The sequence below is a fragment of the Lathyrus oleraceus genome, chromosome 3, assembly GCF_024323335.1.
Source record: "Lathyrus oleraceus cultivar Zhongwan6 chromosome 3, CAAS_Psat_ZW6_1.0, whole genome shotgun sequence".
NCBI lineage: Eukaryota > Viridiplantae > Streptophyta > Magnoliopsida > Fabales > Fabaceae > Lathyrus > Lathyrus oleraceus.
Window position 1 is genome coordinate 193,616,861 of NC_066581.1, and position 72,089 is coordinate 193,688,949.

Below are 72,089 nucleotides of genomic sequence, written 5' to 3' on the forward strand. Positions count from 1 at the left end.
ATCGTGGAAAACCGTATGCAGCTGACAAAGGTTTCCAGAGACAGAGTGGGATGAAGAGACCTAGTGGGGGAGACTCCAGTACCCCTGCTAAGTGTTACAGATGTGGTCAGGCTGGACATCGTATCCACGAGTGTACCAGTACTGAGAAGAAGTGTTTTAAGTGTGGAAAAGGTGGTCACTTGGCTGCAGAGTGCAGGTTGAAGACTATGACTTGTTTCAACTGTGGAGAGGTGGGTCATATCAGTCCACAGTGTCCTAAGCCGAAGAAAGAGAACCAGTCGGGAGGCAGGGTCTTTGCTTTATCGGGTTCTGAGACTTCTGCAGATGATCGTTTGATCCGAGGTACGTGTTATATTAATGGCTTTCCTCTTGTAGCTATTATTGACACAGGTGCGACTCATTCCTTTATATCTTTGGATTGTGTTGTGAAACTTAAATTAGAGATATCTGAGATGCATGGGAGTATGGTGATTGATACTCCTGCGAAGGGTTCAGTGACTACTACTTCAGTTTGTTTAAATTGTCCTTTGAGTATTTTTGGTAGAGACTTTGGGATGGACCTCGTGTGTCTTCCACTAGTGCAGATTGATGTTATCCTGGGTATGAACTGGTTGGTGTTTAACCGAGTTTATATCAACTATTTTGAGAAGACTGTGATCTTTCCTGAGATTGAGGAAGGAAAGAGTTTGTTTCTATCAGCAAGGCAGGTGAATGAGGCAGTAGTAGATGGGGCAGAGTTGTTTATGTTGTTAGCGACTTTGGAGGCTAAAGATAAACTGGTAATTTGCGATCTAGCCGTGGTGTGTAATTTTCCTGATGTGTTTCCTGAAGAAGTGAATGAATTACCGCCAGAGCGTGAAGTTGAGTTCTCGATTGATTTGGTACCTGGTACTAGGCCGATATCGATGGCTCCGTACCGTATGTCTGTTGTTGAGTTAACTGAATTGAAGAGTCAACTGGAAGATCTGTTGGATAAGAAATTTATCCGTCCGAGTGTGTCACCGTGGGGTGCACCAGTGTTATTGGTTAAGAAGAAAGAAGGTACTATGAGGTTGTGTGTGGACTACAGGCAACTGAATAAAGTGACGATCAAGAATCGGTATCCTTTGCCGAGGATTGATGATTTGATGGATCAGTTGGTTGGTGCGAGTGTGTTCAGCAAAATAGATTTGAGATCGGGGTATCATCAGATACGTGTGAAAACTGAGGATATTCAGAAGACTGCTTTCAGAACAAGGTATGGACATTATGAGTATTCTGTAATGCCTTTTGGTGTGACTAATGCGCCTGGGGTATTTATGGAGTATATGAATAGGATTTTCCATCCGTACCTAGACAAGTTTGTTGTGGTGTTTATTGACGATATTTTGGTGTACTCGAAATCTGAAGAAGAGCATGCTGAACATTTGAGAGTGGTTTTAGGAGTTCTACGAGAAAAGAAGTTATTTGCTAAACTGTCCAAGTGTGAATTTTGGTTAGAAGAGGTTAGTTTTCTTGGTCATGTGGTTTCAAGAGGTGGTGTTGCTGTTGATCCTTCTAAGATAGAAGCGGTATCTAAGTGGGAAGCTCCGAAGTCAGTTTTTGAGATAAGGAGTTTTCTTGGACTTGCAGGTTATTATAGGAAATTCATTGAGGGATTTTCTAAGTTGGCGTTACCGTTGATGATGTTGACTAGAAAGGGGCAAGCGTTTGTTTGGGACTCAAGATGTGAAGAAGGTTTCCAAGAGTTAAAGAGAAGGTTAACTATTGCTCCTATTCTGATATTACCGAGTCCGTCGAAACCATTTGAGGTTTACTGTGATGCTTCATTGTTGGGTTTAGGTGGTGTTTTGATGCAGAATAAGCAGGTTGTAGCTTATGCTTCGAGACAACTGAAGGTTCATGAGAGGAACTATCCGACACACGATTTAGAGTTGGCAGCTGTGGTATTTGTTCTGAAGTTATGGAGGCATTACTTGTACGGGTCAAGATTTGAGGTTTTCAGTGACCATAAAAGTTTAAAGTATTTGTTTGATCAGAAAGAGCTGAATATGAGACAGAGGAGATGGTTAGAGTTTCTGAAGGATTATGACTTTGGTTTGAATTACCATCCGGGTAAAGTAAACGTAGTGGCTGATGTATTGAGTCGGAAATCATTGCATATGTCTATGTTAATGGTTAAGGAATTGGATTTAATTGAGAAGTTTAGAGACTTGAGTTTGGTGTGTGAGAGTACTCACAATAGTGTTAAATTGGGAATGTTGAAGTTAACGAGTGGTATTCTGGATGAGATTAGAGAGGGTCAGAAATCCGATGTGTTTTTGGTTGATAAGTTGACTCTAGTGAATCAAGGTCAAGGTGGTGAATTCATAGTGGATGAGAATGGTGTTTTGAAATTTGGTAATCGGGTGTGTATTCCGGATGTTACCGAACTTAAGAAGAGTATTCTGGAGGAAGGACATCGTAGTGGCTTGAGTATTCATCCTGGGGCTACGAAGATGTATCATGATTTGAAAAAGTTATTTTGGTGGCCGGGAATGAAAAGAGAAATTGCGAGTTTTGTTTATTCTTATTTGACTTGTCAGAAGTCAAAGATTGAGCATCAGAAGCCGTCTGGGCTAATGCAACCGTTGGCTATTCCAGAGTGGAAGTGGGATAGTATCAGTATGGATTTTGTTTCTGGTTTACCGAGGACAATTAAGAATTTTGAAGCTATTTGGGTGATTGTTGACAGATTGACAAAATCGGCTCATTTCATTCCGATCAGAATGGATTATCCATTAGAGAGATTAGCTGAGTTGTATATTGAGAAAATTGTGAGTTTGCATGGCATTCCGTCGAGTATTGTTTCGGACAGAGATCCTAGATTTACATCGAAGTTCTGGGAAGGTTTGCAGAGGGCTTTGGGAACTAGGCTGAGATTGAGTTCTGCATATCATCCGCAGACTGATGGTCAGACTGAGAGGACGATTCAGTCGCTGGAGGATCTTTTGAGGGCTTGTGTTTTGGAAAAGGGAGGTGCTTGGGATTGTTATTTACCTTTGATTGAGTTTACCTACAACAATAGTTTTCATTCGAGCATTGGTATGGCACCGTTTGAAGCTTTGTATGGTAGGAGATGTCGAACACCTTTATGTTGGTATGAGTCCGGTGAGAGGGCTGTGGTTGGACCGGAGATTGTTCAACAAACTACGGAAAAGATTAAGATGATTCAGGAGAAGATGAGGATTGCTCAGAGTCGTCAGAAGAGTTATCACGACAAGAGGAGGAAGTCACTTGAGTTTCAAGAGGGAGATCATGTGTTTCTTCGTGTTACTCCGATAACTGGGGTTGGTCGAGCTTTGAAGTCGAAGAAGTTGACACCTCGATTTATTGGTCCTTATCAGATTTTGGAGAGGATAGGGGAGGTAGCCTATCTTATCGCTTTACCGCCGTCACTTGCAAATTTGCATGAGGTTTTTCATGTGTCTCAGTTGAGGAGGTACATTCCTGATCTGTCGCATGTGGTCCAAGTAGATGATGTACAGGTGAGAGATAACCTGACTGTTGAAACATCACCTATGAGGATCGAGGATCGAGAGTTGAAGCAGTTGCGGGGTAAAGAGATAGCTTTGGTAAAGGTATCTTGGGGAGGACCAGCAGGTGGCAATGTGACTTGGGAACTTGAGAGTCAGATGAAGGAGTCTTATCCGGAGTTATTCGCTTGAGGTATGTTTTCGAGGAAGAAAACTCTTTTAGTGGGGGAGAGTTGTAACACCCCGATAAAATATGATAATTATTTAATTTAAGTTAATAGTATATTTATTAATTTAATTAAATAATTGGAATATTATTGGATTTTTATTATTGGGATATAAAGTTGGAATATATATAAAGAGTTCCATTTGGTAAAGAGGGGTTTTTCACGTGAAACAGAAAAGCGACTGAAAGTGGAGAAAGGGCAAAGAGGAAGAGCAAGAGAGCAAGGGCTGGAGAAGGGAAAAGCTCGAAGCTAAAGGATTGCCGGATTAACTCAGGTAAGGGGGGTTTATCGTCGTTTAATGGGTATTATGGGTTAACATGTAATGGGTAGTAATAAGCCATTGAATTGACCCTAATTAGAATGATGAATGCTGAAAAATTGAGATGAATAAGTTATGTTAAAGCTGTAATTGAATCTGTATTTGGGTGAGTCATGATTTTCCGAACGTGTAGCTTTTTACGGAATTGGAATCGGAGGTCCGGAAGTTCTCCAACGGTGCAAAATGCGGAGAATTCTGCATTCTGCTTCGTGTTAGCGCAGGAACAGCTTTCTGTCTTGCGTTAACCGGTTAACCCAGGGTGTTAACCGGTTAACACTGTTATGAATTATGAAAAATTGCTGTATGTCTTGCGTTAACCGGTTAACCCATGGCGTTTACCGGTTAACACTGTCAAAATGTGCCAGGAAGCGTGTTCTGTTTGCGTTAACCGGTTAACCCAGGGCGTTAACCGGTTAACACTGTGTGAAAAGTGAAAAATTGATATTTAAATATGATGGGCATATTTGATGATTGGCCTATATCGGTGTATGATATAGTAGGAATCATTTCCCGTTGTTTTGAGCAGTATAGGTATTAGTAGAGTGTGCTAATACTGTGATTGATTATGTGGCATGACATGATATGATTATGTGATAAATATGTTGATGATGTATGATTGTATGCATAACGTTGTGGATATATCTATTATGTATGCAATTGTGAATGGACTGTTTATGGCTTAGAGTGTGAGCATATGTCTATTGTGGATGATTGTTGATGTTTGCATGCTAGGTGATTTAGCGTGTATAATATGGCCTTTATGGTGGTAGCTAATTCCCATGGTGAGGAATTAGTGAGTGAGTTATTGTGGATTGTTGTTGATGTTTGCATGCTAGGTGATTTAGCGTGCATAGCATGGCCTTTATGGTGGTAGCTAATTCCCATGGTGAGGAATTAGTGAGTGAGTCACTAGGTCTCAAATGAGTGGGACTAGTGAGCTTGGTAGCCGTATCTGGATTTGATCGGTAAGGTTGAACTATGTGTTCACGAATAGTCGGTACCGCATGCATGGAGTCTCATTGCATAATGTATGTATGGCGTATAATATGAATGGATGTATTCCAATATTATACGTGTGTGTGGTGTTTGTGTTGAGTATGATTGTGATTATGAGTTGATGTTGTCGTTGCTGAATATTTGATATGGTTAGGGTGATGAAATGTGTTAATTTACTTAGCATTACATGATATTTTATAATGCTTATTATATCGATTGAGGAACTCACCCTTACAACTATGTTTCAGGTAACGAGCAGTGATTGAGTAGAAGCTAGTGCTTGGAGTCTAGTGTAGTTCCTTAGTGGGTCATGCTCTGGTAGATGTAACATCGGGACGGGATGTTTTACTTTGTTTTCATTTTGGGTGTTGAACAACTTTACATGTAACGTGTTACATGTTTTGCATGTTGTTAGATTTCTATCCGCTGCGAATTGTGCAATGTTTGTTTTGATTAAATAATGAGCATGACAAGATATTTTGGTGAATGGTGTGAAGTGTCAAGTGTGACACTCTTAAATTGCATATCTACTCTGATTTATATATTGTTGTTTAATTTATTATTGCGGTATTTTAGAAGGGTGTTACAGACGTTGATCAGCAATCCTGCCTAAAAGAGGAACCAGAGTGAGAAGTCTCGATCAAGAACACCTGTAATACAAAATGATATGTGTATGATGCTTATGATGCGTATGATGCACATGATATGTTCATTTCTCAGGCATTCAGGAGCCTAACTCATCTTCCAAGAAAATGGCAACCTGCAATACAAACAGCAAAGAAACAACATACACAGGATAATTAGCACAAGGTGAAACACAAACAATCTCATCTATAGACATGAGCGACAAAGATCATACAACAAAGGTTCAAATGATCAGAGTACAACAATGAATCCCATCCAACAAGCCTGGAGGTGATTCTCAACATAAACAACCGATACAACCTAAGACAGATGTCCTCCCGGAATGAGCGTCTTCAGATACTGGTACTGGTCTATCAACAGGTCGCATTCTGAACATTCTGGCATAGGAGTGAGCTTCTCCTTCAGTTGTCTTCTAAGCTCCACAACTTCTCTTCCAAGTTGGCTCTCTGATGCATGTCTTAGGTCTACCTCCTTCTTCAATTGGATGTCTTTGTCTCTAAGTTGCTTTTCCAGGTCTCGTATCTTCTTCTGATAATTGACTTCAGCTTTCGGCAACCTCAAGCACTCCCGGTGTTCTTCATTCAACAAGGTCTCCATCTCCTCATAGGACCTCTTCTTGCTCTTCAATCTGATAGCATCTTCACCCTGCATGCCCTTGAGTTGATGAGCCAAGTTCAACTTATCAGCTTTGGCTTTGTAAAGCTCCATCTGGGTATCTTGTTCCTTCTCTTTCAACCGACGATTATCCATCAAGGCTTGCTTGTACTGCTCAGCAGGCACATTCTCAGCAAGGATTAAAGGTGGTTGCTCTTGCAATGACTCCATCCTATCATAGGGTAACAACAAAGTATCAACTCTCTTCTTGACCCAATCAATGTAATCAGGCATAGCAACAGCAAACTTCTTCCCTAGAACAACTCCATCCTTGACACCAATGGTGTTCCAAGCTCTTCCTACTTGCTCCAATCTAGCAGGGTCACTCCACTTCTCAAAATACACACTTTCAGCTATCTCAGCATCTAGTGGTCTTCCATTCACCACAAACCCCAACTGGCGAAGAGAAAGAACCGGGTTGTAATTGATGCAACCCTTAGTCCCTATGAGTGGCACATTACGAAACTCTCCACAACTCATGATGACATTACGCACATCCATCCGGTAAGATTGCCACCTGATATCATAAGAGGTAAGAGACATAACCCTCTGAGTCCACTTATGAGTGCTCTGAGCATCCACAAAAGGTCCACTAACTGGCAGAAGAGACAAGAACCATCTGAGCAATAAAGGGAGACAACATCTGATAGCTCCACCCTTACCATGTCTGCTGTGTACAGCATAGTAAGTGTCATCTAACAAAGTAGGAACTGGGTTTCCTCCAAGGAAAATAGTGACAGCAGCGAGATCCACAAAGTTGGGCATACTCGGGAACAACACAATCCCATAAATCATGATAGCCAACTGAGCATGAAAAGCTTCCCAATTTCCCTTCTTTGCTTCTTCTTTAGCCATCCTTACCATGAACTTCAAAGGCAACCCCACCACATCACCACTCGACTTCCAATTGTCACTCACTTCCTTGATACTCAAATAAAGAGCTCTGGCAACAACCCTGAAATCCACCTCCTTTGGAACGTCCAAGAAAGGCACCTGGTATCTGATCTGGACATTCATCAGAATGGAGTACTCTTCAAGAGTGGGAGCTAACTGATAGTCCTGGAAAGTGAAACAACGGAGCTCTGGGTCATAGAACTGTAGAAGAGTCTGCAATGACACTAGATCTACCACCATCTTCAACAGTGTCAACAAATCCCCATACTGGTCAACAAACACCTTCTGATTACCGCTGGTCACAAGGTTGCTCAACTCTATCAAAGACGTCAATGGCTCACGGTGAAAAATGTAGGTGCAAGTCTTCCTCTTTAACTCTGGAACGGCTGCCATCTCTCACAGTGAATAGACTCCTGAATGAACCTGAGAAATGATATGCATGAAGAGATTAGCTTTTTTCTTTTTCTTTTCTTCTTTTTTTTTGCACTATTTTTTTCGAAAATAAACATGCTATGATGCAAATGATGCAAACACGACTGGCTGGCTGTGTATCTCGGAGCACAGGATCAAAGCTTCGGCTTGAATTCGGAACCCCAAAGTCATCTGAGACCCAAAGTCATTTGAGACCCATATCTCTCAACCAAGTCACCAACAGGAGCCAAGAGTCACCAACAAGTCACCAACGGTACCTGTAAATGATCATTCCCTCCCCACTCACGGGTGTCCTCTAGGCTAGGGTAAGGTCAAGAGAGACGCAGGATAAACAACCCTTTCATAGAATATCATCATGTACACACCAGATGTATGTACCGATAATACCCCATCAGGATCTGAACTTCTCGTGATATCAAGTTCCGCTAAGTGGCGCAATACCACCCGCTTCCCAAGAATCACTCTATTCCTAGGTGTCCTAGAGTTCACTCATAGCCTGGGTATTGGGCATTTTACCTCATGTAACTCCCACCCCAACAGAGATACAAACACACAGCCAGCACAGATGAAAATATGATGCATGCAAACATAAATGCAAACATCAATAAATAAATGCAATAAATGAAACAGCAAAAGCAACCAAACCCTATTCTAAAGAGCGCTAGGAGAGACTCGCTTAGGGAAGATGGACCAGCAAGAGGTCAACTTCTTCTGTCCTTAGCAGAGTCGCCAGCTGTCGCATTACGCGAAAAACCAGCGGGAAAACGAAACAACAGAGCCGCCACCGTGCATTATTCATCCCATAAGAGGGAAAGGAAACGCTCGATGTAAACCTGGAAAAGACATGGTCTCGCGACCAGAGAAAGATGGGATCGGGAGTCGATTATGCGAAGGGAAGGTATTAGCACCCCTACGCATCTGTCGTACTCGACGGGATCCACGCTAAAAAGAATAGAAGAAAGGTTGCTAAAGACTACTCAAACACCACACAAGGCTGGAAGGAAACACAGAAAGACAGAAGAAACGAACTCGGCAGGATATCGCATCCTGGGCCTATGTAGTCTGTCAGGCACAGACATCAGAGTCGACGTAGTTCGGGACGGGGGAAACGTGCTCGCTAGGATGTCGCATCCTATGCATACGTATCTTCTCTGACCGGAGAAGAATCAGAGCACTCGTAGCTCGGCTAACGCACGCCAAACAAAACACAAACAGGAAACCGAATGCCAATCGTTGGACTTATGTCAGACTCCAAACACACAGGCAAACATGGAAACCGAATGCCAATCGCTGGACTTACATCAGACTCCGAACCAACAAACAAGACACAGGAAACCACCTTCCAATCGCTGGACTTATGTCAGACTCCAAACAAAGAAACAAGATACAGGAAACCAACTGCCAATCGCTGGACTTACGTTGGACTCCAAACACACACAAAGGGGTTGAAAAAGAAAAAAGGGCGCCCGGGTAGATCAGCTCATCTCCTGCCTACGTACCTCATCTGGTATGAGGATCAGGGCGACGTAGTTCCCCTAAACAGGGAAAGAACTTCTAACCTAACCAGAGACAAAGGGAGATAACAAGCTACTAGGGAGGCTACGACTCGAGCCTAGAAGTTGTCATGCATACGATTCCTATGTTGAGGTTTCTATCCTAACTTGCACAGGAAGCAAGCTATCCTAAACAGCACAGTCAAACACAGACAAGCACAATAAAGCAAGCACACACACTATATGCAAACAATTGGGCTCATACAAGGCTAGGCTGTAAAAACAAGCCAACTGAAATGGGGTGTATTTTAGCTCTTAACCCTAACATTGAGAGTTAGGGTGAAGCAGATGAAATGGGAAGTGAGGGTAAGACCTCACAACTCTTATCCCTGGCCTGGGAGAGCTTGACTCAAATAGAAAGTGTGGGAGTTCAAAATGTAGGAACTCTTCTCCACAGATGACTGACACAACAAGATCTTGGGTTCTTATTCACAATGCATCAACACATGGTGTGTGAGCAAAGTGAATGACACACTGAATAGCAGGGGATGGATTGCACTTCCCTTTTATCTTCCAATTGCCTTTAAAGAGGTGTTTACCTGCTTGGTACAACATTAAACAAACACAAGCATTGCCTCTTAAGGAGGGCTTCAGACAGGTTCCTGCCCACATAACAGGACAGGTCTTCCAAACTACATGAAGTCAAGGGATTATACCTCAGTGGTAATCAAACCACAAGCTAGCAAAGCAAAGTTCAAATGAACTCAAAGCAACTTAAGTACCTGTGGAAACACTAAACCAATCAGTTCAACTGTACAGACAAATAATCAATAGTTAATATCACACAGACAGACAAGTCCAATCAGGCAACAATGGTGCAAGGCATTAGGCGAACACAAATGAATTGTCCTCAAAATCTACAAGACACACAATGTTAGCAAATAACAACAAAGTACCAAGCTCAAATTAAGGAGCATCATCACTCATGGAGATGTACACTTGAACCTGAAATCACAACTCAAATGATAAGTCCAAACCACTAGGTCAAAGCCTAGGGTCAAAAGAGGATCAAAAATCCAAAACAGAAGCTCAAACTTGACATGAAGCATGTTTAATAACTCAATAATAAGTTCTAAAAAGAACCAAATCATAATCAATAAGCAAGTTCATTTACCAAGCAAGTGAAGTCAATGACCAATTCAAGGCATCCAAATGGTCAACATGAATGAAAATTCTCAATCAAAACAGAAATGATTCAATAAATTCTGGAAAACTTCATGAACAATCAAGACATTCATAACATCCATCACACAAAAAATCAAAAGCATTGGAGATCATTTGGCATGGCAATCACATTGTACAATTCAAACAATCAAATGTGTGACACAAATTGTCACACCAAGTTAGCACAAGTACAAAACAGAAATGGCACATGAGAAAAATGTCAAACCAAAGAAAAAATGTCCATCAACATGTTAAGAAACTACACACAAAATTTCAAAGCCATTGGATTATTTTTGATCATTTTATGATGGAAAGAACAAGGTCATATCACACATGCATATGTATTCAATCATCCTAGAACAAATTACTTTTCCAGCCATGCACAACTTGCAAATTCATGCTCATAAAAAACTAGACACTCTAAGGAGCATTTTGCAAAAAATTGGGATCAAATTGATGCATTTTTCTATTTGTTGTGATTTTTCTAAGTTGATGAAAAATTTGGAATCAAAAACATGAATAAGCATGGCAAAAGGAGGGATTATGTGAAAAAATGATGAAGCATTGGAAAAGTTCACTCGGCCAGTATCGAACCTAGCACACATTTGAATTTGTGCGCTAAGCCTAAAACGACAGCGTTTTTGTCTAACCCTAAGCGCTGCCCAGAAATCGTAGCTAAATCCAAGATCCGTAGCAAAATCGTAGCAAAACCGTGGCTAGTTCTGGAAAATGATAATCTTCATCTTCCTCATGAAGATGAAGATGAACTTCAAATGCAAATTTCCAGATTTTTCAAAACTGTTCCAGAAATCAAAAATAATTACATCAATCGAATCCTTGGCTCATGTACATGCAAGATCAAACCACAATTCACACTAACACATCATGTATCATCCAAATCGAAGAAAAGAAGAATTGACATCAAAACTTCAAATGCATGTATCTTCATGAATAATGCGCCATTTCACTTGAATTTCATACCAGAATGATCACCAATCAAAGATCTATACAAATATCATAATGAATTGGAGAATAGATGAGATCGAAAATCAACCTCTTGAAGAGCAGCACCTTTGAATCGCGCTATCCAAGGCTTGTAATGGTCCAAAGCTCCTCTATGATGCTTGTGGAGAGGATTTATGGAAAAAATGAAGCTCAAACGCACGTGAATACAGTAGATTTTGCAAACTCCATGGAACCTTCAAGCTTCGAGTATGGACAAATATGGCACGAATTCTCTTAAATCCACGTTCAAACTTGCTCAGAAATGCTTCCTCATCATGAATCCATCAATAGAAATGGCTTTTGTGTGAAGAATTTGGAAAATATTTTGAGAGAAAAAACTGGTTGAATTTGGACCTAGATCTGAAAACTGTGATTAATGATGAAAGCATTTGTGATTAACATTATATAGTTCATGCTAATGATGCTGAAAACCTGTTTAAGCCAAAACCAATTAGGATTAACAAGTTATGAAGTGTATGCACCAATTGTGTTTTTCACCCCCATGCATGAGGTAACCACGTGAACAGTACCAAAGCTGATCCAAAACCACTTAAACAAGGCCCATGCAAGCTTTTAAATTGATATTTCCTGCATATAATCATCCAAATTGATTTTATGAAATTTCCTTCAAAAAACTTCATCAATGAGCACATGATCATGCAAGTGAAATTCATGCCATGTAATGGATGTTTTGGAAACTACAAGTTATGAGGAACAAAATGCAAAAAGAACCACCCAAATTGGAGCCTTGGTTCAAAAGTTATGCACATTTGAATTTTCAAGCACACTTTGCCATGATTGGATCATATCTCCTCAACCACACATTAGAAATTCATGATCTGGGACTTTTTGGAAATGGGAGAGAAAGATCTTCAAATTTCATGTTGGAAAAAATTTCATTTGAAGCTTTCTTGATGATGTAAAATTGAGTTGAAGTTGGTCCAAAACCTTTCCATTTTTGGAAAGTTCAAATTATAGGTCACTTGCTATTTTGGGAAAGTCTTAACTTGACTTCAAATTCTTCAATGTGAGTGTTTGAAATGTCAAATGAGACTTGTTTGAACATGAATGAAGCATCTCTAATCACTTCCCACCTCCAAATCCACAGTTGAATTTGCAGTTGACTTTTGTTGACTTTTGTGGGCCTCAGATGAATTGGACATGTACTGTGGCTTCTGAGCCTTCAACACTTGGCCAAGCTACTTCAAAAGGATCCTTGACTCATGTGAGCTCATTGGAACCACCCTAGGGCTTTGATCTCATGGAAAATTCTCTTGTTGCCTTGCACAGTTGAATCTCCTGACCAGTCTTGCCTGGTGAGATGTATCATGTTATGCAATGCTAATGCAATCTTAATGACCTAAAGAATGAAAGGAATATACAAATGGGAGGTGAAAATTTGAGGTGCTACAAATATGTTCACCCTGCTCAGTGAGGATGATGAGGTCGTAAGGGTTGAAGAGAGGGACAGAAAAGTTGATGCCCTAGCCGAGAAGATCAGAGCCATGGAGTGTCAGAACTCTTTGGGGTTTGATGTTACAAATATGGGTCTGGTTGATGGACTGAGAATTCCTTATAAGTTCAAGGCGCCATCTTTTGATAAATACAACGGTACTTCTTGTCCTCGCACCCATGTGCAGGCCTACTACAGGAAGATCTCCGCATACACGGACGATGAAAAAATGTGGATGTACTTCTTCCAGGACAGCTTGTCTGGAGCTTCCCTGCATTGGTACATGGAGCTGAAAAGAGAATCTATCAGAAGTTGGAGAGATCTGGGTGAGGCCTTTTTGAGGCAATATAAACATAATATGGACATGGCGCCAAGCCGAACTCAGTTGCAGAGCTTGTGTCAGAAATCGGGCGAAAGTTTCAAAGAGTACGCCCAGAGATGGCGGGAATTAGTTGCAAGGGTGCAACCTCCTATGCTGGAAAGGGAGTTGACAGATATGTTCATTGGGACTTTACAAGGAGTGTTTATGGACCGGATGGGAAGTTGCCCATTCGGTAGTTTCTCTGATGTTGTGATTTGTGGGGAGAGAACAGAGAGACTCATTAAAGCTGGGAAGATTCAGGATGCTGGTTCTTCGTCTTCAAAGAAGCCATTTGTCGGGGCACCCCGGAGAAGGGAAGGTGAAACTAATGCTGCGCACAGTCGAAGAAATATGAACAGAGGCCAATATCGCCAGGTTGCTGCTGTAACCATCCCAGCACCTCAACCACGACAACAGCAACAACAAAGAGTTCAACAACCACCACCACAATAACAACAACAACAACGTCTGTTTCAGCCGAGATAAAGAATGCCAGATCGTCGTTTCGACCCGTTGCCTATGACATATGCTGAATTGATGCTCGAACTGCTAAGGTTGGGGTTTGTTGAGTTGCGTACCATGGCTCCGTTGACAAAAATACCACCTGGGTATGATGCCAACGTTCGTTGCGACTTCCACTCTGGTGCACTGGGGCACCATATTGAAAATTATCGGGCTTTTCATCATAAGGTCCAGGACTTAATTGATGCCAAAACAATCAATTTTGCTCCTGTTCCGAATGTTGTGAACAACCCTATGCCTCAGCATGGTGCGCATAGGGTGAATAATGTGGAAGAAGGAGAAGCTGTAGATTTAGTAGTTGATGTGGAAGAGGTCCAGACGTCGTTGTTTGTTGTGAAAGAGCGTCTGTTGAATGGAGGAGTGTTCCCGGGCTGTGACAAGGGATGTTCAGACTGTGCTGATTCAGAGAATGGTTGTGACAAGTTGAGGGTTGGTATCTAGAGTCTGATTGATGAGGGTTGTTTGCAGTTTGCTCGGGCTGTGAAAGATCATGGGGTGGTCTCAACTATCACCATTTATTTCAAACCGTCCGAGGGACGTGGCCAGAGAAATGTCAATGCACCTACAACCGTTGGTACTCCTGTTACCATTTCTGCTCCAGTAACTGTCAGTGCTCCCACTACTATTGTTGTGTCTGGTAGAAGGGCTGTTGAAAACAGTAGAGCTGTGTCGCGGAAGTATGATAATGCTTACCGCAATAATCGAAGGGCAGAGAATCAGATCAGGCCAGTCAACCAAGCTCCTGTAACTATTGGCTTGCCGAGTAGAACTCATGTGACTGTTGGTCCTGTTGTGGACAATGTGGGGGGACCAGGAGGTTTTACCAGAAGTGGTCGTCTGTTTGCACCACAACCTTTGAGAGACAACAATACTGAGGCTCTCGCCAAAGCAAAGGGTAAGCAAGTTGCTGTTGAGGAACCTGTATAGAAGGAGGCGCCTGAGGGTTCGTTTGAGAAAGATGTGGAGGAGTTTATGAAGATAATTAAGAAGAGTGACTACAAGATTGTAGATCAGCTGAATCAAACTCTGTCCAAAATTTCTATACTCTCATTGTTGTTATGCTCTGAGGCACACCGTAATGCCTTGTTGAAAATGTTGAATTTGGCTTACGTGCCTCAAGAGATCTCTGTCAACCAGTTGGAGGGGGTCATTGCTAATGTGAGCACCAGGCACGGTTTGGGGTTCACAGACTTGGATCTAACACTTGAAGGTCGCAACCATAACAAGGCCCTGCATATCACCATGGAGTGTAAGGGTGCAGTGTTGTCTCATGTGCTGGTGGATACGGGATCTTCGTTGAATGTATTGCCCAAGAAGATTCTAAGCAAGATTGATGTTGAAGGGGTTGTCCTCACTCCAAGGGATCTAATTGTTCGTGCATTTGATGGATCCAAACAGTCTGTTTTTGGTGAAGTCACGTTGCCAGTGAAGATTGGCCCGGAGGTATTTGACATTATCTTCTATGTGATGGACATTCAGCCATTATATAGTTGTTTATTGGGGCGTCCCTGGATACATGGGGTTGGGGCAGTCTCGTCAACTCTCCATCAAAAACTGAAGTATGTTTGGAACGGTCAGATTGTAACAGTGTGCGGCGAGGAGGACATTCTGGTGAGTCATTTATCCTCTTTCAAGTATGTGGAGGTGGATGGAGAGATCCATGAAACTCTATGCCAGGCGTTCGAGACTGTTGCTCTTGAGAAGGTGGCTTTTGCTGAGCAGAAGAAGCCAAGTGCCTCAATTGCATCATACAAGCAGGCTATGGAGGTTGTCAACTCGGGCAATGCAGAAGGCAGGTGCAAGATGGTTGACCTGCCTGTCAAAGAAGACAAGTTCGGTATTGGTTATCAACCTCTGCAGGCAGAGCAGGGTGAGCAGAAAGGGCCGAGTACCTTCACCAGCGCGGGGCTGATGAATCATGGAGACGTCTTTGCAGCGGATAGTGAAAACGGGGACAGTGGTTGTGATCTGAACAACTGGGTTCGCCCGTGTGCTCCAGGCGAGAGAATCAACAATTGGACAGCCGAAGAAATGGTCCAAGTTACTCTTCAAATAGAGTAATTTTATTTTGTGTTTCATTTTGCACAAAACCCTACGTTCTGCCCAAGGCGTAATGGTTCATTGTAGGGCCTCATCATGTTTTTCAATGATTATCATTAATAAAGGACGTTTTGCAAACAATTTTGTGATCCGTGTCTTTCTGTTTTATTTTTCATTTTTCAGAACAATAAAAATGGCAATGTTTTTGTTTTTTGTGACATTCTTGAACTCTTTTTTCTAAAATAAAGCATTAAACATGCAGAAGTAATCCTACGGACTCCACTATAAACAATTCTGTTACGGCTCAGTATGATTTCAATAATCCCATCTACCAAGCTGAAGAGGAGGGTGAGGAAGATTGTGAACTCCCCAAAGAACTGGTCAGATTATTGAAGCAGGAGGAAAGGGTCATCCAACCTAATCAGGAGGAGTTGGAGATTATTAATCTTGGTACTGAGGACGCCAGAAAAGAGATTAAGATCGGGGCCGCTTTGAAGGAAGATGTCAAGAGAAGGTTGATTGAAATGCTGAGAGAATATGTGGAGATATTCGTCTGGTCGTATCAAGATATGCCTGGATTGGATACAGATATTGTGGTGCATAGGCTACCTCTCAGAGAAGATTGTCCTTCAGTCAAGCAGAAGCTTCGCAGAACTAGTCCTGATATGGCTATTAAGATCAAGGAAGAGGTTCAGAAGCAGTTGGATGCGGGTTTTCTGTCAGTTACTACTTATCCGAGAAATTGTGTATTATCTTGACTCGTTAGGAAATGATTGGACAACATACCCGGATATGAAGGTCCTAATTGACACGTAAGTGAGAATGTTCAAAATTTTTCTTAGTTTATGTGAATTGTTCTAATTGCTTCATTTTTATTTTATTAGCGTCCTACAAGCTTTTCGGGCCCAACGAGATATCCAAACCTCAAGGAGGGGCGCCAACTCCATTACATGGATTAAAGTGGCGGTATATTTTTAATTACCACATTTTTTATTATATTAGTGATGACACTTGATAAAACTTAGGATTTATAATCCATATTTTTTTTTCATATGTAGTGTCCTCAACAACGTAATCAAATAGATTGCGGGTATTTCATGTTGAGGTTTATGCGAGATACTCTTGCTTTGGGCCGATTAATGATTCCCACCGATGTATGTATTTCTAACTTATGAGTTATTTTTATATTTACACATATCTCATATAATTAAATAGTTGGAATTAATTCAAAATATGTTATATTATTATGTAGTACTTTGAGGAATTCAAGTGTGCATTTTATACAAAGGATCAAGTGGACGAAATCAAAGAGGAGTGGTGTCAATTCATGATAGAGCTCAATGTTTTTTCATAAATTTGTGTAATTAATGTGTACATTTGTAGTATATGTAATGACTTGTAAATGTGTACATAAATTTGTATATATTTTGATACATTTAAGGCAAAATTGGTTTGAATTGGTATATATATATATTTGTTAGCCAAAAATTGGTAGAAAAAAGGCCAAAATGGCATATATAAAATGTGATAATTGTCTGTCAAAATCTGGTTGAAAACAGGTAGAAATTCTGGTTTATAAACCTGGAAAAAATGTGGTTTAAAACAAAAGCTTCAAAAAATTTCGTATACCTTAGACAACGTTTTTGTAAAAAGCGCTGTCTAAGGGGGGGATTAGAAAGCGCTTTAGGCAAAAGCGCTGTCTAAGGGGGGGGGGGGGGCTTAGACAGCGCTTTTTGAAAAGCGTTGTCTAAGGTATACCTAAAAAAATTAAAATAGGAGGGTCTTAGAAAGCGCTTTTGGCCAAAGCGTTGTCTAAGGGGGTGGGCTTAGACAGCGCTTTTCAAAAACGCTGTCTAAGGTATACCTAAAAAATTTAAAATAAGAGGGTCTTATAAAGCGCTTTTGGCCAAAGCGCTGTCTAAGGGGGGGGGGGCTTAGACAGCGCTTTTAAGATTTAAAAAAGCGTTGTCTAAACCTTTAGCAGCGGAGGTTTAGACAGCGCTTTAAAGCGCTGTCTAAGGCTAAAAAAAGCGCTATCTAAGGTCTTGTTTGTTGTAGTGACTAGTCCTGATATGGCTGTCAAGATCAAGGAAGAGGTTCAGAAGCAGTTGGATGCGGGTTTTCTGTCAGTTACTACTTATCCCCCGTGGGTGGCCAACATTGTTCCCGTGCCGAAGAAGGACGGCAAAGTCAGAATGTGTGTCGATTATCGGGATTTAAACAGAGCAAGTCCGAAAGATGATTTCCCATTACCGCACATTGATGTATTGGTTGACAACACGGCTCAATCCTCGGTTTTCTCTTTCATGGATGGTTTCTCCGGTTACAATCAGATTAAGATGGCGCCAGAGGACATGGAAAAGACGACATTCATTACACCTTGGGGCACGTTCTGCTATAAGGTTATGCCATTTGGGCTGAAGAATGTCGGTGCTACCTATCAGAGGGCTATGACGACTCTCTTTCATGACATGATGCACAAAGAGATTGAAGTGTACGTGGATGATATGATTGTGAAGTCTCAGACAGAAGAGGAGCACCTGGTAAACTTGTAGAAGTTGTTTGACAAGCTCAGAAAGTTCAAACTGAGGCTGAATCCGAAAAAGTGTATGTTTGGGGTAAGATCCGGTAAGATGTTAGGCTTCATTGTCAGTGAGAAGGGGATTGAGGTTGATCCAGCAAAAGTCAAGGCTATTCAAGAGATGCCTGAACCAAAAACTGAAAAGCAGGTTCGTGGGTTTTTAGGGAGATTGAATTACATTGCACGGTTTGTATCTCACCTAACTGCCATGTGTGAACCGATATTCAAATTGCTAAGAAAGAATCAAGCAATCAGGTGGAATGATGATTGTCAGAAAGCTTTTGACAAGATAAAAGAGTATTTGCAGAAACCTCCAATCCTTATACCTCCAGTTCCTGGGAGACCTCTGATAATGTACCTGTCAGTGACTGAGAACTCGATGGGGTGTGTATTGGGACAGCATGATGAGTCTGGTCGAAAAGAGCATGCCATATACTAGCTTAGCAAAAAGTTTACCGAGTGTGAAATCAAATATTCACAGCTTTAGAAAACTTGTTGTGCTTTAGCCTGGGCTGCTCGCCGACTGAGACAGTATATGTTGAACCATACCACTTTATTGATTTCTAAGATGGATCTAGTGAAATACATCTTTGAGAAGTCGGCTCTCACCGGACGTGTTGCCCGTTGGCAGATGATCTTAACAGAGTATGATATCCAGTGCACGTCGCAGAAGGCCATCAAAGGTAGTATTCTGTCAGACTACCTTGCCGAGCAACCAATCGATGATTATCAGCCGATGATGTTTGAATTCCCTGATGAAGACTTCATGTATCTGAAGATGAAAGATTGTGAAGAGCCTCTTGTCGAGGAAGGACCGGATCCTGATGACAAGTGGACACTGATGTTTGATGGGGCTGTGAATGTGAATGGCAACGGTGTTGGGGCAGTGCTTATCAATCCAAAAGGGGCTCATATACCTTTTTCTGCCAGGATGACTTTTGATGTAACCAACAACGAGGCTGAGTATGAGGCTTGCATCATGGGGATAGAAGAAGCCATCGATCTGAGGATCAAAACTCTGGACATATATGGAGATTCCGCTCTAGTGATCAATCAGGTCAATGGAGATTGGAATACCAACCAGCCGCATTCGATTCCTTACAGAGATTACACCAGAAGGATACTGACGTTCTTCAAGAAGGTAAAGTTATATCATGTTCCCCGGGATGAAAATCAGATGGCTGATGCTTTGGCTACTTTATCTTCTATGATCAAAGTCCATTGGTGGAATCATGTGCCACATGTTGCAGTGAATCGACTTGAGAGGCATGCGTATGTGTTTGCAGCCGAGTCTGTTATTGATGAGAAGCCGTGGTACTATGATATCAAGAATTTCCTCAAGAGTCAGAAGTATCCTGAAGGAGCGTCGAAGAATGACAGGAAAACCCTGAGAAGGCTAGCTGGAAGCTTTTATTTGAATCAGGATGATATGTTGTACAAGAGGAACTTTGACATGGTTCTGCTCAGATGCGTGGATACACACGAAGCAGACATGTTGATGCAAGAAGTGCATGAAGGATCTTTTGGTACCCATGCTGGTGGTCATGCAATGTCCAAGAAGTTGTTGAGAGCCGGTTATTACTGGATGACTATGGAATCCGATTGTTTCAAATACGCTCGGAAGTGCCATAAATGTCAGATCTATGCTGATAAGGTGCATGTACCACCAAGCCCTCTGAATGTCATGAATTCGCATTGGCCGTTTGTGATGTGGGGCATTGATATGATTGGGAAGATTGAGCCTACTGCTTCTAATGGACATCGCTTCATCCTGGTTGTGATTGATTACTTCACCAAGTGGGTGGAAGCAGCTTCCTATGCTAATGTTACCAAACAAGTGGTTGCCCGGTTCATCAAGAAGGAAATCATTTGTCGTTATGGGGTTCCTGAGAGAATCATCACTGATAATGGTTCGAATCTCAATAACAAGATGATGAAAGAGCTTTGTAGAGATTTCAAGATTGAACATCACAATTCTTCTCCTTACAGACCGAAGATGAATGGTGTTGTAGAGGCGGCAAACAAGAACATCAAGAAGATTGTGCAGAAGATGGTCGTGACCTACAAGGATTGGCATGAGATGCTGCCTTTCACTTTGCATGGGTACCGTACTTCAGTGCGTACGTCGATCGGGGAAACCCCTTACTCCCTTGTGTATGGTATGGAAGTTGTCCTACCTGTTGAAGTGGAGATTTGATAACATGAAATAATATCACATTCTTGGACTCGATTTAATTAAAATATATTATTATTCGCTTCAATTTATTTCATTTTATTCGATACTACTTGGTATTTTTCCTTCTATTTATCTCAGGTAGCTTATTTGAAGAACAAGTGAAAAAGGAAGAAAAGGAGGTGCAAAAAGAAATGAAGAGAAGCAATTTCACCAAACCAAAGCCCAGCCCAAAAGTACAAGCACTGAGCCCGTGACGAGCGCCACACAAGGTGTGACGAGCGTCATGCCCTGCTACCTTGTGTTACGAGCGTAACACATGGTGTGACGGACGTCACACCATTCTCCTATATTTTTGGCTTCAGAAACGCAACAGAGGCACGTTGAAGCCTAACATTTCGCTTGACTCTTGGAACGTGAGGATTTTACACGGAAAGCTTTGGAAACCGTTACAAAGGAGACTAGTATAAATAGTCACTTCCTTCCAACCCTAGGTCTCTCTCTTCTTCGTTTTTGTTTCTCTTCCGGCCGTGCAAGCATACCTTACAGCATTACCTTTTTACAGTTTTTACTTTATTTGAAATTTTTATTTTCTTTTCTAGTCAATCTTTCAGCACTTAATTAATTTTTCACACAATAGTTTCTACACCGGAAACTATTGTGTATCTTTTACCGGATCTAACCTTACGTTAGACCCTAGATTTTTGTTCCTTCACTTTTATTTTCCTGTCCGATTGAAGAGTTCAAGAACAAATCCAACCGGTCTGTGGTGGAGTGTTCAAGACTGCTATTAATTATTCAGGTTCTTTAATTATTGTTTGAATTTATTTATGCCCTGCATTAGTGTTTATTATATTGTTTGTCTGAGATGGATTTATTTAAGCATGATGATTGTTTAGATCTGTTTAGCATGTCTGGCTAATTTATTTAGGTATCGGTATGTAAAGTAAGCGGAATGAAGGAATCAAAACTAAGTTGGTTTAATTACGTTTAAAAATAAAATCACTCTTTTTTATGGTCTCAATTTACAGGTTTAATACCAAGGTTTTTGTACGAGAGTAAAAGACTAAAGAAGCTAAAATCAATAGAACGAAAGTTTGAGTTTTTAACTGGACAGTGTAAATTGGACATTAATTCTAGATCAGGGCGAAAGCAATTTTTAGAGTTAATTAAGTTCTAATCTTTTTCAAAAAGTATTTTTAAAAGTTGAATGTGAGGACGAGAGTTAAGCATTTTAATTTAATTATATAATCTAAGTCAACAGAGCGAGAGTTTGAGACGAGGGTGTTTAAACGATTAGTATTTTCTTAAAAAGAGTTTCTATAGATACGATTGTTTTCAAAAAGTGATTTTGGACTTAACTAATAAGTGACAGCTACGTTAATATAAAGTCATAGTCTATTCAACAGAACGAGAGTTTGAGGAAAGACTTTTAATCAATAGTGTCCACTGAAAAGATTTATTTTAAAACCAAGAAACCAATGAAGTGTTGATTCCCTAATTACGACGAACTACATATCGGTATCCGCTTAATTGATAAGTAACCTAGATCTTATTTTAGTTTTAACTTTTCCCCCAAACAATCAAAGTATCATCCGCCTTAGCTTTACGAAGTAACCTTAGAAAACGGTATATCGATTCATAAGTCCCTGTGGGATCGATATCTTTTAAAACTACGCGATAGAACTGTGCACTTGCAGTTAGTACCCCAATCGACTCATAAAGTCGCGCTCAAGTTTTTGGCGCCTTGCCGGGGACTTTTATTTAGTCGATATCGTAACTCTTCTGTTACGCTGTAGAGACTAAGGTTTTTATTTTTATTTTTTTTCTTTCGTTGATTTGTATGCCACACACTCGCTCACAAGGCGAGTCGTTTTACTTACGAATCAACGACATCGAACTATATCTCTGAGTCTTACGACGAATTTGGGAATATCGTGCTGCAAACAATCTCCCTCCTATCGAAGTGCCCGACCTCAAAAATCTTCTTCCTTCACCGATACCTGAGATGGCAGAACCAGCTCGTGCTCTTCGAGATTACGTCGCTCCATTGCAAGATGAGCCGCATTCGAGTATTGCTCCACCCGCAATCGAAGCAAACAACTTCGAACTTAAACCTTCACTGTTAAAAACAGTGCAACAGAATCAATTCTCTGGAAATCCTACCGAGGATCCAAACCTTCATTTATCCGTATTTGTCCAATACGCTGATACTGTTAAAGCTAATGGTGTCACTTCAGAGGCAATTCGACTTCGTCTTTTTCCTTTCTCGTTAAGAGATAAAGCTAGAAGATGGCTTCAGTCTCTTCCTTCCAACTCAGTTACCACATGGAACGAGTTGAAGAAAGTCTTCCTTGCCCGATATTTTCCTCTGAGCAAAACAACTATGTTGAGAGCCCAGATAAATGGATTTAAACAGAAAGATAACGAGTCTCTTTTCGAAGCATGGGAAAGGTACAAAGACATGATGAGACTTTGTCCACACCATGGTTTAGAGGACTGGTTAGTGATTCATACCTTCTATAATGGTCTCTTGTACAACACAAGGTTAACAATAGACGCCGCCGCAGGTGGTGCACTTATGGATAAACCTTATGCCGATGCTTATCAACTTATCGAAATCATGGCCCAAAATCATTATCAGTGGGGAAGCGACCGAGCAATGGTAGAGAAACCTCAAACGAAAAGTGGCATGTACGAGATAAGTAGCCTTGATCATGTTAATGCAAAAGTGGAGGCTCTGGCCCAGAAAATTGAAAGTTTAAATGTATCACCTCCAACCACTGTGGTTGCCGCAACTCAGAATTGCGAAGTCTGTGGAATCCAAGGTCACACTCCTGCAGATTGTCAACTCCTAACAGGAATCCAAGCAGAACAAGTGAATTATGCTCAAGGAAATCCCTACTCGCACACCTATAACTCAAACTGGAAGAATCATCCTAATTTCTCATATAAGAGTAATAATGCTTTATACGCACCAGGACAAGCTCCAAATCAAGCCCCAGCTATACCTCCTGGATATCAAAAGCCGACCCCATCTACACCTAACAATAATGTTCCTAGGAAATCCAACTTAGAGGTCATGATGGAGAACTTTATAGCTTCTCAACAGCAAACCAATAAAGATTTCTTAAACCAGAATATACACACTAGCGAACAAATCAAACAACTAGCAAGTAAAGTAGATGCCCTGGCTACCCATAACAAAATGCTAGAAACACAAATATCACAAGTAGCTCAACAACAAGCGCCTACTGCTGCCCCAACTGGTACATTTCCTGGACAGCCCCAACCTAACCCGAAAAGCCATGCTCATGCAATCATACTAAGAAGTGGAACGGAAGTGGAAGGACCAGTAGATCCAAGAACTGAAAACCAAAACTCTAAAAAGTTAACTAAGGAAGAAAGTAGACCTAAGGAAAAGGAAGGGAGTAATAAGGAAACCGTAGAAAAGAAAGAACCCTATGTACCTCCACCACCTTATAAACCACATATCCCTTACCCTCAAAGGCTTATTAAAACCAAAGATGCAGGCCAATTTAAAAAATTTGTTGACCTACTGAAACAGTTAAACATCACAATTCCATTTACAGAAGCTATTACGCAGATGCCCTCATATGCTAAGTTCTTAAAAGAAATTCTTTCTAATAAAAGGAAACTTGAAGATAGCGAAACTGTTACACTCACTGCTGAATGTAGCGCTATAATCCAGAATATGCCTCCTAAACTTAAAGATCCAGGTAGTTTCTCTATACCCTGTCACATAGGAAAATTTGTCATAGATAAATCCTTATGCGATTTAGGAGTCGGTATTAGTGTTATGCCTTTATCCAGATGCAAGAAACTGGAAATGGGAGAATTAAGACCAACTAAAATGTCTGTGCAACTAACAGATCATTCCGTTAGATATCCTGTAGGAATTCTTGAAAACGTTCCCGTGCGCATAGGTCAATTCTACATTCCAACCGATTTTATAATTATGGACATTAGAGAAGATGAAGTTACACCCATTATATTGGGAAGACCATTCTTAGCAACTGTCGGTGCTATCATAGACATAAAACGAGGACGACTCACTTTCGAAGTAGGAGAAGAGAAAATTGAGTTCATTCTTTCCAAGTTTTTGAAAGCACCTGCAATAGAATATACATGTTACTTCATGGATATCATCGATGAATGCATAAAAGAAACAGAATTAGAAAATGACAAATTGTCTGACTATCTTGTAGAAGACAAACTCAACCAATGTTTAGCAATAACTTCGGATCCTACGAAATGCCTTAAGAAACCAACCCTCGACCTGAAAACACTTCCCAAAAATCTGAGATATGAATTCCTAGACTTAGAACTTGAACGACCAGTGATAGTTAATGCAGACCTAGGAAAACTTGAAACCGAAAAAATCCTGCATATCTTAAGAAAATATCCAACCGCACTAGGATACAACATCACCGATCTTAAAGGAATAAGTCCTTCTATTTGTATGCACCACATCATGCTGGAAGAAGACTGTAAAACTTCTAGGGAACATCAGAGGAGACTAAACCCGATCCTGAGTGAGGTAGTGAAGAAGGAAGTAACCAAGTTATTAGAGGCAGGTATCATATATCCTATATCTGATAGCAAATGGGTTAGTCCGGTACACGTAGTACCAAAGAAAGGAGGTATAACAGTTATTGAAAATGAAAAAGGAGAAACTATAACTAAACGAATCGAATCGGGATGGAGAATGTGCATTGACTATAGGAAACTAAACAAAGCAACCTGAAAAGATCATTTCCCTTTACCATTCATTGACCAGATGTTAGAATGATTAGCAAAACATTCTCATTTCTGCTATCTAGACGGTTACTCAGGCTTTTTTCAAATACCAATTCACCCGGATGACCAAGAAAAGACAACATTCACATGTCCTTTTGGCACCTTCGCTTATCGATGAATGCCGTTTGGCTTGTGCAATGCTCCTGCAACTTTCCAAAGGTGCATGATGGCGATATTCGCCGATTTTCTCGAAAACATCATGGAAATATTTATGGATGACTTTTCCGTATGCGGACAAAGCTTTGAAGAATGTCTTGAAAACCTAGAAAGAGTTCTAGAACGATGTGTAAAAGTAAACCTAGTACTTAATTGGGAAAAATGTCATTTTATGGTACAAGAAGGAATTGTTTTAGGACACATCATCTCAAATAGAGGAATTGAAGTAGACAAAGCCAAAATAGAGGTAATCGAAAACCTTCAACCTCCGAAAACTGTGAGAGAAGTACGAAGCTTCTTAGGACATGTCGGGTTTTACCGACGATTCATTAAAGACTTCTCTAAAATAACTAAACCTTTAACCGGACTATTGATGAAAGATGCTGAATTCATCTTTGACAAGAAATGTTTAGAAGCATTTAAAACGCTTAACTAGCATTGATCTCCGCACCCATAATGCAGACACCAGATTGGAATGAACCACGGTTTGTCCAGGGATGTTGTCAGCACTGTCCAGTAGTGTGAGAGGATGGGGATCTTCCCCAGCAGATGAAGCAGGTTCAGGACTTGTCTACCCAACATATTCAAGATCAGGAATTCCTCAGCAGGATTGAGGATGTTTCCCCAGCACGCTTGGAAGTGGCTGTTTCCCCAAGCAAGTCTAGAAGCTTTTATAATTGTTCTTCCCCGGCAGAAGCATCTGTGGATAGTGTGTCCCTCATCAGCAGGTACAAAGGCTATTGCATCCCCAGCTAGTCTGAAGATTGTCAATCCCCACCGAGTCTGAAGGATGTTGTAGCCCCAGCGGAGGTGTCAGTGAGTAGTTTATTCCTCCGCAGTCGAGTAGGAAGTACTGTAATTCTCAGCAGGGTTGTGAATGCCTTTTCCCATCAGGGTTGTGAATGTTTTCCCCTAGCATATCTCCTCAGCAGAGGTTTGTGTTGATGGTTTTCCCCAGCAAGTCCCCCAAGTGGATCAGGTTCGGTGAAAATTATTCCCAGTAGAGTTCATCCTACCTGTGGATTGGCTGCTATCCTCAGCAGAGGTGAGCATTGGTTGTTTCCTTAGCAGAGTCCCCAAGTGGACTGGATTCGGTGAAAGTTGTCCCCGGTGGGATCGTTTCTCCAGCAGCAGTGCTATTCCCTAGCCAGAGACTCCCCAGCTGAGTTGGTTTCTCTTCCGTCCCCAGAGTATCAGATCAGCAAGGCACTCCCAGCAGTGCGTCTCCCCACAGAGTTGGAGAATCAATTCATATTTGTGTGCTCAGCAGAGCGATCCGTTTGCTCCCCAGCAGGAGTTTTCATCATTTTGCAGCTTGCATGTAGTAATCATTGCATCCTCAAATCGCGTAGCATTTCCATTCAATATGGAGCATTACGCCATAAAAAATTCAAACGTATGCATTCATGTGTTAAACCTAATCATACCATATCCCCGGCAGAGGCGGATCGTTGTTCAACATCTGTACGGCACATTTGCTACAGTTGCTCCCGACAGTATTCAGGATTGATAATTCCCCATAGAGGTTTATTTCTTCACCCGTCCATGAAAGGAAAGCTTGATTCTCCCCAGTGAGATCCCCGGCAAGTGTTTAGCTTTGCCTTGACGTATTGAAGATGTCATTCTTGTGATACCGGTAAGTGTCATGTCAAGCACCTATGTGTATTCTTTCCTTAGTGTCGGTAAACACCATTGTTTCGGTGTCGGTAAACATCGAGTCTCACTCCAGTCATCGGTAAATGTCTGGTCGTCCCTTTTTGATGTCGGTAAACATCATCTTTCGATGTTGGTAACATCTCGCCTTTCCCAGGTCATCCGGTGATGTCTGGTCACCTCTCCGTTGGTTTCGATAAACGTTGAGTTTTTCCTATTCGTCCGTTGACGTTTAGTTGTATCTCTTCCCATTCATTCGTTGATGTCTGGTCACCTCTCTGTTGGTGTCGATAAACGTTGAGTTTTTCCCATTCGTCCATTGACGTATGGTTGTATATCTTTGTCCCAGTCATCGGTAAATGTCTGGTTGTTTTGTTGATGTCGGTAAACATCATCTTTCGATATCGGTAAACATCGAGTTTCTTCCCAGTCATCGGTAAATGTCTGGTTGTGTATTTTTTCCCATTCATCGGTAAATGTCTGGTCGTCCCTTTTTGATGTCGGTAAACATCATCTTTCGATGTTTGTAACATCTCTCCTCCCCCAGTCATCCGTTGATGTCTGGTCACCTCTCTGTTGGTGTTGATAAACGTTGAGTTTTTCCTATTCGTCCGTTGATGTCTAGTTGTATCCTTTCCCATTCATCCATTGATGTCTGGTCACCTCTCCGTTGGTGTCGATAAACGTTGAGTTTTTCCTATTCGTCCATTGAGGTTTAGTTGTATCCTTTCCCATTCATCCGTTGATGTCTGGTCATCCCTTTTTGATGTCGGTAAACATCATCTTTCGATGTCGGTAAACATCGAGTTTTTTCCCTGTCATCGGTAAATGTCTGGTCGGGTGTCCTTCCTTTGATAAAAGTCAAAGATCCCCAGTAGAGTCGTCGGTAAACGTCTTGTCTGGTTCCAGTTGCAAATATCTTTTTCCTCACTCGCAGTGAAAGGAAAGTTCGATTCTCCCCAGTGAGATCCCCGACAAGTGTTTGGCCTTGCCTTGACGTATTGAAGATGTCATTCCTGTGATACCGGTAAGTGTCATGTCTGCACCTATGTGTATTCTTTCCTTGGTGTCGGTAAACACCATTGTTTCGGTGTCGGTAAACATCGAGTCCCACTTCAGTCATCGGTAAATGTCTGGTCGTCCCTTTTTAATGTCGGTAAACATCATCTTTCAATGTCGGTAAACATCAAGTCTTTTTCCAGTCATCGGTAAATGTCTGGTCGGGTGTCCTTCCTTTGATAAAAATCAAAGATCCCCAGTAGAGTCGTCGGTAAACGTCTTGTCTGGTTCCAGTTGCAAATATCTTTTTCCTCCCCAGTTGGAGATGCCATCGGTAAATGGCCTTGTCTTGCTTCGATATTGGTAAATATCGAATGCTCAGCTTAGCCGCCATCGGTAAATGGCCTCGCTTTCTATGACATCTGTTTCCCAGCAGCCATCGGTAAATGGTATCATTGACGTTGATATCGGTAAATATCAAGTTGCTTTGAAGCCACCATCGGTAAATGGTTTTGCTTCCTTTTAATATCAAATTTCCATTTGAAGCCACCATCGGTAAATGGTCCTGCTTCTTTTGGATGTTGTTTCCCAGCAGCCATCGGTAAATGGTCTTGCTGACGTTGATATCGGTAAATATCAAGTTTCCAGTAAAGCCACCATCGGTAAATGGTTTTGCTTTCCTGAATTTATTGTGCAGCCGCCATCGGTAAATGGCCTCGCTTTTCTTTGTATCATCTCCCACAGAGTGCAAATTTCTACGGTTCTTTGGTATTCAATCCCTGTTTACCTTGAAGGTCTGACAGCCGTTGCTCTCATCCGTTCAGGTTCCCAGTTGATTGAATAAGGGCAGCTGTAGCACCTCAAATTTGCACCTCCCATTTGTACAGTCATTTCATTTTTAGGTCAGTAACATTGCATTGTCATTGCATCTCATGTTACATCTCATCAGTCAAGACTGGTCAGGAGATTCAACTGTGCAAGAGAGAAAGAGCATTTTCCATGAGATGAAAGCCCTAGGGTGGTTCCAATGAGCTTACAAGACTCAAGGATCATTTTGAAGCAACTTGGCCAAGTGTTGAAGGCTCAGAACTCATCAGTGCATGTGCAAATCATCTGAGGCCCATAAAAGTCAACTGCAAGTCAACTGCAAAGTCAACTGTGGATTTGGAGGTGGGAAGTGATTAGAGATGCTTCATTCATGTTCAAACAAGTCTCATTTGACATTTCAAACACTCACATTGAAGAATTTGAAGTCAGGTCAAGACTTTCCCAAAATAGCAAGTGACCTATAGTTTGAAGTTTCCAAAAATGGAAAGGTTTGGACCAACTTCAACTCAATTTTACATCATCAAGAAAGCTTCAAATGAAATTTTGTCCAACATGCAAGTTGAAGATCTTTCGCTCCCATTTCCAAAAAGTCCAAGATCATGGATTTATGATGTGTGGTTGAGGAGATATGATCCAATCATGGAAAAGTGTGCTTAAAAATTCAAATGGGCATAACTTTTGAACCAAGGCTCCAAATTTAGTGGTTCTTTTTGCATTTTGTTCCTCATAACATGTAGTTTCCAAAACATCCATTACATGGCATGAATTTCACTTGCATGATCATGTGCTCATTCATGAAATTTTTTGAAGGAAATTTCATAAAATCAATTTGGTTGATCATCTGCATGAAATATCAATTCCAAAGCATGCATGGGCTATTTTTAAGAGGATTTGGGCCAGATTTGAGCACTGTTCACGCATGCATGAAAGGCATGAGGTGAAAATCCCATTTGGTGCATACACCTTACAACTTGTTAATTTCAATTAGCTTTGGCCAAAACTTGTTTTCAGAATGATTAGCAAGGCATATATAATGTTAATCACAACTGCATTTGGCATTAACAACAGTTTTCAGATCTAGATCTTGAATTTGATCAAATTTTTCTCTCATCAAGAACTTGCAATTTTCTCACACAAAAGCCATTTCTCTTGTTGGAATCATGATCATGAAGTATTTCTGAGCAAGATTGGACGTGGATTTGGAGCAATTCGTGCCATATTTGACCATACATGAAGCTTGAAGGTTCAATGGAGATTTCAAAATCAACTGGATTTGTGCTTGTTTGAGCTTCAATTTTTCCATCAATCATCTCCACAAGCATTGTAGAAGAGTTTGGAACCATTACCAGCCTTGGATAGTGTAGTTCAAAGGTTCTGTTCTTCAAGAGGTCATGATTCGAACCTCTTAATTTTGTAATTCATTGTGATATTATTGTAGATCTTGTTCTCCTGGTAATTCTGGTGAAAGAATCGTGTGAAATGATGCACTGTACCATGAGATATGTGAGACTGAAATTTGACATGTTGAAATGATTTTGATCGATTCTTTCTATTCATGATGTTTTATGCTTAGCTTTTTGTTGATCCGTGTTATATGTTGCGTGAGGATTAATTTGGTATGTTATTTGTTAATTTCTGGACAATTGTTGGAAATTCTGGAAAAACGCATGAAGGTTCTTCAATCTTCATCTTCTTCCTCATGAAGAAGATGAAGTTCATGCATTGGCCACGGTTTTGATTATTAGCAACGCTTCCTGGTTTGATTGCCATGTTGTACTAGGGCTTTATTACCATTGGTCCACGCACGCGTCCACTGAGCAGAACGATTGGTTCACATTGTTTGACCAAGACCACATCAGCGCTGACTGGCCACCTATATTAATGAAACGGTGCGTTTCATTTGGCCTGGCACGCTTAATTCAGAAATCCACCGAGTTCGATCCTTGGCTGGTGCTTTTCATTCAAATGTTCATGCATTTTATTCATTTTCCCTCCTTATACCATGCTATGTGCTTCACTTGCTTTTTTTTATTTTTTTCCAACTTCGTAAAATCATAACAAATTGAAAACTCATCCAATTTAATCCCAATTTTTTGAAAAATGCTCCTTATTCTGTCTATATTTTTATGATCATAAATTGGAAAATTGTGCATGGCTGGATTTTATTTGGTGCTAGGTTATGTGAGCATGTATCCATTTGTGACCTTGCCTTGCTTATCTTGTTGTGAAATGCTTGTTTTTAATCCAATGAGCTTGACATTTTGCATGCTAATTCTAGGCACATTGATGGACATTTTGGTTTTGGTTTGACATTTTTCTAATGATCCATTTCTGTTTTATGCTTGTGTTAACTTGGTGTGACAATTTGTGTCACACATTTGGTTGTCTGATTTGTAAAATGTGATTGCCATGCCAAATGATCTCTAATGTTTCTGATTTTTTGTATGATGGATGTTGTGGATGTCTTGATTGATCATGAATTTTTCCAGAATTATTTGAATCATTTCTGTTTTGATTGAGAATTTTCATTCATGTTGATCATTTGGATGCCTTGAATTGGTCATTGACTTCACTTGCTTGCTACATGAACTTGCATGATGATTTTGCTTTGGTCCTTTTTAGGACTTGTTCTTGATTGGTTAAATATGATTAATGTTGAGTTTGAGGTTCTGTTTTGACTTTTTGATCCTCTTTTGACCCTAGGCTTTGACCTAGTGGTTTGGACTTAGCATTTGAGTTGTGATTTCAGGTTCAAGTATACATCTCCATGAGTGATGATGCTCCTTCATTTGAGCTTGATTATTGGTTGTTGTTGGCTAACACTTGCTTGTTTTGTAGGCTTTGAGGAAAATTCATTTGTGTTTGCCTAATGCCTTGCAGCATTGTTGCTTGATTGGATTTGCCTGTCTGTGTGATATTAACTGTTGATTATTTGTCTGTACAGTTGAACTGATTGTTTTAGTTGTTTTCATAGGTACTTAAGTTGCTTTAAGTTCATTTGAACTTTGATTTGATAGCTTTTGGTTTGCTTACCATTGAGGTATAATCTCTTGATCTTCATGTAGTCTGGAAGACCTGTCCTGTTATGTGGGCAGGCACCTGTCTGAAGCCCTCCTTAAGAGGCAATGCTTGTGTTTGTTTAATATTGTGCCAAGCAGGTAAAGACCTCTTTAGAGGCAATTGGTAGATAAAAGGGATGTGCATTCCATCCTCTGCTATTCAGTTGTGTCATTCACTTTGCTCACACACCATGTGGTGATGCATTGTGAATAAGAACCCAAGATCTTGTTATGTCAGTCATCTGTGGAGAAGAGTTCCTTCATTCTGGACTCCCACACTTTCTATTTGAGTCAAGCTCTCCCAGACCAGGGATAAGAGTTGTGAGGTCTTACCCTCACTTCCCATTTCACCTGCTTCACCCTAACCCTCAATGTTAGGGTTAAGAGCTAAAAACACCCCATTCCAGTTGGCTTGTTTCTACAGCCTAGCCTTGTATGAGCCCAATTGTTTGCATATAGTGTGTGTGCTTACTTTATTGTGCTTGTATGTGTTTGTTTGTGCTATTTAGGATAGCTTGCTTCCTGTGCAAGTTAGGATAGAGACCTCAACGTAGGGATCGTATGCATGACAACATCTAGGCTCGAGTCGTAGTCTCCCTAGTAGATTATTGTCTCCCTTTGTCTCTGGTTAGGTTAGAAGTTCTTTCCCTGTTTAGGGGAACTACGTCGCCCTGATCCTCATACCAGATTAGGTACGTAGGCAGGAGATCATTTGATCTCTCCGGGCGCCCTTTTTCTTTTTCAACCCTTTGTGTGTGTTTGGAGTCCGGCGTAAGTCCAGCGATTGGCAGTTGGTTTCTTGTGTCTTGTTTGTTTGTTGGAGTCTGACGTAAGTCCAGCGATTGGCAGTTGGTTTCCTATGTGTGTGTTTGTTGGTTCGGAGTCTGATGTAAGTCCAGCGATTGGCATTCGGTTTCCAGGTTTGCCTGTTTGTGTAGAGTCTGACGTAAGTCCAGCGATTGGCAGTCGGTTTCCTGTGTGGTTTCCTGTGTAGAGTCTGACGAGTGCTCTGATTCTTCTCCGGTCAAAGAAGATACGTATGCATAGGATGCGACATCCTAGCGAGCATGTTTCCCCCGTCCCGAACTACGTCGACTCTGATGTCTGTGTTTGACAGGCTACGTAGGCCCAGGATGCGATATCCTGCCGAGTCCCGTTTCTTCCGTCTTTTCTGTGTTTCCTTCCAGCCTTGTGCAGTGTTTGAGCAGTTTTAGCAACCTATTTTCTATTCTTTTGTGCGTGGATTCCGTCAAGTACGACGGATGCGTAGGGGTGCTAATACCTTCCCTTCGCATAACCGACTCCCGATCCCAGCTTTCTCTGGTCGCGAGACCATGTCTTTTCCAGGTTTACTTCGAGCATTTCCTTTCCCTCTTTTGGGATAAATAACGCACGGTGGCGGCTCTGTTGTTTCGTTTTCTCCGCCGGTTTTTCGCGTAATGCGACAGCGGACTAGAGAGCTCTTATGATAGGAGGGTGGTATAATGATGTTTGGCATACGTGGAGTTAATCCTTAATAAGTTGACTTGAGATCTCCCACTCAGTGGAGGCCCCTTTGGGATTACTGATATCACACGAGTAATCGTAGTTGGCATTACTTTTTCCGACCTGGGAGCCCGAGAAGCTGAGGACCTCAGAACCCTTAACCCATATTAGCCTTTTAGTATGTAGTGTGGCGGTTATTCAGGTGTAGACTTGAATTAGTTGTTACGCAATACTACACTCGTACGAGTTTCTCTTGAGAATATTATTGGTTGACGAGTAATTCTTTAAGTCGGTAATATCCAAAAGATGGAATTATGACTCTAGGAACTTTTTAGAACCTTGTTCTACAGGTGATTATACCCTTAGTACATACATTGTGGGTTGGTTCTTACCCTTGGCTCCGTGCTCGTGACTCCAAACCTTTGGACCTTGTTTGTGTGCCTTGTGTGATTTTGTTCGTGATTGTTGCATCATGCAATCATCACATTCATAAGAGTTTTTCTCAATTTTCAAGGAACTTAGAGACTCTTTTTGCAAACATCATAGGTATTTTGATCATGGATATTGGAAGGAGGAATACTCGGAAATACAATTTCAGATGTCCCGATCTCATGAAATTAAGGAGACAAGCATATTTTGTGGATGATCCTAAGGGTTTCAGAGACCATTTCAGAAGACTTTTATCTATTCTATCTACTAATATTGGGGATGACCTTCTTTGTACTTTAGTTCAGTTCTATGATCCTATTTACCGGTGCTTCACTTTCCCCGATTATCAGTTGTTACCCACCATGAAGGAGTATGCTTATCTTTTGGGTATACCAGTTTATAATAGAGTTCCTTTTAGTGGGGTGGAAGGAACTCTGGAATCTCTAGTTATTGTTGAAGTCATTCACCTAAGGAAATCTGACATAGATGCCGATCTCACTATCAAGGGAGGTATCCGAGGTTTGACTTCAAAGTTTCTGATGGAAAAAGCCTTGTCTTTCACTAATGTTGGTAGCTGTAGCGGGAAATTCATGATCATCAAGCTATTGGCAAGCTAGAGATCAATTAACAAGAGTCACCACCACGCTTTTATTGTTTCGAAGAGAAAAGGGAAAAAGTATGAACAAAACCCAATTAGTAAGAAGTTTTCAAATAAAAACTAATAAAAATCAGAGATCACAGGTAAAGGGGTTGGTTACACAGAGGGAAGGTGTTAGCACCCAAAGTGTCTTAGGTACTCCTAGGGAGCCCTTTCTGTGTGCATATGTATTTTATACAAAGTGACGTTTACAAACAAATAGAATGGGGGATGAGAAAAGAATTCATTAATTATATTTTTGTGTTTGACAAGACCTTCGGTCTTATGCCTACGTACCAACATCTAAATGAGGGACCAAAACCTCGTAGTTCGTGCTATAAATTTCAAAATGAGTGTGTTGGTTTTAACAAAATTTAAGTTTGAAAGGAACTAAGGCCTGAAAATGGTTTGAATGAGTTACTTCTTTTTGGCTTTTTGAAAGTTTAAGTCAAGTATAGTTATGTTTATTTACAAGTTTGATTTAAGAAAATAAGTTGAAAATGCAATGGCATAAGGCCAAAGTTTCTATCTTTTTTTGCAAAAGTGGTCTAAGTTTAGAAAAAAAGTAGTTCACACAAAGAAGGTTTTAAAAATGGAGGGAGAGGTTTTGAAATTAAAGAAGTGGGGACAAGATGAAGAGACTACCCTATGAACAAAAATTAAAAGTTTAAGGTTGAAAAGATCTGACCAAATGGGAGCAATTCAATAGACAAGTATGTCAATAGAAACCCAGAATTCCCTTGGACTTTTAGAATCAAGCAACACACAAATGCACAATTATATCAATATTGAAGAGCAAAGGAATCAAATAAATATGGCCTCATCCAAGCTTATCCACTTCATGATCTTCTTCAAAATAGCCTATGTAGCAGATGAATCCCATAAGTCACAGGTTTAACATAACAGCTTAACAATAATCAATGTTGTAGATGAACTGGAGGGATCTTGAATGATGTATCAGATGAATTCAAATTGCAAGCATTTGGTTCTTCAACACATTGGCATTGGCCAAGTCCATTAGCAAATGAATGTTGCCTAAATCCTAAGTCCAATTGGGGAAGATCAAAACAACAGTCCACTCAAAAGTCTTTTAGGTGTTTTTGTTATTATTAAGTGTATTCATGGTCAAAGACCAAACAAGCAAACAAGGTATACAAACAAAATAATATCACACAATATGGTCCAAATGGACAAAGTGAAAATTACATTAACATAAACAATTAGGATGATATGTATAATGGCAAATGATAATAAAGTGCTAAAAGTAAATTGCATAAAAGTAAAGACTTGGAATTAAAAGTTAATGGTTAGTAAGTTAGTAGTTTGTTTTGTTTTGCTTTTTGGTTTCAAGACATTCTTTGGAGAACACTCAACCCATTTGCCACAAGCATCGATCTTTGAACCAAAACATCTTCCAAAGGAAGGAAAGAATGCCAAGTTTCCACACAATACCATGGAAGAGGGGAGACTTACAATCTCACTAACTAGAATGCTTATGCTTTTATGTCACAAATTTAGCGCTATGTTAAGCAATCGTAATTAGACTTATATAGAAGTCACAACTATTTGAGGTCGAGCAATAGACTTTTGGTGTTAATGCATATTGGAGTCATATTATTATGAACTATGTTCATTAAACATACCACACACAAAATATATGCCCAGGTGTGGCCTAATCTCATCCATACTCATGTTAATCTTTCAATCAACTAGCATTAGGATTTTGAGATGTCATTGGCCAATTGAAAATGAATGGATGAATAAGGGGAATTAGATGAAGAGGGAAAGGGATGAATAAGATCACAAATTGGTCAAAGGAGGACTTTTGCCAAATTAATATTATTCATTCATTTTGGAAGATGGAATGTACATTCCATCAATCCCCTAAATCCAATAATATTAACTTGACAAAGTCAAATCAACCTTGACCAAGGCCCAACAACAAATGAGAAACTCAATTAAGTCAATCCAAATGGTCAACACAATTCAAATGGCATTTATTCAATTAAAAATAGTAAAATAATACATTAAATTTAAATATGTTTTGTCCAAATCCTAAAATCTCATCAAAACACCAAATAAATGGCCATGAGATTTATCATAGGTCAAACAAGGTCAAAGGACCTTGGAGAAAAAATTTCATAATTTTTGGACACTTAAAAATATTTTTAAACAATTAAAAAAAATGAAAAATCAATTAATTCATGAAAAATATTAATAATGATCCAAAAAATTATTTTCTTTCAGAATAATACTTATAATGATCCAAAAAATAATTTTCATTCAGAATATAAAAGAGAAAAATATTTGGAAATTTTTGGTGAAAGTCCCATATTTTTTGGATCAATATTAAATTTATTATGAATTATTGAAGAAAATGGAATTAAATGGAAATTCAAAAAATGCTAAAATACGTGGACCATCAGATCTCCCTCATTAATTGAGGTGGCATATCTGATGATCTAAAATGCACGCTCCACGTACCTCAGTCAAACGCGTTGCATACGTTGTATTCACAAGGGATGGCTAAGATTAAAACGTGGAGGTTGGATCCCATGGTTCAGACCCAAGACACATCATCATCGGAGTCAGAGCTCCGGTCGTCTTCTCCGGTGAGCTTCACCGGACTGGTCAACATGAACCATCACCAAAATTTAAAACAAGGACATGATTTTAAAGAGAAAACATCACTGAGCATGAATATCACCTCCAATTCATCCAATTCCAGCTATATTGAGAGATATGTGGAATTGAAAAATGAGGTTCATGATCTGAGTTGCTTCGATTTGGCCTCAAAGCAACTCAATCTTCTTTCCTACATTGGTAGGACTTCAGACAACTCAAGAATCAATGAAATTGAGCAAGAATCAAGGAGAATCGAAGAGTTTAAAATTTCTGCAAATTACCTTCAATGGAGGTCTGAACTTCCTAGATCTTGATCTGAATCGTGTGTGGCTTCACTTCAATTACTTACAGGAGAGGAATGGAAAGGCTTAGAATCAAAGGACTCATGGAGAATTGAATTCCAAAATAGTGGAGATTCAAGCTCAAATTCAAATGAATTTATTAGGGTTATCCTCTTAGAATGAAGGGTTTTCAATGGGGATTCAAAGCTGGCGCAATGTGTGTGTGATTTCTGAGCATATGCAGCTATATATATAGCCAAATCCATGTGATATTTGCACACTCTTTTAACTTTCCGATTTTGGAAAAATGATGAAAGCATGATGCATGGGCGTGCATAGGCCCATGGAATGATGGTTTAAAAGTCCAAATGAATGATCAGACGCTTTGGAGATGAATTGGATTGCAAGGTACATGTGCATTGTCACTTGAAGATTGATCCATGCCAAATGATATCATCCTGTTTAAGCCATGCGCAGCCTATGCATTTCACATTCAAAATGCATGAATTGTAGCTCTTTGGAAAGGTGAGATCAAGAGGAACAAGTTTGATGTTGAACACTTTTTCATTTGGAGCTTGGAACTTGGAGATATTTGAGGTGGATGTTTGGAAAAATTTGACATATCCAAAAAATTTCGAAGTGTCAAGCCATATGTCTCAATATTCCACCTTGCTTAACTTTTTATAGGAGCTTAAAATGAGAAAAGTGTCTTCATCAAAGTTGTATCTTCTTCAAATACCTTAAAATGGCCACCAATTTCATGTAATTTGGATTTTAAATGATAGAGTTATGTATTTTTGAAGTTTGGAAAAATCACTTAATCAATGGTATAGGTCAAAAGTGAACTATAATGTAGCCTCATATCACATGTTCAAAGAAGTTGAATTTTCTCCCACTCCAAACATCAAAGTTGAATTAGACACATTGAATTTGATTGTGAAACTTGTAAATATTTCATCTCATAAAAATTGAGCAAGTTATGGTCTTGGGAAGTTGACTTTCAAATTAGGGTTTAGACAAAATGACCTATAATGTTTCAACATAGAAAATGATTTTCCAAGCAAAACTAGATCCAGGTATCAACATGAAAGTTGTTTATAATGTCATTTAGAGTAAGTTTTCTCTTGGAATCATTTTCATATGGTGAAAATTGTAGGAGATAGGGTCTAGGGAGACCCAGTTTTGATCAGATGAATTCATCTAGCCAACCACCATCAACCAACTTGCTAATTTCCAATTCTCTTGACTTTCTTGGTTCATGGTAGATTATATATGCATAAGATGATAAAATTTGAAGTGTACCATGATAAATTTGATCAATTGGTGAGATAGTTTGTTGGAGAAGTTACTCAAGATACCCAGTCAAACTAGGGTTTCCAAGGCAAATCACCCTCAAACTCTTGAAGCAAACTTGATCAATATAACATGTAGAGAACATTGGGACTCATATATGATGCTCATAACCATTCTTGGATCAATTATTGGTTGTGCTCTTTGTTCATGAGGGTCTCAAACCCTAGATGTGATCAATGAATCAAGGAGATCATGCCCTACCTACAAAAGAGTTAGATAGATACAAAGACATATTTTTGGTATTTTGGTTAGTAAAATGAAAATATACAAGTATGATATAATCACAAAATGCTTGGTGATCTCTCCCAAAACAAACCCAATGAAAGAGGTAAGGAGGATGCCAAGGTATGATCCCAATGCTAATGCTTATGATGAAATTGCATGAGGGATCTTAGGGTCAAAATTTGGGTCTTACAGCTGCCCCTATTTAAGGACATTCTAACTGAGGAGGTGAAGGTTAAAATCTTCAGCTCGACTAAGTAGAATGAGCTTAAATAACAACATAGAGAAACAAATTTTGGTCCCTAAGAGACCTCATGATGCAAATGATATGAATGCAAAAGTAAATGCTCTATGGGGAAATATTGCCACAAAGGAAAAGAAAACAGAGAGACTGAAAGTCCACAGGAGTATAATGCATTCCATAAGGAAAACTCATTGGGGAGACAGAGACTCTAGGGGGAATAAAAAGGAATTGTGCGCAGGCCACACTCGAGGGGATCCATATAACAATGGAAGACTCAGCCGGGGAAAGACAACATCTGCAGGAGATACGAATAAGTCAAGATAAAACTAAAATACTCGACTTGTGTAGGGAAAAGAGATTTCACTAAGGAAATGCGCACTCAACTCAACTGGGGAAGAAATAAACTTCAATACAGGAGGAGCAGAAATCTATTATCTACTATCTGTAACTGGGTAAAGAGATAATAAAGATCTGACAAGGAGAACATCCGTCATCGGTTAGGATGAACATATCAAGGATGACTCGTTGAGGAAAATCCAGGAGGAATATGCATTACCGGTTACTGGGTAAGAATAGCCTTGCTGGGAAAAACTACAGAAAATAGGATTTACAACTACCAATAACTGGGCAGAAGACCAAGGGGTGAGAGTATCTGTCATCGGTTAGGATGAACATATCAAGGATAAACTCGACAGGGAGGAAAATCCGTCACCGGTTAAGATGAACATATCAAGGATAGACTTGCCTGGGGATGTCAAGGAGGATACCCGTCATCAGTTAGGATGAACATATCAAGGATATACCAACTGAACGAAAAAGGGGAATTATATCTATCAAAAACTGGATAGAAAACCATCGAAGAGAAAAAATCCATCACCGGTTAGGATGAGCATATCAAGGATTAACTCTGCGAGGGGACAAAGTAGGATTTACAACTACCGGTTACTGGGTAGAAGACCAATCAAACATAAAATCCGTCACCGATGAAAGTGAACATATCAAGGGTAGACTCTGAAAAGGGGAAAAAGTAGGGATTACATCTATCAGTTACTGGATAGAATACCAAAGAAGAGAAAATTCATCACAGGTTAAAGTGAACATATCAAGGATTGACTCTGCACAAGGAAAAAGAAGTAGGATTTACAACTACCAGTTACTGGGTAGAAGACCAATAAGGAGAAGAAAACGTGTCATCGATTAAGATGAACATATCAAGGATTAACTCTCTGAAGAACCAAAATAGGAATTATAACTACCTTTTTACTGGGTAGAATACCAAAGAAGAGAATATCTGTCACCGGTTAAAGTGAACATATCAAGGATAGACTCCACGGGGGAGGAAAATATATTTGTCACCGGTTAAGATGATCATATCAAGGATATACTTTTCAAGGGAAAGATCCACTAGGGATACTACTGAGGAGAAAAAAGGTACTTTTACCGGGTATTGGGCAAAAAGTAACAAACCACAAGCTAAGAAAAATATTACCAGTTACTGGGTTATAGACTCTTAGGGGACCAAAGGTATCTATCTAGGTAAGAGCTAGAAAGAAAATGGTCAATCAAGACTCAACCCAATGAGGACATAACTCAAGGGGAGTAATTCCATCCAGAGAATTTGCTGGAGAGGAAACTGAAATAGCAATCATCCACGAGGAAACAAACTCAGTGGGGAAACAGAGAAAGGTTAAACTCTTTTCTGCTTAGGTGCTGACGCTCTACAATTGAAGGAGGACAAATGCCAAATTTGGTATGGGGACAAAGTATCGCTATAACAAAGAATGAAAATCTCAAACAAATCAAATATGAAGATGCAGGATATGCAGGTCATGAATTTATATGAATGTTTATGCGTATGTATATATGGTGATTATGCTAAAAAAATGATCATGAAGCATACAGAGATGTCGCAAAGAAAATGAACCTCTGGTACAATCCTCGGTCAATCCAAAAAATCATGGAGACAAACTGCTGGAGAACAGAGAGATCAACATCCCAAAGGGCCCAAATCTGGCTGGGGAAAGAGATCTGCTGAGGAAAAAAACCAAACCGTAGAGAATTTTAGGTCAACGCCATAAAATGGGAGATAACCCTATTGGGGAGGAATCAAAAAGTTGCTCAGAAACCAAAAGGAAACTCTGACTGGGAGCAAAGATGCGATGATTGATGGAGACACCAAAGCGATCTACTGGGGAGAGATCAAACATCTTCTGATGACGATCTACATGCTGAGGAAATACGAACTCCGCGGGAAGGCCGGAACTATGTTGGAGATGGAGAAAGAAACTCCACTGGGATGTACAAACATCTTGGCAACTTCACTAGAAAACAATACGCCACAGAGTATATGAATCAAACAAATCAGCTGGGGAAACAGAAAGAAACTCCACTAAGGGATCAAACACTTCACCGGGGAACTGAATCCGCTAGCTGGGGACAACAACACTCTACTGAGGAAATGAGTCAACACTGACGTCTAGAGATACCCGAAGAGTTACTGCTTGGGGAACCTCAGATGCTTCGTGTTAGACTATGGCACGGATCTAGAAGGGGGGGTTGAATAGATCCCAATTAAAAACTTGAGTCGGCGCTACCAATTTAAAAGAAAAATTGGTTTTAAAAATTGTTTTAGGTGCGGAAGCGGCCGAGGAAAATTTAGTCTAAAACGAACCGTTATTGGAAAACCGGATATGCGTTAAGCTAATGGATAAGAGATAAAATGAAATACAATTCGCTACACAAGTTGCACAATTAATGATAGAGTTCACTTACTAGCAAGCCTAGTTCCAATGAGCCAAAATACCAAATTAAAACTCAGTGCAAACTTAAGGCAACTTTGGCTTAGGCAATTTTACAAACACTTGGTGTGCATAAACACTCCAAGTGATATTTGAGTTGAGTAAGTAAGTCAATTTATCCTAGTACAGTATATTATTGTACTTAGTATTCAAACAACAGTTTTAATCTCTTACTCAACTTATATCAACGTTTGGTAAAAGTTACTTAAGCTAAAATCACTTAAATTTTAAGCTGAAAAATAGATTATGCAGAAAATTAAAGGAGATAGAGATTTGATGAGGCAGTTCCCCCGCCGTCCTCGCTTCGGGGTACGTCTGCCCTCAATTCTAAAAATAGAATTGAGATGATTAATTAGATATCACCTGTGAGATTTAATCGTTTTTACAAGGATTGCAAAGTATGTAAACAACAGAACTTCCAATGTGTTGAATGATACTTCTTATCCTTGCCCCTTGATTCAAGATGAATCAAGACCTTTGATCGTTGATGCTGGACCTCCGTTTCCTGCCACTTGTTGAGGAACCTTCCGTTCTTCAACCCCTTGGCCCGGCTGATCACGAACACGAACGAATCAAACCTGAATCCTTCACTACACAAACACCGAATCCGCTACTAAACTGATGAAGACGTTCTCTTATCAGTCACCTTCGCTCAGCTGAATGTTAATGAAGTAATTCGTCCAAAAACCCCCAAACCCGAACCGGTATTGGAGGATAAAACCCTAATGGTTTTATTCAAGAAAGAACCTGCCAAGACTTCAACTCGAACCCGATTCTCCAATCGCAGCTACGAACCTTATCACCTTCGAACTATCACGAATCACACATCAAAAGTTATTGTGTGCAGTTGATGTATTGTGAACTGTTGAAGATGAAGATGATGAATCTTTGACACCTTTTTCACTCTTTCTTGTTTCCTTGAACACTTGAATACAAATTGACAAATGTTGGTTAATAGAAGTGCTTTGACTTCTATATATAGTAACAGACAAAACCAAACAAACATAACAGAATTTTAAGCAGTTGAAATAACTCAGAAAACTGAGTTTGCACGCGAACGGTCGACCATAGGTCGGCGTGCGCTGACCCGTGGGGAATGCGCCGACCCTTATGGTCGACTCAAACATTTCATGCGCTGACCCGTGGATAGCATCACTATGCCATGAGCCGACGTGTGGTCGACTCAAGGGGTTTATGCGCCGACCCGTGAGCTATGCGCCGACCCTATGGTCGACGCAAGCAGTTTTGCGCTGACCATCCTCCAGTTTGGGCTGAGCTTTGCGCTGACCCGTGAGCTTTGAGCTGACCCCTATGGTCGACTCAAAGCCTTCACATCTGCATAAAAACGGTGTTTTGTGATTTTCATGCTTTTCGTCATGATCACACTATGTCCACATGTTTTTAATGATTATAATAGATTTAGAGAAACGTAGAAAAGGATATGGTGGGTAATGTGTTGCATTTGTTTGTAGACGTGCATGATGGTCTTTTGTCATCATCGAAACTTGCGATCGTATGTTGTCTCTTTGTCTTTACATACTCCCCCTTTTTGATGATGACAACCTGTATAAATCAACGTGACAAACAACATGCAGTATTGACACATTTTGCTGACACATTTTGCACACTCCCCCTTTCTTTTGTAATCTAAGGCTATCTGCAGAAAGCGACTGTTAGTTGCTGTTAGTTGTGGGCATTTGTCATTTGTCTTGTCTGCACTTTTCTCCCCCTTTGACAACATCAAAAAGAGAGACAGAGTGATTGTTCAAGATAACAACGAAAAATTCACAGGTAGTAGCAGAGACATAGATACCAACGAAATAATATCACAATTATATCATTTCTTATCAATAGTCATTAATTAAAAGAAGAAAATACATTAAGGAAATTACTGTTGCATAAACAGGCAAAGCAGAGAAAAAACAGGAATACATGCAAAACAACAAGCAACATGTAATGTGCATATGAAGGGCTATTGTCTTAAGTGACGGTGGCCGGGATGGTAGCAGACGCTTGGGTTTCTGCTGGGGTCAGCCAGAGTTGCTAGGTGATCACAAACACCTTCCAGATGCTTGAGACTCCTATCTACACATCGTTCAAAATCTGCATACCGTTCATTTAGGCTTGTGGAGAGGTTGTCGAGCCGCTCATTTTGGGTTTGAAGTTGACTGTTAATTTGAGCAAGTCGGTCATCCTGGGATTGCATGAAGGATTGTTGGGCAAGTTGCATGCTTCGCATCATCTCCAACAGCTCTGAAGAATCAGCTTGATGTGGAGGGGATGGAGGAAATTCTTCCTCAACTTGGTGATACGGCTGGTAAGATTCACGTTGAGTTGTCCAGCCCGTATGTTGCCATTCACCCCAGCCACCCCATCGTGAAACATCTTCTTCATATGTATCCGGCTGCTGTACCCAAGCAGAGCCGGAGTAGTCATGCGTGCCAACGGGTGAAGGACTGTCGTCTCCACCATTGTAAGCAGCATCGTGCCTTGCTTCTTCTTCTTCTTCTTCTGCTTCATTTTCCACTTCATCGTCTTGTTCTTCGCTTTCATCACTGTCAGCCCTTGGAGGAACGTATCCTCTTCTAACAAACTTATATTTTCTCCGCTCCTTGCACCAAATATATCCCATCATAGACATGGTTTTTGTGCTAAACTCTTTGTCAGGTGAGATTGTGTGAACGAGAAAGACGGATGATTAACATTGGCTGCAGTAAGGACTTCTTGAATGAATGATCCGTAGGCAAGAGCAGTCCCTCGTCCGGAATCACGTAGATTATACATTCTACTAGCAATGTAGTGTGGCCAGTTGATTTTTATCTTATTTTTCAGAATGTAAATCAAATGAACCTCGGGAGAGACCGCCCTTCTTCGGCCGCAGGATGCGTGAGACAACCCACTGAAGAATCCTTTCTCCGGCGTTCAGCTTGCCGGCAGTGACGGTTCGTGGGAACAAGTCACTTTGCACAAACTCATCAGAATATGGCCGTTCCAGCATGTCATTTAATGCACTCTTAAACTCATAGCCATCTATGTGGTGAGAGTCAGTCACCTCAGGTAGAGGATTTCCAGCATCATCCACAGACATGTCAAAATACTTGTTCCAGAAATTTGATTTAATCGATACCTTTGTAGAGCTAACTCTGGAGGAAAGCTTGTGCCCGCGAAAGTTCTCATGAAGACCGGAGTAGAAAACTCGGACAAGGTCTTCACTGTATTGGGTGTTGCACTCCAAGAAGTTGATGAGGCCTTGATGCTGCAACAGACCCAAGATTTGAGCGAGGTGCATGCGTTCAGCGGTAAGTTTGTAGAACGCATGTTGTTGCACAACTCCTCGTTTACCGATGTCTTTGTTGAAAATTTCGACACGAGCAGGTGGAACGAGTGATATAGCAGATACGGGAAGAGATGCACCGGATGATTCTCGGGGTCTTTTGCCGGAAGGTCTGCGTGATGAGGAAGCCATTTGAGAAGGTTTGAAACTAAGTGTTTGGATATAGAGAGAGGGTTTAATAGGGGTTTTGAGAGTGATTCTTCTATAGAGAGGTTTTTCCCAATTTATAGTGGAAAGGTTAGGGTTTTGGGAAGATGGAAGAACAAAGGACACTAGCCAATAGGTAGATGCAAGTTACAGAGTAGTGGGTAGTTTGAAAGGTGATGGAATGTAAATGCACATTTAATGATGGTTTTTGAATGTGAATGCATGAAGGATGATTTTAAAATTTTCTGCAGAAACACAAAATTTTCGAGCGATGCGTCGACCATACCCCTGTATGCGTCGACGCATACTGTTTGATTTTTAAAAAAAACTGCAAAAATTATTTAGTCATGCGTCGACCATAGCCCTGCTGCGGTCGACTCATACAGTTCAAATTTCCATTTTTCCCTATTCAGCACATGCAATGACCAGTTTGATGCATAATTATCAGTTCATACAGCAATAAACAACCAAAGAGAGATATCAAATATATATATATATATATATATATATATATATATATATATATATATATATATATATATATATATATATATATATATATATAAACAACATCATTATGAGATATAACTATTGTAGTCATGAGACTTTGCAGAGAGATAGAAAGAGAGGAACAATATCACCTTAATGCCGGAGTGACTTAGTGAACTGTAGACTTATGCTTACAACAACAAAGATTTGTCAGAAGTACAGAATTGAGGTTTTAAATGTAATAAGGTAAATAGCAGATTAGAGTGTCCGTTCCAAAATATCGAGAATGCCAAGTTCTCGGCGAATATGAAAGAAAGGTTCAGTGGCTAGCGGCTTTGTGAAAATGTCCGCTAGTTGATTTTCAGTATTTACGTGTTCAAACACGATGTCACCTTTCTCTACATGATCCCGAAGAAAGTGGTGTCGAATTTCGATATGTTTGGTGCGAGAATGTAGCACAAGATTCTTGGTCAGGTTAATAGCACTTGTGTTGTCACAAAAGATGGGAATGCGTTCAAGTTTGAGGTTAAAATCCAATAGTTGTTGCTTAATCCAAAGGATTTGGGCACAACAACTACCGGCGGCAACGTATTCCGCTTCGGCGGTTGACAAAGCAACAGAAACCTGTTTCTTGCTATGCCAACTAACCAAAGAGTTTGAAAATAAGTGACAAGTGCCACTGGTGCTCTTCCTATCCGATTTGCAACCGGCAAAGTCGGAATCGGAAAAACCTACCAAGGAACAATCATTACCTTTGGAATACCATAGTCCATACTTCGGAGTACCGGATAGATATCGAAGTATCTGTTTAACGGCTTTTAAATGGGATTCCTTGGGACATGATTGATATCTTGCACACATGCATACGCTAAACATAATATCGGGACGAGAAGCAGTAAGATAAAGGAGTGAACCAATCATACCTCTATACCGTTTTACATCTACTTCCTTACCGTCTTCATCTTTGTTCAAGTTGGTACACGTAGGCATGGGGGTGTCTATGGCCTTAGCTTTTGCCATGTCAAATCTCTTGATAAGGTCCAAACAATATTTTGTCTGGCTCACGAAAGTTCCTTCTTTGAGCTGTTTGATTTGCAGACCGAGGAAGTATGTGAGCTCCCCCATCATACTCATCTCGAACTCGCCCTGCATAAGGTCAGAAAACTCTCTCACAAGATTCATGTTAGTAGACACAAAAATGATATCATCTACATAAATTTGCACTAATATCAAGTGCTTTCCTTGACGTTTAATGAAGAGGGTTGTGTCAACCTTTCCTCTTGAGTAACCTTGATCGAGTAGGAACTTGCTTAGTCTCTCATACCAAGCTCTAGGAGCTTGTTTGAGGCCATACAAAGCCCTTTTCAGTTTATAAACATGATCAGGATACTCATGGGATTCGAAACTCGGAGGTTGTGCGACATAAACTTCTTCATTTATGTGACCGTTAAGGAACGCGCTCTTGACATCCATTTGGAATAGCTTAAAGTCCTTTGCACAAGCGAAGGCAAGGAGAAGGCGTATAGCCTCGAGTCGGGCAACCGGCGCATAAGTTTCCTCATAGTCGATGCCTTCCTCTTGGTTATACCCTTGTGCGACTAAACGCGCCTTATTACGGGTTATTACCCCGTTTTCGTCCAGCTTGTTCCTAAACACCCATCGGGTGCCGATTACTCGATGATCTCGCGGAGGAGGGACAAGGTCCCAAACCTCATTTCTGGTGAACTGATTAAGTTCCTCCTGCATTGATAAAAACCAGTGTTCATCGAGTAGGGCTTCTTTAGGGTTTTTAGGTTCCATCTGCGAAACGAAAGCGAAGTGATAACAGAAGTTACTTAGCTTAGATCGAGTTGTTACACCCTTTGAGATATCTCCGATAATGTTTTCGATTGGATGGTCTTTGGAAGACTTCCAAGCTTGAGGAAGATCATCGTTTGAAGGCGGATGAGCTACCTTGGTTTCATCCTGGTGTGCATCTTTGTCCTCCTCAATTTTGACTGTGTCGGGTTGATCAATCCCCGGCTTGCCACCATTGAGTATGTCTTCGGTAGATGTACCTGCACCATGAAAAACACTACCCTTTCCGACGTTTCTCGGATTGGATTCATCAAAGGTAACGTGCACAGACTCTTCTACTGTAAGTAATCGCTTGTTGTATATTCTATATGCTTTGCTAGATTGAGAGTATCCGAGGAAGATACCTTCGTCGGCCTTGGAATCGAATTTTCCCAAGTTTTCCTTTCCATTGTTCAATACAAAACATTTGCAACCAAAGACATGTAAGTGAGAAACATTTGGCTTTCGCCCTTTTAAAAGCTCATACGGTGTTTTATTTAGAATGGGGCGAATGAGCACCCTATTCAAAACATAACAAGCCGTACTAATGGCGTCGGCCCAAAAATATTTCGGTAAGCCACTTTCGTTGATCATTGTTCTTCCCAATTCTTCCAAAATTTGGTTTTTACGCTCCACAACCCCATTTTGTTGAGGAGTACGTGGAGCGGAGAAGTTATGATCAATACCATGGTTACCGCAATATTCTTCAAATAAGTGATTTTCAAACTCACCTCCATGATCACTTCTAATTGCAACAATGTTTGTATTTAGTTTATTTTGGGAAAGCTTAGCAAATCGTTCAAAGGCGGCGAATGTGTCGCTCTTACTTACTAAGAAAATAGTCCAACAAAATCTAGAAAAGTCGTCCACTATTACGAAACCGTAATAGTTTCCTCCTAGACTTTTAATCCTAGATGGCCCAAATAAATCCATATGGAGAAGCTCGAGAGGTCTCGTTGTTGAAACGATATTTTTGGATTTAAATGAGATCCCCGTTTGCTTCCCCTTTTGACAAGCATCACAAAGGTGATCCTTGGTGAACTTAATTTTGGGGAGACCTAGGACTAGATCTTTTGAGACTACTTTGTTGAGTAAGTCAAAGTTAACATGTGCTAAACGCCTATGCCATAACCATGAATCTTCACTCATAGTTACGAGGCATTTGTCACTTGTTAACGATACTTCATTTAAGTCAAGCATATAGACATTGTTCACACGAAGACCATTAAACATACTCTTCTTATCATCATTATGTACAATTTTGCAACAATCTTTTGAAAACGATACATTGTATCCTTTGTCGCATAATTGACTGATGCTAAGTAGATTGTGTTTAAGACCTTCGACAAGCAACACATCAGAAATAGTAGTAGAGGAGGGATTACCTACACTACCTTTACCAAGTATTGCTCCACGGTTGTTATCACCATAAGTTACATATCCCTTCTTCTTAGCCACAAAGTCAATGAAGAGAGATATGTCTCCTGACATGTGCCTTGAGCATCCACTGTCGAGAACCCATCTTCTCTCAGTAGTCTCGAGGCATTGTACCTGTTTCTTCTTGTTCTTTTGATGAGCAGAGAGACATAGATTTGCATTTTCATCTTCATCACTAGAGCTTTCATCATCGGAGGAGTCGCTATCGCTTTCCCAAGAAATGTATGCCCTCCTTGGCTTTGATGGTTTCTTATGTGATTTGTATGAATCTTTTTCTTTTGTCTTTTTGTTCATCGGACAGTCCGGTTTGTAGTGACCCGGCTTTCCACACTTGTAGCACGACCCTCTAGTTGTTTTTCCTTTGGAGTCATCATTTTTGGAGAACCTAGATTGCTTCCGGAAGTTTACTAAGTTCTTCTCGGAATGTTGGATGTCGTTCTTTCTCACGTAACGGTTGTAGCGTTTGACGAACAGCCCCATATCTTCACTCTTGTCTTCTTCTTCTTCGTCACTCGATGAATAATCACTTTGCTCTTTTGCTTGAGACTTTGAGGAGGAAGTCTTTAGAGCTATTGATTTCTTTTCACTCACCTTTGCTTTGTCTTTCTTATCTTTCTTTTCATGTTGTTCCAAGCTTAAGAGAACTTGTTCGTACTCTTGTAGTTTACCGAACAATGTTGTCAAGTCCAATATGGTAAGATCATTTGCCTCTTTGATGGCGGTCACTTTCGGCTGCCATTCCCTGTTAAGACATCTTAAGATTTTATTAGTAGCAACATCATTGGAAATAGGTTTACCTAGTGAATGTAATCGATTGATTAGATGAGTGAATCTCTTTTGCATGTCGGCAATGGTTTCCCCTTGCTCCATGAAAAAGAGATCAAACTCTTGTGTTAGTGTATTGATTCTAGCCAATTTAACATCGTTCGTCCCCTCATGGGCAATTTGAAGTGAATCCCACATGGCCTTAGCAGTAGGACAATGGGATACACGATAGTATTCGTCTACCCCTAATGAGGAGATTAGGATATTTTTGGCTTTCCAATCATAGTTGTATTTCTTTTCATCATCATCGGTCCATTGTGCTTCAGGCTTAGGCACTATTTCATTATTCTCATTGGTCATGGTTATTTCAATTGGACCATTGAGAATAACATTCCATATTTTTCTATCTATGGAATTTATGTGCACCCGCATACAGTCTTTCCAATAACTATAATTTTCACCATTGAAAACGGGAGCTCTATTGTAAGCCCCTTTAGGTTCGTTAGCCATTTTCTATCAACGTTGTATTTTGAAGCACGGAGTGAACCGGAGCTCCTGATACCACTTGTTAGACTATGGCACGGATCTAGAAGGGGGGGTTGAATAGATCCCAATTAAAAACTTGAGTCGGCGCTACCAATTTAAAAGAAAAATTGGTTTTAAAAATTGTTTTAGGTGCGGAAGCGGCCGAGGAAAATTTAGTCTAAAACGAACCGTTATTGGAAAACCGGATATGCGTTAAGCTAATGGATAAGAGATAAAATGAAATACAATTCGCTACACAAGTTGCACAATCAATGATAGAGTTCACTTACTAGCAAGCCTAGTTCCAATGAGCCAAAATACCAAATTAAAACTCAGTGCAAACTTAAGGCAACTTTGGCTTAGGCAATTTTACAAACACTTGGTGTGCATAAACACTCCAAGTGATATTTGAGTTGAGTAAGTAAGTCAATTTATCCTAGTACAGTATATTATTGTACTTAGTATTCAAACAGCAGTTTTAATCTCTTACTCAACTTATATCAACGTTTGGTAAAAGTTACTTAAGCTAAAATTGTAACACCCTTCTAAATACCCCAAATTATTATAATTAAAATAACAATATATTCATCAGAGTAATTATGCCCCGAAGGGTGTCACACAGTCATTTCACAAAAATCATTAAAATATCCTGTCATGCTCATTTATTTAATCAAAATAAGGTTCTTTGCATAATTCGCAGCGGAATCAAATTCAACATCAATGTAAAACATGTAACACAATACATGTAACTCATCAACAACCAATATCAAATCAATTAAGACATCCCCTCCCGATGTTACATCTATCAGAGCATGACCCATAAGAACTACTCTAGACTCCAAGCATAAGCTTCTACTCAACTCATTTCTCGTTACCTGAAAAATAGGCGTAAGGGTGAGTTCCTCAATCAATATAATAAGCATTATAGAACAACATGTAATGCCAAGTAATTAACACATTAATTCACCCTAATTAGACTACGCATTCAGCAACAGTAATATCCATTCAAACATCATAATCAACAGTACAAATCTCCATCATATTCAATCATTAACAACACAACACACAACACACATATGATACTGGAATACATCCATTCATATCATATGCCATACATTCATTATGCAATGAGACTCTATGCATGCGGTACCGACTATTTGTGAACATATAGTTCAACCTCACCGTCCAAATCCAGGCACGGCTACCAAGCTCACTAGTCCCACTCATTTGAGACATAGTGACTCACTCACTAATTCCTCACCATGGGAATTAGCTACCACCCCAAATGGGCCATGAAATGCACGCTAATCACCTAGCATGCAAACATCAACAACAACAATCAAATGATATACTCACTAATTCCTCACCATGGGAATTAGCTACCACCCCAAATGGGCCACAACATGCATGCTAATCACCTAGCAATGCAACATCAACAACAATCAAGAATAGACACATGCTCACACTCTAAGCCATAATACAGTCTATTCACAAACGTATACATTCACATCATCATGTATACCATCACACATTATCAACATAATTAATCACAAAAGCATATCATATCATGCCACATAATCAAACACAGTACTAGCCCGCTCTACTAATACCTATACCACTCAAAACAACGGGAAATGATCCCTACAACATCATATCTCAGCTAAGTACATCACTCAGCCTAAACAACCAAAAACTGCACAACAACAGTTCAGGAAAATCCCAACTCTGCCCATACGCGTACTGTCCATGCCATACGCGTATTGCCCAAACCTGGCCAACTCCATACGCGTAATGCCCACTCTCTTACGCGTATTGCGCATTTCCTCGCCCAACTCATACGCGTATCACCTGTCTCATACGCGTATGCTACGCGTAACAATCTCCCATTACGCGTACCAACAGAGACCAATTTACGTTCAAAATGTCATCTTTTCCTCCCATACGCGTAAGGCTTCCCCCCATACGCGTACCAACATCTCATACGCGTATTGCCTAGTGCCATACGCGTATGACCAGAGATCAGAATTCTCAGATCTGCAATGGCTTTCTCTGCTACGAGATCTACCCAATTCAACCTTCTACAATCCAATTTTCACACAAAATTCCTTCCTATTGTCTAACTCAGAACAGATCCTATTCGATTCCACAAGGTCTAACATTTCCACACTAAATTCCTACGAATTCTTCAATTATATTCCAATTTTCGTCCATCTCAACAGTTCACAAATTCAACATATATTATCCAATCATAGGTAAAACAATGGTCTATCACTACCCAGTACATATCATCCCATAATACCCGTTAATTGATGATAAACCCCCCTTACCTGAGTTAATCCGGCAGCCTCTGAGCTCCAAGCTTCTCCTTCCTTCAACCTTCGTTCTCTGGTTCTCTTTTTGCCCTTTCTGCCTCTTTTCCCCTTTCACGTGAAAACCTTTTTCCAAAAATTGGGACTTTTTATTATTCCAACTTATATACTCCAATAATATTATTCCACTAAATAATTATCCCAATAATTATTATTCCAAAATAATAATAATAATAATTCAAATATTCTAATTAAATTAATAAACATATTATTAATTTAATTTAAATAAATACATATTATTATCGGGGTGTTACAACTCTCCCCCACTAAAAGAGTTTTCGTCCTCGAAAACATACCTCAAGCGAACAACTCCGGATAAGACTCCTTCATCTGACTCTCAAGTTCCCAAGTCACATTGCCACCTGCTGGTCCTCCCCAAGCTACCTTCACTAAGGCAATCTCTTTACCCCGCAACTGCTTCAACTCTCGATCCTCGATCCTCATAGGTGATGTTTCAACAGTCAGGTTATCTCTCACCTGTACATCATCTACTTGGACTACATGCGACGGATCATGAACGTATCTCCTCAACTGAGACACATGAAAAACATCATGCAAATTCGCAAGCGACGGCGGTAAAGCGATACGATAGGCTACCTCTCCTATCCTCTCCAAAATCTGATAAGGACCAATAAATCGAGGTGTCAACTTCTTCGACTTCAAGGCTCGGCCAACACCAGTTATCGGAGTAACACGAAGAAACACATGGTCTCCCTCTTGAAACTCAAGTGACTTCCTCCTCTTATCATGATAACTCTTCTGACGACTCTGAGCAATTCTCATCTTCTCCTGAATCATCTTAATCTTTTCTGTAGTCTGTTGAACAATCTCCGGTCCAACCACCGCACTCTCACCGGACTCATACCAACATAAAGGCGTCCGACATCTCCTACCATACAAAGCTTCAAACGGTGCCATGCCAATACTCGAATGAAAACTATTGTTGTAGGTGAACTCAATCAAAGGCAAATAACAATCCCAAGCACCTCCTTTTTCCAAAACACAAGCTCTCAAAAGATCTTCTAATGACTGAATCGTCCTCTCAGTCTGACCATCAGTCTGCGGATGATATGCAGAGCTCAATCTCAGCTTAGTTCCCAAAGCCCTCTGCAAACCTTCCCAGAACTTCGATGTAAATCTAGGATCTCTGTCCGAAACAATACTCGACGGAATACCATGCAAACTTACAATCTTCTCAATATACAACTCGGCTAGCCTCTCTAACGGATAATCCATTCTGATCGGAATGAAATGAGCCGACTTTGTCAATCTGTCAACAATCACCCAAATAGCCTCAAAATTCTTACTTGTCCTCGGCAAACCAGAAACAAAATCCATACTGATACTATCCCACTTCCACTCTGGAATAGCCAACGGTTGCATTAGCCCAGACGGCTTCTGATGCTCAATCTTTGACTTCTGACAAGTCAAACAGGAATAAACAAAACTCGCAATTTCTTTCTTCATTCCCGGCCACCAAAACAACTTTTTCAAATCATGATACATTTTCGTAGCTCCAGGATGAATACTCAAACCACTACGATGTCCTTCTTCAAGAATACTCTTCTTAAGTCCTGTAACATCTGGAATACACACCCGATTACCAAATCTCAAAACACCATTCTCATCAACTCGGAATTCACCACCTTGACCTTGATTCACTAAAGTCAACTTATCAACTAAAAGTGCATCGGATTTCTGACCCTCTCTGATCTCATCCAAAATCCCACTTGTTAACTTCAACATTCCCAATTTAACACTATTGTGAGTACTCTCACACACCAAACTCAAATCTCTAAACTGCTCAATCAAATCCAATTCTTTAACCATTAACATAGACATATGCAATGATTTCCGACTCAATGCATCAGCTACTACGTTTGCTTTACCCGGATGGTAATTCAACCCAAAATCGTAATCCTTCAGAAATTCTAACCATCTCCTCTGTCTCATATTCAGCTCTTTCTGATCAAACAAATACTTCAAACTCTTATGGTCACTGAAAACCTCAAATCTTGATCCATACAAATAATGCCTCCACAACTTCAGAACAAATACCACAGCTGCCAACTCTAAATCGTGTGTCGGATAGTTCCTCTCATGAACCCTTAGCTGTCTCGAAGCATAAGCTATAACCTGCTTATTCTGCATCAACACACCACCTAAACCCAACAATGAAGCATCACAGTAAACCTCAAATAATTCCGACGAACTCGGTAATATCAGAATAGGAGCAGTAGTCAACCTTTTCTTTAACTCTTGGAAACCTTCTTCACATTTTGAGTCCCAAACAAACGCTTGCCCCTTTCTAGTCAACATTGTCAACGGTAACGCCAACTTAGAGAATCCCTCAATAAACTTCCTATAGTAACCTGCCAGTCCAAGAAAACTTCTTATTTCAGAAACTGACTTCGGAGCTTCCCACTTAGATACCGCTTCTATCTTAGAAGGATCAACGGCAACACCACCTCTGGAAATCACATGGCCAAGAAAACTAACTTCTTCTAACCAAAATTCACACTTCGACAGTTTAGCAAATAACTTCTTTTCTCGTAGAACTCCTAAAACCACTCTCAAATGCTCAGCATGCTCTTCTTCAGATTTCGAATACACCAAAATGTCATCAATAAACACCACAACAAACTGATCTAGGTACGGATGGAAAATCCTATTCATATACTCCATAAATACTCCAGGTGCATTAGTCACACCAAAAGGCATCACAGAATACTCATAATGTCCATACCTTGTTCTGAAAGCAGTCTTCTGAATATCTTCAGTTTTCACACGTATCTGATGATACCCAGATCTCAAATCTATCTTGCTGAACACACTCGCACCAACCAACTGATCCATCAAATCGTCAATCCTCGGTAAAGGATACCGATTCTTGATCGTCACTTTATTCAGTTGTCTGTAGTCCACACACAACCTCATAGTACCTTCTTTCTTCTTAACCAACAACACTGGTGCACCCCACGGTGACACACTCGGACGAATAAATTTCTTATCCAACAAATCTTCCAACTGACTCTTCAATTCAGTTAACTCAACAGCAGACATACGGTACGGAGCCATCGATATCGGCCTAGTACCAGGTACCAATTCAATCGAGAACTCAACTTCACGTTCTGGCGGTAATTCATTCACCTCTTCCGGAAACACATCAGGAAAATCACACACCACAGCGAGGTCGCCAATCACCAGTTTATCTTTAGTCTCCAGAGTCGCTAACAGCATAAACAACTCTGCCCCATCAGCTACTTCCTCATTCACTTGCCTTGCTGATAAAACAAACTCTTTCCCTCCTCAATCTCAGGAAATATCACAGTCTTATCAAAACAATTGATAGAAACCCGGTTAAACACCAACCAGTTCATACCCAAGATAACATCAATCTGCACTAATGGAAGACACACAAGGTCTATCCCAAAGTCCCTACCAAAAATACTCAAAGGGCAACTTAAACAAATTGAAGTAGTAGTCACTGAACCCTTCGCAGGAGTATCAATCACCATACTTCCATGCATCTCAGATATTTCTAACTTAAGCTTCACAGCACAATCCAAAGATATAAAGGAATGAGTCGCACCTGTGTCAATAATAGCTACAAGAGGAAAGCCATTAATATAACACGTACCTCGGATCAAACGCTCATCTGCAAAAGTCTCAGAACCTGATAAAGCAAAAACCTTGCCTCCCGACTGATTCTCTTCCTTTGGCTTAGGACACTGTGGACTGATATGACCCACCTCTCCACAGTTGAAGCAAGTCACAGTCTTCAACCGGCAATCTGCAGCCAAATGACCACCTTTCCCACATTTGAAACACTTCTTCTCATTACTGGTACACTCATGGATACGATGTCCAGCCTGACCACATCTGTAACACTTGGCAGGAGCACTAGAGTCTCCCCCACTAGGCCTCTTCATCCCACTCTGCCTCGGAAAACCCTTACCAGCAGCATACGGTTTTCCACGATCAATCTGATTCTTGCCCTTCCTATCAACCCTCTGCTGATAACTCTCAGCCCTAGCCTTGGAATCCTGCTCAAAAATCCTGCAACAGTCAACCAAATCAGAAAACACTCTAATCCTCTGATATCCAATCGCTTGCTTGATCTCGGGACGCAACCCGTTCTCAAACTTCACACACTTTGAAAATTCCCCAGCAGCCTCAGCATAGGGAGTATAATACTTAGACAACTCTGTGAACTTAGCAGCGTACTCAGTAACAGACCTGTTACCCTGCTTCAATTCCAAGAACTCAATTTCTTTCTTTCCTCTGACATCCTCGGGAAAATACTTCCTCAGAAATCTCTCTCTGAACACAGTCCAAGTAATCTCAGCATCTCCAGCAGCTTCCAACTCAGTGCGAGTAGCAACCCACCAATCATCAGCTTCTTCTGACAGCATATGTGTACCGAACCTGACCTTCTGGTTATCAGCACACTCAGTTACTCTGAAGATCCTCTCTATCTCCTTCAACCACTTCTGAGCACCATCTGGATCGTATGCCCCCTTAAACATTGGAGGATTGTTCTTCTGGAACTCACTCAACTGACGAGCAGCTCCCATTCCCATAACATTCGGATTTCCTCCAAGTACTCCAGCTAGCATACCCAGAGCCTCAGCAATTGCAGCATCATCTCTACCTCTTCCAGCCATCTCTATTCTGAAAACCCAAACAAGCTAAACAAATAAGTACTGATAGGGTTACACAACGCCTATCCCGTACAGGGGAAACAGAATAACTACGACTCGACACGACCGACTATGCTCTGATACCACTAATGTAACACCCTTCTAAATACCCCAAATTATTATAATTAAAATAACAATATATTCATCAGAGTAATTATGCCCCGAAGGGTGTCACACAGTCATTTCACAAAAATCATTAAAATATCCTGTCATGCTCATTTATTTAATCAAAATAAGGTTCTTTGCATAATTCGCAGCGGAATCAAATTCAACATCAATGTAAAACATGTAACACAATACATGTAACTCATCAACAACCAATATCAAATCAATTAAGACATCCCCTCCCGATGTTACATCTATCAGAGCATGACCCATAAGAACTACTCTAGACTCCAAGCATAAGCTTCTACTCAACTCATTTCTCGTTACCTGAAAAATAGGCGTAAGGGTGAGTTCCTCAATCAATATAATAAGCATTATAGAACAACATGTAATGCCAAGTAATTAACACATTAATTCACCCTAATTAGACTACGCATTCAGCAACAGTAATATCCATTCAAACATCATAATCAACAGTACAAATCTCCATCATATTCAATCATTAACAACACAACACACAACACACATATGATACTGGAATACATCCATTCATATCATATGCCATACATTCATTATGCAATGAGACTCTATGCATGCGGTACCGACTATTTGTGAACATATAGTTCAACCTCACCGTCCAAATCCAGGCACGGCTACCAAGCTCACTAGTCCCACTCATTTGAGACATAGTGACTCACTCACTAATTCCTCACCATGGGAATTAGCTACCACCCCAAATGGGCCATGAAATGCACGCTAATCACCTAGCATGCAAACATCAACAACAACAATCAAATGATATACTCACTAATTCCTCACCATGGGAATTAGCTACCACCCCAAATGGGCCACAACATGCATGCTAATCACCTAGCAATGCAACATCAACAACAATCAAGAATAGACACATGCTCACACTCTAAGCCATAATACAGTCTATTCACAAACGTATACATTCACATCATCATGTATACCATCACACATTATCAACATAATTAATCACAAAAGCATATCATATCATGCCACATAATCAAACACAGTACTAGCCCGCTCTACTAATACCTATACCACTCAAAACAACGGGAAATGATCCCTACAACATCATATCTCAGCTAAGTACATCACTCAGCCTAAACAACCAAAAACTGCACAACAACAGTTCAGGAAAATCCCAACTCTGCCCATACGCGTACTGTCCATGCCATACGCGTATTGCCCAAACCTGGCCAACTCCATACGCGTAATGCCCACTCTCTTACGCGTATTGCGCATTTCCTCGCCCAACTCATACGCGTATCACCTGTCTCATACGCGTATGCTACGCGTAACAATCTCCCATTACGCGTACCAACAGAGACCAATTTACGTTCAAAATGTCATCTTTTCCTCCCATACGCGTAAGGCTTCCCCCCATACGCGTACCAACATCTCATACGCGTATTGCCTAGTGCCATACGCGTATGACCAGAGATCAGAATTCTCAGATCTGCAATGGCTTTCTCTGCTACGAGATCTACCCAATTCAACCTTCTACAATCCAATTTTCACACAAAATTCCTTCCTATTGTCTAACTCAGAACAGATCCTATTCGATTCCACAAGGTCTAACATTTCCACACTAAATTCCTACGAATTCTTCAATTATATTCCAATTTTCGTCCATCTCAACAGTTCACAAATTCAACATATATTATCCAATCATAGGTAAAACAATGGTCTATCACTACCCAGTACATATCATCCCATAATACCCGTTAATTGATGATAAACCCCCCTTACCTGAGTTAATCCGGCAGCCTCTGAGCTCCAAGCTTCTCCTTCCTTCAACCTTCGTTCTCTGGTTCTCTTTTTGCCCTTTCTGCCTCTTTTCCCCTTTCACGTGAAAACCTTTTTCCAAAAATTGGGACTTTTTATTATTCCAACTTATATACTCCAATAATATTATTCCACTAAATAATTATCCCAATAATTATTATTCCAAAATAATAATAATAATAATTCAAATATTCTAATTAAATTAATAAACATATTATTAATTTAATTTAAATAAATACATATTATTATCGGGGTGTTACAAAAATCACTTAAATTTTAAGCTGAAAAATAGATTATGCAGAAAATTAAAGGAGATAGAGATTTGATGAGGCAGTTCCCCCGCCGTCCTCGCTTCGGGGTACGTCTGCCCTCAATTCTAAAAATAGAATTGAGATGATTAATTAGATATCACCTGTGAGATTTAATCGTTTTTACAAGGATTGCAAAGTATGTAAACAACAGAACTTCCAATGTGTTGAATGATACTTCTTATCCTTGCCCCTTGATTCAAGATGAATCAAGACCTTTGATCGTTGATGCTGGACCTCCGTTTCCTGCCACTTGTTGAGGAACCTTCCGTTCTTCAACCCCTTGGCCCGGCTGATCACGAACACGAACGAATCAAACCCGAATCCTTCACTACACAAACACCGAATCCGCTACTAAACTGATGAAGACGTTCTCTTATCAGTCACCTTCGCTCAGCTGAATGTTAATGAAGTAATTCGTCCAAAAACCCCCAAACCCGAACCGGTATTGGAGGATAAAACCCTAATGGTTTTATTCAAGAAAGAACCTGCCAAGACTTCAACTCGAACCCGATTCTCCAATCGCAGCTACGAACCTTATCACCTTCGAACTATCACGAATCACACATCAAAAGTTATTGTGTGCAGTTGATGTATTGTGAACTGTTGAAGATGAAGATGATGAATCTTTGACACCTTTTTCACTCTTTCTTGTTTCCTTGAACACTTGAATACAAATTGACAAATGTTGGTTAATAGAAGTGCTTTGACTTCTATATATAGTAACAGACAAAACCAAACAAACATAACAGAATTTTAAGCAGTTGAAATAACTCAGAAAACTGAGTTTGCACGCGAACGGTCGACCATAGGTCGGCGTGCGCTGACCCGTGGGGAATGCGCCGACCCTTATGGTCGACTCAAACATTTCATGCGCTGACCCGTGGATAGCATCACTATGCCATGAGCCGACGTGTGGTCGACTCAAGGGGTTTATGCGCCGACCCGTGAGCTATGCGCCGACCCTATGGTCGACGCAAGCAGTTTTGCGCTGACCATCCTCCAGTTTGGGCTGAGCTTTGCGCTGACCCGTGAGCTTTGAGTTGACCCCTATGGTCGACTCAAAGCCTTCACATCTGCATAAAAACGGTGTTTTGTGATTTTCATGCTTTTCGTCATGATCACACTATGTCCACATGTTTTTAATGATTATAATAGATTTAGAGAAACGTAGAAAAGGATATGGTGGGTAATGTGTTGCATTTGTTTGTAGACGTGCATGATGGTCTTTTGTCATCATCGAAACTTGCGATCGTATGTTGTCTCTTTGTCTTTACACTTCGCATTTAAGAACTTGCTTCTTACTGAAATGCTGTTGATATTCTTTTTACTTGCTTTGGAAAATTCTTGCTTATATATTTTTAAAAACTCGATTTTGATTTAAAAATTTAATTTCAAAATGATCATAATAAAATTTAAAAATATTGGCTGAAGTAAATAAGAGTAGAAACAATTGGATAAAAGCTCAACTTTATTTATTGGAATGGTAGTCTGTAAATGACAAGACTCCATAGATTTTACGAAGTTGAAAATGGTAATTTATATGAAAAAGGGATACATTGAATACAAATGATCCTTAATCCTTCTACCAAATCTTGATATCCACTGTGCTTTTGACCGATGTTGAAGATGAACCGATGTCAACCCTTGTGCTCAAACAAGTCTTCGAAAATTACTGAAGATCAGCAAAATGCAGTTACTTGCCATAATCCCTAATTTTTGCATAAGTTGCCCCAAGATGGGGTACTCAACTTATCGGGAAATTCTTTTCTGTTTTTATGTCTCTAATTTTTTCCTGGATCTCCCTTTCGGGTTTTCAATCCACCGAGACGCTCATTTTTGCCTAAGCCGCCCTTTCGGGTTTTCAACTTAGCGAGCTATTCTTTTTTTTTAGGCGAAGTATTTCTTGACTGCATCTGCGTTTACAGGACGAGTGAACTCTTCACCATCCATAGTTGTAAGAATCAATGTGTAGCGGTGTAATCGTTACCATTGGAGATATTGACTAAGTCCAAGGTAAATCATACAAAGTCGAGTCGCCACCGTACTTCTATTTATCCAAAGGAAAGGTTAGAAAGCGAACAAAAACCTAATAGTTTTAACAAAAACTAAAAAAAAGAACAGAGATCTGGGTAAGGGGGTTGGTTATGTTATGGGAAGGTGTTAGGCACCCAAAACATCCTAGGTACTCCTAGGGAGCCCTTTTCACGCTTGTTGCAAAAGGTTATTGTTTGTGAAATTTTTATTGTGCAAACATGATTGAAGAGATGAGAAGAGAATATACAAGTTATTTACATTTTGTGTTTGGATGGATGAACCCATTGCCTACGTACCTTCTTATAAAAAGAATAGGATCAAAACCTCGTAGTTCGGCTAAAAGATTTCAAAAACAAATGAGTGGATTGATTGGTCCAAAAGCCTTAAGGTCTTTTGTTATCAAAGGGAGAAAACTCAACCTGAAAAACCACAAGTCCACCATGTGAGGATAGTTTCAACATGCTAGTGAGGGGTTAACCCTATAATAAGTATGGAAGGCTTACAATCCAATCACTAAGGACAAAGGTGAGTATTACATCTACCACAAGGATAAATCAAACCTAATAGTTAAAGGTTTATGAAAAATTTAATTAAGAACATGGTCATTGAAACCACAAAGAAAGCATTTGAATGGGTTATATTTACCAATTAGAAGTATGTACAAAAATGGTCAAAGTTTACTTAAAGATTCAATTCAAAATGAGTATTATGAAAAGAAAGTTTGAAAATCAAAAGCATAAGGCTTAGGTTTCTAATGTTGAAAACAAGTCAAATGTTTGCACAATTTTTGGTTTGGGTTAAAGATGAAGGTGGAGGTATAAGGAAACAAAAAGGTGGAGGGTAAAATGCAACCACACTAGGAGTTTCTCTCTTGAGATCATATGTAGATGATCCAAGTAAGATACCATCCTTTGGAATAAGAAGCACAAGGCAAAAGCAATCAATCAAGTCTCATAAGAGATCCTCAAGGTAAGGAAACAGAATGCCAATATATGGACTTATATCCAACTCCTAGCAACAAAAAGGAAACAGAATGCCAATATATGGACTTACTTCTGACTCCTAACAACAAACCAGGAAACAGAATGCTAATATATGGACTTATATCCAACTCCTGATAACAAAAAGGAAACAGAATGCCAATATATGGACTTATATCCAACTCCTAACAACAAACAGGAAACAGAATGCCAATATATGGACTTACATCCGACTCCTAATCACAAACAGGAAACAGAATGCCAATATATGGACTTACACCCGACTCCTAACAACAAACAGACATCAAAAGCAAACACAACAAAAGCAAACATCACACTCTATATACAAACAAAAGGCTCAGACAACGGATGGGCTTTAGTCAAGAGGGGTCATATCAACCTCGACAAACAAGCCAAACTGTAAGGGTATGCTGAAGCTCTTAACCACTAACATTGAGAGTTAGGGTGAAGCTGATCAAAGATGACAAATGAGTATGAGACCTCATGCTCTTAACCCTGGCCTGGGTGAGCTCAAATCAAATAAAGCGTGGGGATCCAGAAAGAGGGACCCTATTCCACTTGACTGACTCTATACAAAGATCTTGGGTACATGTTCAAAAGCATCAGCACGTAGTGCGAGCATAAAGAACGACTCACTGAATAACAGGAGACTGGCTACTAATCCCTTCTATCTGTCAATTGCCTCTCTTGGAGGTCTTATCAAGTATCACATGCCTCATCATGGAGGTCTTTGGCACAAATGTAAACAAACACAAACAGATCCTCTTAAGGAGGACTTCCAGCCAAATGCCTGCCAAAAAGGTGACAGGACTTCCAGACTACATGGAGTAAGCGGCTAACTACCTAAGTGGTGTATCAACCACACTCCAAAGCTTAAGCAAAAGCAAGCTAGCAAGCAACTAATGTACCTGTACAAAAGCCAAACAGTTAATATCTCAAACAGAAAAAAACCAACAGACAAACAGTGAAACTATTCAATAGTTACAACTCAATGCACAATGCTCAAGCACTCAAGTGAACTTATGAGCATCACTTAGAACCTACAAAACAGCAAGAGTTGGTGCTCAAAAGCATTTGCATCTCACAAAGTGAGAAGCAAATCAACCATCAATGCTAAATGTCCAAACCTGAAACACAAAGCACAATTAGTTTATGTACAAAACACTAGTACAAAGACTAAATTCAAAACCAAATCAAATGATCAAAACAGAACCCAATCTTTCACATAATGCACATTCAAACAATCAATAAGATGTCCTCAAAAGGACCAGCACCAATTCAATAGGCAAGTATCTCAAATGATCCATGTAATGCAATGACAAACAATATGCACAAAATTGGACTTCCAACTTAGAAAATCCAAATCAAAACAGAAACACATGCAATGACTTTGATATTTTTTAGGCAATTTTCTCATGTTATGAATGATCATCATGCAAAAAATCAAATCCAGAAAAAGCTCAAATGATAGATGAACAAAAATGTAACAATTCAATGTCAAAAATGTGACACAAATTGTCACATACATTTCCATGTGTCAAAAACAATGACAGCATATGAGAAAAAATCCAAACCAGTGATCAAAAATTCATATCTTGAATGAACATTAAGCACATAAAAAATCAGATCAATTGGATTAACAATGGATATTTCACAAAGCAATGAACATAACATATCAATTTAACACAATGTTCAATCAAAAATCACAAAATAAAAATCCAGAAACGAACAAATCATGAAAATAATACTATAAAAAACTAGACATTAAAACAAATCTATGAAAAACAATTGGAGTCAATTTGGAGAATTTTTCTATTTTTAATGAATTTTTCAAAATGAACAAAATAATATGGAATAATAAAAAGAAAAGGAGGGAAACAAATATTTGAAATAAACTCAGATTAAACAAGAGCCATTGGATCAGGCACGAAAACAACATCAAGCGGTCCACATTTGAACATCAAAACGCACAACATCACTTAACACACTCAGCGTATCCAATCATATACACACGCAAGCAGCACATCAGCACACACATGGAATAAATGAAACGATGTGTTTCATTAATCTAATCATCAGCACACATCATCAGTCACGCGCACACATGGCACAGTCAATGGAAGCACAGCCAAACAAACTCACACGTAGGCAACACACATGGCAGACAACGAGGCAAACCCTAAAAATAACCAGACGTCGGAGTTGTAGCTCCGGTCGTCTTCTCCGATCATCTACGCGGCGGCGCCGCCGTACAAAAATGCAGAAATCAACAAAATCTATATCAATCGAATCATCTTGCAAAGAGGAATCCAAATATCATATCCATTTCATCTAATTCATCATATAATTTCCAGATCGAACGAAAACATATTTGAAATCAAAACTTGAAGTTCATCATACATATTCAATTTTCAACCATTTTAAAATCTGAACACATGCACATACTCCACTAACTGAGATCTACACATCTATGTACATAAAACAGCAAAATGAGAGGATCGAATTTGGATCACCTGAAATTGGAGGTTGTTGAAATCGTGTCCCCAAGCTCTCAGAAGCTCCAGATCTCCTCCACTATACTTCTGTTGAAGCTTTGTGCAAGAAACAATGGTTGAAAACACTTGGATCTAGCTCAATTTCAAGTTTCCATTTCCATGAAGATGCACTTGAACAGCTCGAATATGGACTGAATTGATCAAACCAATGGTCGATTCTTGCTCAATGATGCATGGTAATCATGAATATGCAAATAAATTTGGTGTTTGTGGGAAGAAATGCAAGATTCGAAGAGAGGGAATTTTGGAGGGAATTTTGAAATTCTAGATCTGAAATTCTGTTATTCCTTCTTGATTATGGTTAGGGTTTGGCTTATATATGGTGTGTTAATGATGCTGAAATCCAAATTAGGCCTTTGTTAATCATGATTAGGGAAATATAAGGCAAAGTGAAAAATTGCAAATGAAGCTTAGCATGGCCATGTAGCACGTGCCAAATCTCATGCAAGGGTCTGAACTTACTCCAAATCAACCAAGGATCATGATGGAAGTATTAAATTGCTTGTACCATAAGCCAATTTTGAATTATGAAAATTCCCTCCAAAATGCACATGTGTGAACAAGTGAGCATATGAGCTTCTTTCATGCATGGAAAAGGACATTTTGGAATCTCTTGGTCATGATAAGCATTTTGCAAAAAGAATGGACCAAATTGGAGCTTTGTATCAAAAGTTAGGTCATATTGAAATTCCATGCACACCTTGTGATCAAATGACCATAACTTCTTAACCATTCATCATATGGACATTATTAAGGACTTTTTGGAAAGGGGATACAAAGATCTACAACTTTCATGTTCACAAAAAAATCCATTTTAAGCTTCTTTGATGTTGGAAAATCAAGTTGAATATGGACCAAAAATTGCCATTTTTGGAAACTTTGAATTACAGGTCATTTTCCATTTATAGTAACTTTTGTCATGACCTTTGAATCTTCAAGATAGATGTTTAAAATGATGAATAGGCCTCTTTTGAACATGATTGAGGTGTTTCAACTCATTTCCCCACCTCATAGCCCTCAGTTGACTGCACAGTTGACTTTTTTGGTCCTCAAATGACCTGGAAATGCCTTGATGAACTTGGGCCTCTACCACTTGGTAAAATTGCCTCAAAATGAAACCCTAGCTCATATAAGCTCTTAATAATGATCATGTGGTCCTCAACCCAAGGAAATACCTCATCTCTTGCACAAAGGATCTCTGGAAGCTCTTGACCTAGAGATTGCTTAAGCTGCAAGTAACAAATGTTAATGACATATTTTTGTGCATTTTTGTTAGTAAACAAAATGAGAAAAGCAATGATATACATTCAAGCATACTTGGTGATCAAAAATCACTCACAAAGAGTCCCACCCACAGGTAAAGGGAACCAAGATGCTCAAAGATCCTTGAGGCTATGCAATGCAATGCTATGATGCCATGAGGGATCTTAGGGACAAAATTGGGGTCTTACACAATGCACCACATGAAAAGGCTCTCTTGACAACATATGGGCCTTCATAATTGGGAGTCCATTTTCCTCTGGAATCTGGTTTGAATGATAAAATCTTCTTGAGCACAAGGCCACCTTCTCTGAACACACGAGGTTTGACCTTCTTATCGAATGCTTTCTTCATTCTCTGCTGATATAACTGACCATGACACATGACAGTTAATCTATTCTCTTCAATTAAATTCAACTGGTCAAACCTGGTCAGACATCATTCAGCTTCAGTCAACTTGGCTTCCATGAGCACATGCAGCGAAGGAATCTCAACCTCTACGGGGAGTACTGCTTCCATACCATAAACAAGAGAGAATGGGGTTGCCCCTGTTGAAGTGCAGACGAATGTACGATACCCATGCAAAGCAAATGGGAGCATCTCATGCCAATCCTTGTACGTGACAACCATCTTCTGGATAATCTTCTTAATGTTCTTGTTCGCAACTTCAACAGCCCCATTCATCTTGGGTATATAGGGAGAAGAATTATGATGTGCAATCTTGAAGTCTTTGCAAAGAGCTTCCACCATATTGTTATTCAAGTTCGATCCATTGTAAGTAATGATCTTACTTGGCACACCATAACGGCATATGATCTGATTCTTGATAAACCTTGCAACAACTTGCTTGGTCAGATTTGCATACGATGTCGCTTCAACCCATTTTGTGAAGTAGTCGATTGCCATCAAAATGAAACGATGTCCATTCGAAGCTTTGGGCTCAATCATCCCAATCATATCAATTCCCCACATGGAGAAGGGCCATTGGGAAGAGATAACATTCAAAAGTGTCGGAGGAACATGAATCTTATCAGCATAAATTTGACACTTGTGGCATTTCTTCACAAACTTGCAACAGTCAGATTCCATTGTCAGCCAATAGTAACCTGCTCGCAACATCTTCTTCGCCATTGTATGTCCATTGGAATGAGTACCAAAGGAACCTTCATGTACTTCGGTCATCAACAAGTCTGCTTCGTGTCTATCCACGCATCTGAGCAAAACCATGTTGAAGTTTCTCTTGTACAGTATATCACCATTCAAGTAGAAATTGCCGGCTAATCTTCTCAAAGTCTTCTTATCTTTCAAAGATGCCCCAGGCGGGTAAATCTGACCTTGGAGGAAACATTTGATGTCCTAATATCACGGCTTCTCATCTTTAATTTCTTCAACAGCAAACACATGCGATGACCTATCAAGACGCATCACAGATAAATTGGGAACTTCATTCCAATATTTCACTACAATCATTGATGCCAACGTTGCAAGAGCATCTGCCATCCGATTCTCATCTCGAGGGAAATGATGAAACTCAACCTTTGTAAAGAAAGTTGAAATCCTCCTTGCATAATCTCTATATGGTATCAAACCAGGTTGGTTTGTCTCTCATTCTCATTTGATCTGATTCACAACCAAAGCGGAATCACCGAAGACATCCAAATACTTGATTCTGAGATTCATGGCCTCTTCAAGCCCCATGATGCAAGCTTCATATTCTTCCATGTTATTTGTACACTTGAAAGTCAATCTAGCTGTAAATGGTAGATGTGTTCCTTGAGGAGTAATAATCACTGCCCCAATGCCATTTCCATATTGATTAACAGCTTCATCAAATACCATGCCCCAACGGGAACCAGGTTCTGGCCCTTCTTCTAGCAATGGTTCATCGCAATCTTTCATTTTCGAGTACAAGATCTCTTTATCTGGAAAATCATATTGCACTGACTGATAATCTTCAATTGGTTGATGGGCCAAATGGGCAGCCAAGATACTACCTTTGATCGCTTTCTAAGATCAGTATTCGATATCATACTCTGACAACAACATCTGCCAACGAGCAATTCTCCCAGTTAATGCAGGCTTCTCAAATATATACTTGATTGGATCCATTTTGGATATCAACTAAGTGGTATGATTCAACTTATATTGACGCAGACGCTTAGCAGCCCAAGCCAATGTGCAACAAGTTTTCTCAAGCATTGAATACTGATTCTCACAGTCTGTGAATTTCTTACTGAGGTAATAAATTACAAATTCTTTCTTTCCAGTATCATCTTGCTGACCAAGAACAAAACCCATACTATCTTCTAGCACAGTCAAATACATGATCAACGATCTTCCTTCAACAGGCGGAGACAAAATCGGAGGTTCAAGCAGATATTCCTTGATACTATCAAAAGCTTTCTGGCAGTCTTCGGTCCAATCACAAGACTGATCTTTCTGAAGAAGCTTGAATATAGGCGCACATGTGGCAGTCATGTGGGAAATGTATCTGGAAATATAATTCAAGCGGCCGAGAAAACCTCTGACTTGCTTCTCAGTTTTGGGCACAGGCATCTCTTGTATTGCTTTGACCTTGGCAGGATCAACTTCAATACCCTTCTTGCTGACAATAAAGCCCACCAACTTACCAGAACGAACACCAAAAGTACATTTATTGGGATTCAAGCGGAGTTTATACTTCCTCAAATGCTGGAATAGCTTCAACAAATGCTCAACATGTTCCTCTTTATTAATTGACTTAGTAACCATGTCATCGACATACACTTCAATCTCTTTATGCATCATATCATGAAAAAGAGTAGTCATTGCTCTCTGGTAAGTCGCACCAGCATTCTTTAGACCGAATGGCATCACTCTATAACAGAATGTTCCCTATGGTGTAATGAATGTGGTCTTCTCCATATCTTCAGGTGCCATCTTAATCTGATTATATTCGGAAAATCCATCCAAAAACGAAAAGACTTTGAATTTAGCAGTATTGTCCACCAACATATCAATGTGTGGCAGAGGGAAATCATCTTTCGGATTGGCTTTATTCAAATCTCTATAGTCGACACACATGCGGACTTTTCCATCTTTCTTCGGTACAGGCACAATATTGGCCACCCATTGCGGATACTCAGCAGTCACAAGGAAATCGGCATCAATCTTCTTCTGGACTTCCTCTTTAATCTTCACAGCCATATTAGGATGCGTTCTTCTCAACTTCTGCTTGACTCGCGGCCATTCAGGCTTCAACGGAAATCTATGCTCCACAATATCAGAATCCAACCCAGGCATGTCTTGATAGGACCAAGCAAACACATCTGAATACTCTCGAAGAAGATCAATCAACCCCTTCTTAGCATCTGGACACAGTCGAGACCCAATCTTGACTTCCTTCACATCATCTTCGGAACCCAAGTTGACTAGCTCAATCTGCTCTTCAAATGGCTGAATAATCTTTTCATCTTGCTCAAGAAGATGAGAAAATTCATCACTGACCTCTACATCACTTTCCTCCTCGGCCTCAAACACAGGGAATTCAAAATTTGGAGAAGGAGGAGGATCATTGTATTCAATGGGGTTAGGAACCAACCTGCATAATGATTTGATATTTTGATTTTAGAGAAGTGAATTTGTGACCAAATATTATGCAGATGGACAATTATATTGTTTATTTATGTTTTTTATGATTACCATTTTCAGATTAAAGCAAAAAGTAAAAATAAACATCAAAGATGTGGATGAATAGAATTGATTTTATTGATGATCAAATAAAAAATGCCTAAACAATGTTCACTTCTCCCTTAGGCATAGGAGAAGTATTTTAAAAATATAAAAGCAATTACTTAGATCGATGCAAAATAACAGGAATATCAACAGCTGACCAATTGTTGCATGTTTGTCCATGTGTCACAAAGTTGGTGCAGTCTTCCTCTTCATTGTCCTCTAGCACAGCAGCTAAGTGTTGTTCATTCCCATGAATGAACCCTCCGCTACGGAAACTGAGTTGCATCTCTTCAGATCTAACGGTTGACGATCCCTTCTGGAACCCCAAACCAGTTATTCCTTTGTTGTCAACGACCTCTACCACACGCCCCCACTGATCAACAGGACCTTCCTCAACAATCTTTTGCGCATCTTTCAGAGAGGACATAGGTGCCCTAACTCTCTTCTCAGCAGCAATAGATAAGGCTTGGAACGGAGTTCCAACCTCATCCTCAGCTTCCACATAGGAGAAAGATGACAGATGGCTGACCAACAATGCTTTCTCACTTCCCACAATCACCAACTTGCCATTCTTGACAAATTTGAGCTTCTAATGCAGAGTGGAAGTAACAGCTCCTACTTCATGAATCCATGGCCTTCCCAACAAACAGCTGTAGGCCGGGTGAATATCCATTACCTGGAAAGTAATCTGAAAATCACTCGGACCTATCTTGACTAGAAGGTCCACTTCACCAATGACTGTCTTGCGTGAGCCATCAAAGGCTTTGACAATTACTCCACTATACCTCATGGAAGCTCCTTGATAAGATAACTTTGACAATGTTGACTTTGGAAGCACATTGAGTGATGACCCAGTGTAAACTAGCATGTTTGACAAAGCATCTTCTTTGCAATTCATTGAAATATGCAAAGCCAGATTGTGATTTCTTCCCTCCTCGGGGAGTTCTTCATCGCAAAAGCTCAAATTATTGCATGAAGTGATGTTAGCCATAATGTGATCAAATTGAGCCACAGTAACATCTTGCTCCATGTATGCATATTCAAGAACTCTCTGGAGTGCTTCTCTGTGCGCTTTAGAATTAAAAAGCAGAGACAGCACAGAAATCTTTGAGGGTGTCTGGAGCAATTGCTCAACCACGTTAAATTCACTCCTCTTGATCAGTCGGAGCACCTCATCATCATCACTATTAGCTTTCAAATTGTTGGATTCACCAGACTTATCTCTAGAACAACCAATAGGATCCACACTAGGCACCTCTGCCTTCTTACCAACAATTGTTTCTTCTCTATTCTCCGGGATCACCGGTCCAAAAACTCGACCACTGCGGGTCACCTTCGTAACATCCGCAATGCTTACCACTGAACTGGTCGTAGGCAACAGGACCTCTTGACCATTCTCCATCATTGTAGCATTGTATTAATACACTACAGCCTTATCAGATGCATACAAGACTGGGCCCACCAACCGTATTACCAACGGCAAAACTGATCTATTGTTGACGCTCTGGCTATTGCAGCTATCATACTGAATCACCAACCGCTCTGGTTGCTTGAAAACGGGAACAATGACATTAACATCATCATCT

The 72,089-nt window shown here is 40.0% G+C and overlaps 1 non-coding gene across 1 annotated transcript; it reads right to left on the reverse strand.

Moving 5' to 3' along the window:
• Positions 1 to 22,899: 22,899 nt before the first annotated feature.
• Positions 22,900 to 23,006, reverse strand: LOC127133216 (small nucleolar RNA R71). Its single transcript, XR_007807206.1, has one exon. It is a non-coding gene; the product is annotated as a small nucleolar RNA R71 (small nucleolar RNA).
• Between the last annotated feature and the right edge of the window lie 49,083 nt (positions 23,007 to 72,089).